This window comes from Ovis aries, chromosome 1, assembly GCF_016772045.2.
Source record: "Ovis aries strain OAR_USU_Benz2616 breed Rambouillet chromosome 1, ARS-UI_Ramb_v3.0, whole genome shotgun sequence".
Classification (NCBI taxonomy): domain Eukaryota; kingdom Metazoa; phylum Chordata; class Mammalia; order Artiodactyla; family Bovidae; genus Ovis; species Ovis aries.
The window spans coordinates 97,910,750-97,971,697 of NC_056054.1; the positions used below are offsets into that span (position 1 = coordinate 97,910,750).

Consider the following 60,948-nt stretch of genomic DNA (forward strand, 5'->3'; position numbering starts at 1 on the left):
ACTGTGGGTGCAAAGGGCCCTCACACTCTGCCTGGGTTTTTACTGGGGTTGGTGATCTCCTCACTTACCATCAGTCTCATGTTGGTCACCCATCTTGTAGCAGACTCAGGTTTCCCGACTCCTGGTCAACATATATCACCAAAGTTTCACCAGCTCACGTTGGGGCGGGGCGGGGGCAAGAGCAGACTGTCTGATTTCACCAGAAACACCTTCAATCTTGCCGCAGAGTCACATAGATTTCTTGACTCAGGAAGGAGAACCTGCACACTCAGAAAACTCAGCTTCTTTCTCACCAGGAGCCTCTGTCTTGATGGCATCACAGAAACCATGGTTTCAATGAGAAGCAGACTCATCCTGAAGCTCCTTTAAATCATATATCCTCCTTCTTACAGTGTCTAACCACACGTTACCCCAGTGTAACTAGCACAGGACTTTGCCAATGGAACTCAGAGAACCTTGAACTGAAGTAGTTCATTAGTCCCAGATTCAGCCAGGAGTCATGCAGGATCAGATATAGAACAGAAAGATTCCAGTCAACACAGCTTAGTTTTTCTCCTGACACAAGCACCTGAACTCCACTGTCTGAATTTTAACTCTAATCTCACCCTGCACGTCCCAGCAACGTGGAAAAGGCTCCACTTGTGCCTCCATTTTACCAGCCCCAGGAAACTGAAGGCAAAAGAGCCACTACTACCTTTCCTGATTGTGGTCAGGATGGAATTAAAATAATTAGGAAATGGAGACCAATCCTCTGAGAGACTTGTATTTTAAGGAAGAGAGTGATCATTCATTGCATTGGTGACCATGACTCCCAAAGACACTGTATTTCTTGTAGCTAATGGCCAGGAGGCAGTAGCTTGGGATATGAGGAATTTCTCTGTGAGGTCTCTGAAGTCCTGCTTGCACTTTGCCAGCTGCAACCAAGCTCCCAGGTTGATTTCCATAAGGGTAGGTTCTGGCCTCAGATCCAATAAAGACGAAGACATACTGCCAGGATGTGGTAGAAGGGGTAGCCAGAGTGGGAGGAGATACCCAATATATGGGGATTAGACAAGCAAAGTCACATTAGTTTAATCAGCACTGAGGGATGACAAAAACTGGAATTCTGACTCTACTGTTGGGAACAACTAGAGGGTTCTCAACCACAAAAGAAGTTGAAGATGCCAGAGCTCACAGAAAGGAGATGCTTGGGGCTCAGACTCAGAGAGAAGTGAAGGAGGGGACCCAGCGTGCTAGGTAACCATCTGGGGTTGCCATAACAGAACTGGTAGGGGAGGGGTACATGGAATCTTGGGGCCCTGCCTTCCAGGTGCCTACGCCATGACCGCTTGTGAACATTACCACTGATAGCACCCAAGCCCTCAGCAGCCACTCTGATGTTGACTACACATGTCCCGATACTCACTGATCTATCTCCTTCCAAACACTATCTAAGCTGAGTTCTCATTGTTCATTCTGCGATAAAACTATTCATGGAGGCCAGCCGAGGAGGCGCGCGGGTGGCACGCTGGCGGGCGGCGCAGCCTCGGCCGGGCGCGGTCGGCGGCGCCCCGCGAGCCGCCCCTGGATGTGGCAGGAGCGATGCGGCGGCGCCGCTACCTGCGGGACCGCGCCGAGGCGGCAGCGGGCGGCAGAGACGGCTGCAGCGGTCCTGGACTGGCTCTATGAATCCACTCACTGCATGAGCCAGCAGCACCCGCTCATCGTCTTCCTGCTGCTTCGTCATGGGCGCTGCCTGCCCGCTTCGCCGTCTTCTTCGTCAGCTCCGCCTGGAAGTTGAAGACCACGTGGCATTTAATCACAGTTCCGACTGCCCTGACGATTTTCTTTGCGATCTTCATCCTGGTGTGCATCGAGTCGGTGTTTAAGAAGCTGCTGCGCTCTCTTCTCTTTGGTGATATGGATCTGTCTCGTGGCCATGGGCTACTTGTTCATGTGTTTTGGGGCACTGCCCTCCCTGGGACCAGTCAGGCTTCAACAGGACATGAACCGTGAACTTCCAGATGTTCAAGCTGGATTTAGAAAGGCAGAGGAACCAGTGATCAAATTGCCAACATTCGCAGGATCATCCAAAAGCAAGAGAGTTCCAGGAAAATATCTACTTCTGTTTTTTTAACTATACAAAGCCTTTGACTGTGGGTCACAACAAACTGTGGAAAATTCTTCAAGAGATGGGAATACCAGACCACCTGACCTGCCACCTGAGAAACCTGTATGCAGGTCAAGATGCAACAGTTAGACCTAGACATGGAACAGACTGGTTCCAAATCAGGAAAGGAGTATGTCAAGGCTGTATATTGTCACCCTACTTATTTAACTTATATGCAGAGTATATCGTGAAATGCCAGATTGATAAAGCAAGCTGAAATCAGACGGGTAGATCATATGTGGCATACAAGGACACGTTCCCATCTTGAAAGTTTGCAACTTAAAGGTTCATATGTAGGGGACTTACTGTGTTCCCAGCCTCCAGCTGCTTCCCTCCAGGACCCCGCCGTCCAGTCTCTCCAGGGCAGGCTGACTTGGTAAGCCAACGCCATCAGGCCCTCCTGCTGGAAGCCATCGACACCTCCCCATCCCCTGATCACGTCCAGACCTCCTGCCGGCTACACACTTGCTGTGGCGTTTCCTCATCTCTTGGCCTCAGTCCCCAGGCTGTCCATCCTCCATCCCCACCTCTGACCTGGCTTGTAGTGTTTCCCGGCACAGTGGAGGCCGGTGCCTCACCCGGCCTGATTGCACCACTGTTACCCCATCCCATGAGCAGAGCTGGTCCCTTGCCCAAGGAACCTCCAGGCTCCCAGATGGTGAGGCTTGCTTTAGTGACTGTTCTAAATCTGAAGAAGATTTTGACATCCTTTCCTAAAATAGCTCCATGGAATACTTATTTCTTCAATTCAGGAATAGATTTGGAGGCTGTTTCAATGAATTATTTAGCCAGTCAGTGGAAAGTCGTCATTCATTTCAGAAGGAGTTATCATGTGAAAGATGACTGAAGTTATTAAAATTATTTTCTCGTGACTACTAAAATATGTGTCCATTTTCTGGAAGTAACCCAAAGTAAATGCTGGATTCCTGTGAAAACAGTACAGGACTGTTTATTCTTGTTGCCCAAAGACAGTCCACAAGGTTGAAACGTGGATGAGATGCTAAAATTTTCAAATGAAAATTAGAAGTACAGGTTTCACTAGACTTATTTTTTATTCGTATGGAAATACAAAACCTCGAATAGCCAAAGCAATCTTGAGAAAGAAGAATGGAACTGGAGGAATCAACTTGCTTGACTTCAGGCTCTACTACAAAGCCACAGTCATCAAGACAGTATGGTACTGGCACAAAGACAGAAATATAGATCAATGGAACAAAATAAGCCCAGAGATAAGTCCACACACCTATGGACACCTTATCTTCGACAAAGTAGGCAAGAATATACAACGGAGTAAAGACAATCTCTTTAACAAGTGTGTTAAAAACTGGTCAACCACTTGTAAAAGAATGAAACTAGATCACTTTCTAACACTAGACTTTTTTTGAGTTTTAATTAAATTTATGATTTCAATGTAAAAATGCAAAGAACATGCTCTCAAAAAAGAAAAAATTTCTATAATAATGATGGTTTAAACTAAAAGGGAAAGATTTTACAAATCATTTGATATATTTTGATGTATTGATTTTTTATTATTATAATATATTTTGTACAAGTATTTTCCTTATACATGTTGCTGATTTGTTTATAATCACAGTATAATCACATTGTTCAATTTACTATGAATCAATATTTATTGAAATTTCTATGTTTATAGTCATCCTGTTCTGCATAATGGCATCTTTATTTCCCTCTTAACTATACTATACTTACATTTCTTGTCTTATCGAATAGAAACTAAATTAAAATATTGAATAAAAGAGGGAAAAAAAAACTATTCATGGGAGAAATACTTTGCCGGCAGGTCTTAATTTCTGTCGGGCTATCATATAAACTCACCTCAGTTCACTTCAGTTCATTTCAGTCGCCCAGTCATGTCCGACTCTTTGCAACTCCATGGACTGCAGCACACCAGGCCTCCTGTCCCTCATCAACTCCTGGAGTTCAATGAAATTCACATCCTAAGTCGGTGATGCCATTCATCTCATCCTCTGATGTCCCCTTCTCCTCCCACCTTCAATCTTTCCCTGCATCAGGGTCCTTTCCAATGCGTCAGTTCTTTGCATCAGGTGGCCAAAGATTGGAGTTTCAGCCTCAGCATCAGTCCTCCCAATCAATATTCAGGATTGATTTCCTTTAGGATGGAATTGGTTCTCCTTGTAGTCCAAAGGACTCTCTATAGAGTCTTCTCCAACACCACAGTGCAAAATATTAACTCTTTGACACTTGCTTTCTTTATAGTCCAACTCACATGCATACATGACTACTGCAAAAACCATATCACCTCATCTTCTCTTTAAACCGATCTTCTGGCTTTTCACAAGTGAAGGATGTCACATTTGTAGACTGTCATGAATTTCTTCTCTAGGTCTTCTCCAGTTTAGTCTGTGTCCTGAAAACGGTAGGATAAAAATCAGAGTACAATACTAAGTGCTTAAATAATTTTTAAAATATTTTCTGTCCCATCTCAGTATTCTTTGCTGCATCCTGTTGTTATCTCAATTTCTTCTCTTTACTGGGCAGCATGTTGGCTTCAGAATGAACTTAAATTTGGCATGCAATTGTTCTATTTGTTTTTTTTTTTTAATGTTACTAAAACTACATTTCATACTTTCATTTATGTATTTCATTATAGCCTCACAAGAGCTCTTTCCAGCCGTCAAAGTGACTAAAAGAGTTCATGTGTACATCCTTGAAAACACGGTGTGCTTGTGCTCAGTCACCTCATTCTTGTCTGCCTCTTTGCGATCCCAGGACTGTAGCCCATCAGGCTGCTCTGTCTATGGGGATTCTCCAGGCAAGAATACTGGAGTGGGTTGCTATGCCCTCTTCCAGTGGATCTTTCTGACCCAGGGATCCAACTTGCACCTCCTGTGTCTCGGCATTGCAGGCTGCTTCTTTACCACTGAGCCACTGAGTCCATGGGGTGCCTGTCTGTTTAGAAAGATGTGACAGCCTCGTGCTATTGTTCTGTGTTCATGCAGGTCACCACCTATTGAACAGACCAGGTTCCAGAGCAGTGTTTGTGGCACACAGTTGGATCCATCTCTTTGAGTTTTCCTCATGTCATTGACCTGTGGTTGTATTCCAAAAACAGAGCACGGTTAAGTTCAAGGTTATAGGTCAGGGATCATGATGATGCAAAGTGAACATAAGCATTGTGTTCAGTGATACAGAAGCTGAGTTTGAGGAAAGAGAGACAGGCAAGCCTCGGACAGTGATGGTCTGAACCAACTCCTCACTTCCTTAGCATCTCTTCATACCCGGGTCTTGTGAGTCTGAGACCTAGAGAAGCCCTATAGCATCTGTCTCTTCAGTTTAGCTGTTGGTCTAACCTGGATGGAGGGTGAAATGGGTGTGACAACAGGCCACTGAGATTTGTTCATGTTAAGGTAAAAGATACAAAATTGGAACAACTACTTATGAAAGCTTTCTTCGCACATCCCCACACAGTCCTCCGAGTACATAGCTTAATGATAGTTGGTGTGAGATTCAAAGGCTTTAAGAAAATCTATTTTCTGGTTGCTGTGGGGCCTGACATTCTGTGGGGAAAGAAAATGTGTCAAGTCTTCATTTTAAATATGATGAAATCAAAATGCTCACAAAGGTATCTGACTTGAGGTCAAACAGGGATGAATTTTGCCATGCTGAGCAAAGAAATTATGCTTTTGAACTGTGGTGTTGAGAAGACTCTTGAGAGTCCCTGGACAGTAAGGAGATCCATCCAGTCCATTCTAAAGGAGATCAGCCCTGGGTGTTCTTTGGAAGGACTGATGCTGAAGCTGAAACTCCAGTACTTTGGCCAAGTCATGCAAAGAGTTGACTCATTGGAAAAGACTCTGATGCTGGGAGGGATTGAGGGCAGGAGGAGAAGGGGACAACAGAGGATGACATGGCAGCATGACATCACCGACTTGATGGACATAAGTTTGAGTAAATTCCTGGGAGATGGTGACGCACAGGAGGCCTAGTGCTGCAATTCATGCGGTCAAAGAGTCGGACAACTGAGCGACTGAACTGAACTGAACTGAACAGAAGTATATAACAGGTACAGTTCATTGACTGATACGTGCCAGGCATTTCACACATATTATGATACTTTCTTTCACTGGAATCATCAAGGTAACATCATTGTAGAAGAGGTACATTAAAAAATTTTATTTGACCAAAGTTAACTTAAAAAAACAAAAAAAAAACCACTTGCCTTGCATTTTGTAGGTAGGAGAAACCTACTGTTTTTATCCTGCCTTTGTCCCATTTCATACTCCTCTTTCTCTGTGACCTGACTTTATTCTTAGAGCCCTACCTTTTCAACTAAACCATTTCTATGCACTGAACAGTAGCAGAAGTGATGGCTGGGCCCTTCTAAGGCTTCCTGAGTGCTTATGTGTTTCAGGACACCAGAGGCCTTCTGGAGGCAAGAGCAGCCCATTAGAATCCGTGCTGTGCTAAGTTGCTTCAGTCGTGTCCCACTCTTTGTGATCCTATGGACTGTAGCCCTCCAGCCGCCTCTGTTCATGGAAATTTCAGGCAAGAAGACTGGAGTGGGTTGCCATTTCTTCCTCCAGGAATCTTCCTGACCCAGGAATCAAAACAATGTCTCTTGCGTGTCCTACATTAGCAGGTGGGTTCTTTACCACTAGCGCCCCTGAGAATCCCATCTGTTAGAATGGGCAGCTGCTTCCTAGCCCCTGAAGTTAGCAGGATGTACCCGGACAGAAAGGATCACCCATCAACTCAAGGATCTTTCTCTCAGTGACTGTGCTCCATTGGGCCGAACTCTCCTGAAATTGAATGCTCTTGCTAACTTTCTGGTTTCTTGTTAGGTGGCTTGAGTGTTTATAAAATTTTCTAACAAACATCTTTGCTGAAGTTTGCATTTCTAGCAATACGATTTATTGTTTAGAAGTGGCAGCTTGGAGAAGATTGGTCCCATCAATGAGCAAACAAGGGTGAATTCAGCTTTCACTCAAACCAGACTGAATTTAAAATTAGGCTCTCACTTTCCTTGAGGTGGATAGTCAGGTGCCACAGCGTGTGTCCCCAAGGACTTGTGTCTCTGCTGTACACTGGACAAGAGCAAATGGGGTCAGATGGGCCTAGTCCTTCAATGCTAGAGTCTTCCAATAGTTCTCTGCTTTAGTCACTGGATTGGAAACACCCTTGACTTTGCTCTGACCTCCTTCTGTGTTTGGGGTAAAAGGTATGCAGCTCAGTTGTTCTGTCCCCAGGCTGATCACTGTAAGATTCACCTGGAGAGTTAGTACCAAACAAGTGCACAGTCCTCACTGAAGCAGCTGTGATTCAGCAAGTTCAGGTGGGACCTGGAATCTATTTGTTAAAGGTACTCAGGTGTGCACTTAGTCTTACCCACTCTTTGACCTCCTCATGATTCCGAGGATGATTATTTCATTTATGGTACTTCTAGTGCTCAAAATTGACTGGTGCCAAAACATAACTCTCTGCTGCTTTGCAGAGGAAGAAACTGAGGCACAGAGAGGGTCTCTAACGGCCAAGACCCCATGCTATAAGGGCAAGAGCCACACCCGGTAGTATCCTCTACTCCCAAAACCCCCATCCCATATTTTCTAGTTCACTCTTGTCAGATTCTTCCAAGTAGCTGTGTCCTTCACCTATACTGCATTTCTACCAAAAACTTCCAAATGTATTAATAATTTCTCACTTGATACTGTTTTTCAACAGATATTTTGCAGAAAAGTCAGTCATTACCCCGTGATGCATATTGACTTTATTAAGAAACTGGATATGGTTATCACTTACTCTCTCTTCTTTCATTCATCAATTTGTGTTCTGTTTACTTAAACCAGTACATTGTCTTAATTACAGTGTTTTAACCTGAGTTTTGAAATCTAGTAGAGTAAATCCTCCAACTTAATTCTCCTTCAGTGTCTTGGCTAATTTAGATACTCTGATTTCCATTTACATGTTATAATTAGCTTGCAAAATATACATCCCCCAAATGCCAGGTGCAATACTATTGAGAATAACAAGGATTTGACATTCTAAAAATACTGTCTACCAATCTACAAATGTTACATATATTTCTATTTATTTAGGTCTCTAATTCTCTCAGAAGTAGTTTTCAGGAGTCATCAGTCTGTATTCTTAAGCACTAAATGATCATGGATGTTTATCTCTTATATATTTTTATTAATTATTTCTAATACAGCTGGTATGGAGAAATGTGGTATATTTTTATATGAATCTCTTGACTGCACCATTTAAAAATATACAACTAAATACATTTGATAGATGTATACCACAGAAAGAGATGACATGGGGGAATCAATCTTTCCAGAAACTGATCTGATTTCTTTATTTTCATGTTTGCTTATACTTTTTGTTATACATAGGGATGAATACAGAGTCATGCGGGGTCAGCAGACCTGACCCTTGTCCAAATCAGGTGCTTCATATAAATGTATACCACATTTGATAGATGGAAACCACAGCTACAATCAAGATGCAGGGTGTTCCATCGGTCACAGCATCCAGGTAATTCAAGGGGAGATGGAATCGACGTCCTAGGAAAAAATTATTTAAATACAGATATAAAGAGAGATTAGAAAAGGAATAGTAGTAGGAAGATTAGTGGAGAAAAGAGTCTGAATAACTTCGCTTACGTGGAATACCAATCACCACCTATGTAGGCCACAGGCATCTTTCTGTTCTGCTGAAGGAGAGGAGTAACTGAGGCCTCCCAGTCTGATCTTAGAAGCCCAGGAAAAATTAGCAGGCTTGGTGAGTACCCACGTTCCAGATGGGAATTCAGCCAGAAGGGAAAAGAAAAGAATGACATGGGGAATCAGTCTTTCCAGAAACTGATCTGATTTCTTTATTTTTCAGGTTTGCTTATATACTTTTGTTATACATAGGGATGAATACAGAGTCACGAAGGGTCAGCAGACCTGACCCTTGTCAAAATCAGGTGCTTCATATAAGTGTATACAAAGGTCTTATGGGTTTTACATCATCTTCTGGCCATGAGGTCTGCTGACATTTTATGGCCCTTTCTGATAACGGTCAGCCAATCAGAAAACTTATTTTTCCAGGGGTGATTTTTCTTAAACCAAGTGCCACCTTCAAATAAAATTGCATTCCTATATGGTGAGGGTGTAGCGGTTACAATCAAGAAAGGAATTTACTTAGCCTAAGGTTTAACATGATTAATCTTAAAGGATAATACTTATTTCTCCTATATGCTAGTTATATTCATTATAGGGGAAGGGAATATGGAAATTTAGCAGCAAATATGGCTCAACAAATGAAAAACCCTTCACCAATAGAATTTCTAACCAACCCACTATACTAATAATTTCTAACTTCCCAAAGAATCTGCCTTTAGTAAGTCTAAAACATCTCATGCCTCTCACAGTTGGGAGGCTGTAAACAATCACATGTGGCCAGACGAACCTGTATAGGCAGGCTAGATAACCTTCAGAGGAGTTCGTAAGTTGAAACACTCTTGTCACGCCCAGGAATTTTTATTGACTTGGAGCTGTAAGTTAACTCCTTCTCCGAGAGAGGTAATGGGGGTCAGCCTCCCGTAAAGTCAGAGGTAGAGGTGAGAGCATGAAACAGTAAAGTAGGTAGACTCTGGTTTTGAAGTAAATGCTTGGGAAAGGGGGTTTCTGAGGCTCAATCCTGCCTTGCATATGCCAAAGCCTCCTTCCTCATGACCTTTGCCATGGGCGGAGTTCCTCCCACTGGCTCCTAGCAGGTCACAACATTCCTTGTTCCCCTTTGGAGTACATCACTCCCTCAACGCTTACCCCAAGCAACCAGTTTAGATGAATTTGCCTTTTAACACATTTTATAAAATGGAACAGTATACATAGTCTTCCTTGTCTGCAAATTAAGCACTCAACACATAGTTAAGAGAGGATGTGTGTGAAGCCTCAAAATTGTAAATGCACACAAACATTACCACCATCTCTGCTTCAGAAATGAGTCCCATTATCCTGTCCCCTGATAAGAATGAAGATCTCTAATTTATCTCCAAACAACATTTATCCACCTTATTGCACCCTTACTTGGAGGACATCCACGTGTAGGCACTTCCAAGTTTCAGGCTGAGGGTCTAGTGCAGAGCCTCAAGGTCCCATCATCTTCCTCTTGGAATTGGTGCTCCCAGCAGTATAAACTCATCCTCCTCCTGGGATTGGTGCTCCCAGCAGTATAAACCAATTGGATCCATCATGTGGACCCCCTCGGCAGGTACAAATTTGCTGTGGGGTTAAGTTACCTCCTGGTCCTTCCTGCTCCGCTCAGGTTGCTCCTGAGAACTTAGATGATGCTGTGCATTCCTCAATTCCTAGTGTACTTTCCAAGCTCAACTTGTGCTTCTCCTCGTCTCCTTGGCAAACAGCACCTCGACCATTACCTTGCTTTTCCTTGGGATTTCTCATCTTCCAAACCTGTTGATATCCTTTCTTCCATCCCCTCTCTGCTTTCTGTGTTTCCAGTGTGTGGGCCCAGTTGAGGCTCTTATAGGAGACACACAGAGAAGGAACCACGGTCAGGTCTTGGCTGCACATCCCAGTGCACATTAAATATGCATCTCAGTCTCTCATGCACTCAGAGAAAACTCAGCAGGAAAGGAATTTGGAGATTTTGAATAACCTTATCCTACAGATGAGGAAACTGAGGCCCAGAGAGATATGGAGATTTTGCCAAAATTCTCACACCCTTATGCAGCAGAGCTGCCACACAAACCTTGACTACAAGTGTTTGTATCCAAAAGCACCAGGAACCCATGGATAAATTTCAGGGACATTTGATCAAACTTACTTTTTATTTCCTTCCTATAATAAAAAATACCTGATAGACATTTCTAAAATTTCACCTCTGTCTATAGTCCTATATTTAGACTCTGCAATCCCTTCTCTGGGGTATCTTCCTGACCCAGGGACTGAACTCAGGTCTACTGCATTGCAGGTGGATTCTTACCATCTGAGCACCAGGAAGCCCAATCTCTTTCCAATAGTCCTATATTTATACTCTGTTTTCCCCTTGGTGGACACAATGGGACCAAGAAATGCATGAATATTAACTACATCACAGTCTTTATTTAAAAATTAGATGTGATTGATTCTCTGTAAAACATCTGGCTCCTGTGCTAGAGGCCATATTCCTGAGCGCCAGGCGCCTCTGTGCCTTAGTCAACTCTTCCCCAGAGCCTCTTCAAAGCCTGCCAAATAGAACATTCAGTAAATACTTGTCAAAAGGAATGACAAAAGCCATCCTCTTTCTCTCAAATGAACTAGAGAGTGAGCTGGCCCCTGAAGAGGGAGCCTAGGGTCTGGCCACCTGGTGTGCAGTGGCTGTGAGCAGAGATCTGACCAGGTGGTGTGGGAAGGTTTCACTCTAACCTGCTGGCACCAGCTGCTCTCTTGACCTCAGCGCCTCCCTTCAGCTCATCCTCTTGAGAGGCTCACCACGATCCTGGCTTCTGTCACCACTCAGCCTCTCCAGCCTCAGTTAGCCACCAGCAGGACTGATAATGGACTCTGTGTCACTTTGGTCTCCAGGTGAAATCCCTAAGGGCCCTGCCACTCCAGTCCTGTGCCCCTTGCCTTCCAGGAGACGGAATGGCAAGAGGAAGCAGAAGCGAAGCCACCATGGGTCCTTAAAACTGCAGGAAGGATGGGCCTGTACACTCTTCACAGCACCCTCTCTGCTGAGGAGGATCTTGGCCCACTTCCACACCTACTGGAGGGTCTGGAAGGAGTCAGAGATATGGCCTCGTGGGTAGGGTGAAAGGCAGAGGGCCTTTCCTGCACTTGAGGAATAACAAGGCAGGGTGACCGTGCCTCAGCTCTAAGGAAAACATGCCTAGTTACTAGGCATGGACCTTGCGACACTGCTTCTCAACATCCTGGGGGCCTGGGAGCCAGCAACAGACATTTCTTGCCTCATCACCTGTCCTCAGAGGTCAGCTCAGGGGAAACAGGACCTGCTTCCTCACAATGCAGCATGTGATCCCAACACTGGAGCTCCTCAGCAGATCTGAAAGCACAAGACTGAGCAGCAGTGCCTTGCAGGTCAGTGTGGGCAGGGGCCCAACTGCTTGAGCCAGGGCCCATGCAACTGGGTCACTGTCAGGCCGTGTCAGTCTACACTGCAGCACCTGAGTACTTTGAATCCATGTGGTGGGAATGGTGACTCCCATATGCCATCTCATGCTTAGCCTAGACTTCCTACTTATACTCTATTGTTGTCTCCAAAAGCCGTACTGAATTTACATATACTGTCCCCTTTTGTCATCCCAACTTCTCTCTGGGAACTAGGGACTAACTGTCACAGCAAGCCCACTGAAAGTCTTGTGTAAAGCAAACCGTGATCATTTTTAAGTGACATGCAAGAGGCCCCCATTTGTGCTTGTGCGAAACCTAGTCTGTATCTTCAAAAGTGCTTTAGAAAGTGTGTATGTGTGTATAAATGTATAATATATATTCATATATGTTGCTACAGTGCTGTGTGGAAGGCTAACTGGTGGATAGGGTGAGTGACAGGAAATGACACAGTCTTTTTGGTGGCTATTAAAGCAAACTACATATTAAAAAATAGTTTTCCTTGCCTGTTAAGTTTCCAATTTCTATACCAGCCTGCCGGTGAGTGTGTAAGAATAGGAATTACAAACTGTCACTAAAAGCTCAGCATCTAAAGCAGAATCAAGATGCTGTAGTAGCTGGCATGGAGATCCCCACCCACACAAAGACATCAAAAATACATTCACATGTGGACACTTCTTAATGGAGACTAACTGGCACTAGCTAACTCCTGAAAAACCAAAGCTGCAAGAAGGATCTACACATAACTAGATAGGATGGGAAAGAAAAGAATCAGTCCAGGCCCTGGGCCCCATGAGGGATCCGCAAAGAGAACGTCCACAAGGGTAGACCCGGCCTTGGAGTAGTCAGGTCAGGTCACAATTTGGGTGTCGCAGCCCTGGGATCCTGCAAGGAGGCCCGACCACCTTGCCCCTGGGAAATCTGAGACAGAAGGTTTGGAGAAGTCTAGACTCTACTCATCAGGAGCACATGCTGGGTTGCTGACAATCAGGGTGGAGAGTCATGCACTGTGAGCAGCTTCCTTGCTGTATTTCCCAATCCAAAGGGGCCAATGCCTTGGTTCCACTCACTCCACACCACACTTTGGCACAAGATCTTGACAGAGACTTGATCTAGCTTTGCAGAGACAGACCAGAACGGCTGGGGTGTAATCCTGGAATATCCTCAGAGGCCATAGTCAGTGAGGGCTCAGAGCAACAGGTGTAGATGCAGCAAACATTAGTGTGTGCAGAGGGCAGCACAACAGGAGCATGCAAGGGCCAAGGGGTGAATCTCTAGCAGACAGGCCCTGAGTGAGGATGTGGCCTAACCAGGCAGAGACAGCCCTGAGACCCTGGGGTGTGGTCCAGCTGGGGCTTCGATGGCCATCACGAACACACCACACTGAGGAGTATGTAGTGGTTTGTCTTCCAGCTTAGCACTAGATCTGGGCAGACAGGTCCTGGGTGAAGTCTGCCACAGAGCCAACCCAGATCTCAGGCAGCAGTGCAGCCACCTCAATTCTTGCAGTTACCTCAACCCTTGCAGCCACAACCCCCACCCCCCACCTCCAGCCCCAGCCCACTCCACACCACAGCCTTATACTAGATCTGAGACAAACAATAGGGATATAACCTTGTCCTGACCCTGAGTGGAGCTGTAGATGTATATCCTGTGTGAATACATGGCCCTTACTTGCTTCACCACTCACTTCATTTGGGGCAGGGCATACACTCAAGGGCAACAGCCTGATTAAACACAACTGTCAAGGCTGCTACTCCAACAACTGGGGAACACAGCCTGCTCCTGAGACAGCTATGATACAGGGCAGAGAGGAAGCCCTACCTCACACCCAGCACAGCCTTTCGATACTACACCATCAATCACACTCCACTATCAAGGGGATCATGACAGCACAAACTGAGGAAAGACTTAACTGGCATCCATCTGAAACCAGCCCTCACACCAAAAATATGAGACTCATGGAGGCTACACAGGGACACTCCCACATTAAATCAGCCATTCAAGACCACAATAGATAACTGTTTCTCCTAAAATCATACAGACAAAGTTCAGTCAAATGAACAGGAAGATCTACTCCCAATTCAAACAACGAAAGAAATTCTCTGAAAGAACAAATAATGAAACAGATCTCAACAGTCTACTAGACCAGGAGTGCACAGAGGAGGTAATAACTCAAGATAATAAAAGTTACTTATGACAGAATCGCACCCAATATACAACTCAATGGTGAAACACTGAAAGCCTTCTCACTAAAATCTGGAACAAGACAAGGATGCCCATTCTCACCATTTCTATTCAACATAGTATTGGAAGTCTTAGCCATAGCAATCACACGTGAAAAAAATTAAAGGTATTCAAATGGAAGATATAACATTGTGAATATATGCAGATACGATGCTGTACAGAGAAAACCCTATGGACTCTACACAGAAACTACTGGTACTGATACACAAATTAAGTTAGCAGGATACAAGATTAACATACAGAAAAAGGTGGCATTTCTTTACTCCAACAATGAAATATCGGAAGGGAATGTGAACTATACCTTTAAAATTGTAATCCCAAATTAAACTGCTTAGGAATAAACCTCACCATGGAAGTCAAAGACTTGTATGCTGACAACTATACAACATTAATAGAGGACACTGAAGAGGATTCAAAGAAATAGAAGGGTATCCCAGCTCGGAATTGGAGGAATTAATATTGTTAAAATGGCCATACTACTCGAAATAATGCATCGATTTAAAGCAATCCCTTTAAAATCATTCACAACATGTTTCACATAACTAGAAATAATAATCCTAAAATTCATAAGAAACCATAAAAGATTTAGAATTGCAAAAGCAATCGTGAAGAAAAATAACAAAGCTGTAAACATAACCCTCCAAGACTTCAGACAACACTACAAAATGATACTAATCAAAATTATGTGGTATTAGGACAAAAACAGACATGTGGATTAATGGAACAAAATAGAGAGCCCAGAAATAAACCCACATATCTATGATCAATTTACCTCTGACAAAGGAGGCAGGAACATACATACAATGGGAAAAAGTCTCTTCAGCAAGTGGTGTTGGGAAAGTTGGAGAGCCACATGTAAAGCAATGAAGTTAGAACACATCCTCTCACCATACACAAAAATAAACTGCAAATGGCTTAACTAATTAAACATAAGACATCACACCATAAAACTAGAAGAGGCAGACCATTCTCTGACATAACCGTGCCAACATTTTCTTAGGTCAGTCTCCCAATAGAAATAAAAACAAAAATCAACAAATGGAACCTAATCAAACGTACAGACTTTTGTATAGCAAGGTAAACCATATAGAAAATGAAAAGGCAACCCCTAGAATGGGACAAAATATTTTCAAATAATGCAGTCAGTAAGGGCTTAATTTTCAAAATACACAAACACCTCATACAACTCAACAAGAAACAAACAAAATCAACCCGACCCAAAAATGGGCAGAAGACTTAAACAGACAATTCTCCAAAGAAATACAGATAGCCAACAGGCACGTGAAAAATGCTCAACATGGCTAATTATTAGAGAAATGCAAATCAAAACTAAAATAAGGTACCACCTCATACCACTCAGAATGGCCATCACTAAAATGTCTACCAGTAAAAACGGTTGGAGAGGGTGTGGAGAAAGGGAACTCTTCTGCACTCTTGGCAGAAATATAAGATGCTGCAGCCACTGTGGAAAATAGTATGGAAGTTCCTCAGAAAACTAAACATAGAATTACCATATGATCCAGCAATCCACTCCTGGGTATATATCTGGACAAAACTATAATTCAAAAAGATAAATGTGCCCCTATGTTCATAGCAGCACTAGTCACAATAGCCAAGACATGGAAAGAACCTAAATGTCCATTGATGGATGAATGGATAAAGAAGATGTCACACACACACACACACACACACACACAGCACACAAAAGAACAGAACTCAGCCATTGGCAGAACAGAATGAAGCCATCTGGCAGCAACATGCGTGACTAGAGATGATCATACTAATATCATAAGTCAGAAAGAGAAAAGATAAATATCATATGATATCACTTATATGTGCAACTAAAATATAACACAAATGAACCTATCCATGGGGACAGATTCATGGACATAGAGAACAGACTAGTGTTGCCAAGGGAAGAGGGCTGAGGAAGGTATGGAATGGAAGGCTGGGGTTAGGAGATGTAAGCTTTTATATGCAGAATGGATAAACAACAAAGTCCTACTATATAGTCCAGAGAACTATACTCAGTATCCTATGATAAACCATAATGGAAAAAAGAATATATATCTGTATGTATAACTAAGTGACTTTGTTATACAGTAGTAATTTACACAACATTGTAAATCAACTATACTTCAATAAAAGAGGAGGTAATAAAATGTTCACTGAATTAAGAAAAAGTATCAACAGAAATGTAGGTCACTGTAACAAGGACCTAGAAACCATAACTATGAACCAATAAACAGTCAATAATTCAACTGCCAGAAATATAATCTAGAAGCAATAAATAGCAGACTAAATGACACAGAATAATGAATAAGTGATCTTGAAGATAGCATAATGGAAATCAAATCCAAAGACAAGTCAGAAAGACAATTTAAAAAAACCACAATTTACAAGACTCATGAGACAACAGAAATCACGCCAGCCTTCATGTAACAGGGATTCCAGAAGGAGAAGAAAGATGGACGTGAGTCTGAGTAACTCCGGGAGTTGGTGCTGGACAGGGAGGCCTGGCATGCTGCGATTTATGGGGTTGCAAAGTCGGACACAACTGAGCCACTGAACTGAACTGAACTGAACCTTTATCAATAGAAAGAAAGACGGCCATAAAATGTTAATCAGTCTTCAGACCAGAAGATACTGTAAACAAACGTAAGACCCTTGTAAGAATAAAGGTATGCAATGAATACTCTTTAGATAAGTGTCAGAACAGCTGACCCTGCGTGACTCTGCTTCTTACATTTATCTCTATGGACAACTTAAAGTATAAAAGCTTCCCTGAAAAATAAAGAGATGGACCAGGACCAGTTCCACGAAAGCCTGGTTCCCCCGTGTCAATTCTTTCTTTCTTTCTCTCTTTCTTTCTTTCTTTCTTTCTTTCTTTCTTTCTTTCTCTCTTACTGTCTTTTTCAGGCTGATCCCTTGGAGCATAGGGGCCCTCTGTGTTCACTTATCTGCCTGTGCTTCTAAGACCTGAATGGGAAGGCACTCTGCGTCTTCACTCCCTCGGGAGACCAGGAGGGTGACTGCGGCCTATGTGAACGGTGCAAGTCCCTTGTCTTGGGGCTTTATTGGCTTTCTGTGTAAACCAAGGAATATCAGCCTCTTTTCTCTCCTCTAGTCTCTTAACTGCAAATTCCTTCCTTATCTCTCTCTATATCTATATATCTCTCGCCTCACTGTCCACGCTTCGGATACCTGAATCCATTTGGGGCTGGACCCCGGTATGCAATCTAAAAATATTACAATGACTTTATTCACAAAATAGAAACAGACTTCCATAGAAACAAATTTATGCTTCCCAAAGAAGAAATAAGGAGACAGGTATAAATTAGGAGCTTGGGATTAACAGGTACACACTGTTATATATAAAATAGATAAACAACAAAGATATACTGTATAGCACAGGAACTATATTCAATATTTTGTAATAATCTATAATGCAAAAGAATCTGAGAATATATATATATATTACTGAATAACTTTACTGTATAGCTGAAACACAATATTGTTTTTAAAAGCTGCTAAAATTAAAATATATATAAAGAGGTCAGGTGACAAGAGGTCCAATCCAAACATGGCAGCACAAAGGCAGCTCCTAAAGGAAGAGTCAGCCTTGGGAATGATTCAGATAACTGCTTTCTTGGTCATCTGGGCCTGGAATCATCTGCGGGTGGGAGGACAAGAAGAGATAACAGCCATGAGGAGGAAATGAAGGACCTGGAAGTGTGAGAAGAAACAAGCAACAGTGAGTGACTCTAAGGAAAACAAAGGTGTTTTGAATTGTGGTGGAGACAAGAAAGCTGTGATTTTATCTTCTGGTTTAAATGCAGTCCTGGACACACCTTGTAAGCCAGGAAGCTTTATCAGACATCCACATCACATTAGAGTGCTAGCCACAGAGAACAGGGCTCAATAAGTCAGAGTAAAGGCTAGTTGGCTCGTCTCTGAAGGTCTGTGATGAAGGAGACCATCTTCCCAACAGCCCTTGCAATTTCAGGCTTCCCTGCTCTGACCCTGCAAACACTGTTTCTCAAATCTGAGAATTTCTCCTTGTTCAGTGTGTGTATACTGGGAAAACATCAAGGTGGCAATATTTCCCAGTAAGTTTCATTTATGCAGGACTCTATTGAGGTTATTCATCAATCTGTTTCTATTTGAACTGTCCTTGGTGCTTTTCTTCAAAGAAAAATGTAAAATTTACATATTCTTCTTTTAGACTTTACCAATCTTTCACATGCTTTGAAGTGTGAAGACAATTTGAGATAATACTGAGCTTAACTCCCTTATCTGGTGGCCCAGATGGTAAAGAATCTGCCTGCAATACAGGAGACCCAGGTTTGATCCCTGGTTGGGAAGATCCCTGGAGAAGGGAAAGGCAACCCACTCCAGTATTCTTGCCTGAAGAATTCCATGGACAGAGGAGCCTGGTGGGTTACAGTCCATGGGGTCTCAAAGAGTTGGATATGACTGAGTGACTAACACTTTCACTTTTCTTTACCTTAAGTTTCTGCTAGTCAATTTAGCAAAGGTCTATTTTTCCCAACTTTATTATTCCTGATATGTCCCAGTATAATAGACGCTTGCTCTTTGGAAGAAAAGTTATGACCAATCTAGATAGTATATTCAAAAGCATAGACATTACTTTGCTGACTAAGATCCGTCTAGTCAAGGCTATGGTTTTTCCTGTGGTCATGTATGGATGTGAGAGTTGAACTGTGAAGAAGCTTGAGCTGAAGAATTGATGCTTTTGAACTGTGGTATTGGAGAAGACTCTTGAGATTCCCTTGGACTGCAAGGAGATCCAAACAGTCCATTCTGAAGGAGATCAACCCTGGGATTTCTCTGGAAGGAATGATGCTAAAGCTGAAACTCCAGAACTTTGGCCACCTCATGAGAAGAGTTGACTCATTGGAAAAGACTTTGATGCCGGGAGGGATTGGGGGCAGGAGGAGAAGGGGACAACCGAGGATGAGATGGTGGGATGGCATTACGGACTCGATGGATGCGAGTCTGAGTGAACTCCGGGAGATGGTGATGGACCGGGAGGCCTGGTGTGCTGCGATTCATGGGGTCACAAAGAGTCGGACACGACTGAGCGACTGAATTGAATGTTGACAAAATTACCCCCATGGCAACATTCTGGATTTTATGTAAACTGAAGTGATTTTGGGCATGCTTATTTCCCTATTTCATCCTCTGTTGATGTAGTTTTTAAGTTTCTATGAGAATTGGACTCCGTATGTGTAACTAATGAATTTTATTACAATTCCACAGAATCTCTTTCCTACTTGTCAGAGTGTCCGACTCTTTTGACTCCATGGATAGTAGCCCACCAGGCTGCCTCCTCCATCCATGGAATTTTCTAGGCAATAGTACTAGAGTGGGTTGCCATTTTCTTCTCCAGGGGATCTTCCTGACTCAGGGATCAAACCAGGGTCTCCTGCATTGCAGGTAGACACTTTACCGTCTGAGCCAACAGGGAATCCACTAATATTTCATATATAGCTCCTTAAACACAAGTAGTAAACCTGACGTTACTTTTCTCTAACTTGGGAAAATCAGTATATTGAATGGAGCGGATTCAAGGGCAGTCTCTATGCAACAGTTGCTGGATCTACCTGGGTTGGCAGATACCAGGAACCTGTGGCTTTGTTTCTCAGATGTACATGGGGAAATATAAGACAGGATCAGAGGTGAAAAGGCTATATACCACGCAGGCACAAGAATATTTAGAAGCACAGCAGCTTGAGTCAGAAAGAGAGATGTGGGCAAAAAAAAAAAAGAGTCATCTTCTAACCTACATTACCCCATGGTTTGTGAGTCCAAAATATGGAAGTTCTCCTGATATATGTGTGTCACTATAACTCTGCTGGGATTGGCTAGGCTGGTGGTTTCACAAGGGTGACAATGGCCACAATATCCAACTGTTCCACTAAGTACTTATGACTAGTGAAGTGAAGGAAGGAGTGAGCAGATTGCTTCTCAATGCTGGGGCCCCACCTCTCATTACAGTTCAGTTCAGTTCAGTTCAGTAGCTCAGTCGTGTCCGACTGTTTGGGGACCCCACGGACTGCAGCATGCCAGGCCCCTCGTCCATCACCAACTCCCAGAATTTACTCAAACTCAAGTCCTCGAGTTGGTGATGCCATCCAACCATCTCATCATCTGTCGTCCACTTCTCCTCCCACCTTCAATCTTTCCCAGCATTAGAGTATTTTAAAGTGAGTCTGGTCTTTGCATAGGGTGGCCAAAGTGTTGGAGTTTCAGATTCAATGTCAGTCATCCAATGAATATTCAGGACTGATTTCCTTTATGATGGACTGGTTGGATCTCTTTGCAGTCCAAGGGACTCTTAAGAGTCTTCTCCAACACCACGGTTCAAAAGTATCAACTCGTCAGTGCTCAGCTTTCTTTATGGTCCAACTCTCACATGACTACTGGAAAAACTATAGCCTTAACTAGACAGACCTTGTTGGCCAAGTAATGTCTCTGTTGTTTAATATACTGTCTAGGTTGGTCATAACTTTCCCTTTAAAGAGTAAGTGTCTTTTAATTTCATGGCTGCAGTGACCATCTGCAGTGATTTGGGAGCCCAGAAACAGAAAGTCACTATTTCCCCATCTATTCTGCCATGAAGTGATGGGACCGATGCCATGATCTTAGTTTTCTTTCTTTCTTTTCTTTTCTTTTTTTTTTTTCACTTTGTTTTACTTTGCAATACTGTATTGGTTTTGCCATACATTGACATGAATCCACCACGGTGTACATGCGTTCCCAAACATGAAAGCCCCTCCCACCTCCTCCCCATAACATCTTCTGGGTCATCCCCATGCACCAGCCCCAAGCATGCTGTATCCTGTCGAACATAGACTGGCGATTTGATTCTTACATGATAGTATACATGTTACAATGCCATTCTCCCAAATAATTCCACCTCTCCCTCTCCTCAGAGTCCAAAAGTCCCTTATACATCTGTGTCTTTTTGCTGTCTTGCATACAGGTTCGTCATTGCCATCTTCTAAATTCCATATATATGTGTTAGTATACTGTATTGGTGTTTTCTTTCTGGCTTACTTCACTCTGTAAAATCAGCTCCAGTTTCATCCATCTCATCAGAACTGATTCAAATGTATTCTTTTAATGGCTGAGTAATACTCCATTGTGTATATGTACCACAGCTTTCTTATCCATTCATCTGCTGATGGGCATCTAAGTTGTTTCCATGTCCTGGCTATTATAAACAGTGCTGCGATGAACATTGGGGTACATGTGTCTCTTTCAATTCTGGTTTCTCGGTGTGTATGCCCAGCAGTGGGATTGCACATAAGGTAATTCTATTTGCAATTTTTAAGGAATCTCCACACTGTTCTCCATAGTGGCTGTACTAGTTTGCATTCCCACCAACAGTGTAGGAGGGTTCCCTTTCTCCACACCCTCTCCAGCATTTATTGCTTGCAGATTTTTGGATCGCAGCCATTCTGACTGGTGTGAAGTGGTACCTCATTGTGGTTTTGATTTGCATTTCTAATAATGAGTGATGTTGAGCATCTTTTCATGTGTTTGTTAGCCATCTGTATGTCTTCTTTGGAGAAATGTCTATTTAGTTCTTTGGCCCATTTTTGATTGGGTCGTTTATTTTTCTGGAATTGAGCTGCATAAGTTGCTTGTATATTTTTGAGATGAGTTGTTTGTCAGTTGCTTCATTTGCTATTATTTTCTCCCATTCAGAAGGCTGTCTTTTCACCTTGCTTATATTTTCCTTTGTTGTGCAGAAGCTTTTAATTTTAATTCGATCCCATTTGTTTATTTTTGCTTTTATTTCCAGAATTCTGGGAGGTGGATCATAGAGGATCCTGCTGTGATTTATGTCGGAGAGTGTTTTGCCTATGTTCTCCTCTAGGAGTTTTATAGTTTCTGGTCTTACATTTAGATCTTTAATCCATTTTGAGTTTATTTTTGTGTGCGGTGTTAGAAAGTGATCTAGTTTCATTCTTTTACAAGTGGTTGACCAGTTTTCCCAGCACCACTTGTTAAAGAGATTGTCTTTACTCCATTGTATATTCTTGCCTCCTTTGTCAAAGATAAAGTGTCCATATGTGTGTGGATTTATCTCCGGGCTTTGTATTTTGTTCCACTAATCTATATTTCTGTCTTTGTGCCAGTACCATACTGTCTTGATGACTGTGGCTTTGTAGTAGAGCCTGAAGTCAGGCAAGTTGATTCCTCCAGTTCCATTCTTCTTTCTCAAGATTGCTTTGGCTATTCGAGGTTTTTGTATTTCCATACAAATCTTGAAATTATTTGTTCTAGTTCTGTGAAAAATGTGGCTGGTAGCTTGATAGGGATTGCATTGAATTTGTAAATTGCTTTGGGTAGTATACTCATTTTCACTATATTGATTCTTCCGATCCATGAACATGGTATATTTCTCCATCTATTAGTGTCCTCTTTGATTTCTTTCATCAGTGTTTTATAGTTTTCTATATATAGGTCTTTAGTTTCTTTAGGTAGATATATTCCTAAGTATTTTATTCTTTTCATTGCAATGGTGAATGGACTTGTTTCCTTAATTTCTTTTTCTACTTTCTCATTATTCGTGTATAGGAATGCAAGGGATTTCTGTGTGTTGATTTTATATCCTGCAACTTTACTATATTCATTGATTAGCTCTAGTAATTTTCTGGTGGAGTCTTTATGGTTTTCCATGTAGAGATCATGTCATCTGCAAACAGTGAGAGTTTTACTTCTTCTTTCCAATTTGGATTCCTTTTATTTCTTTTTCTGCTCTGATTGCTGTGGCCAAAACTTCCAGAACTATGTTGAATAGTAGCGGTGAAAGTGGACACCCTTGTCTTGTTCCTGACTTTAGGGAAATACTTTCAATTTTTCACCATTGAGGATAATGTTTGCTGTGGGTTTGTCATATGTAGCTTTTATTATGTTGAGGTATGTTCCTTCTATTCCTGCTTTCTGGAGAGTTTTTATCATAAATGGATGTTGAATTTTGTCAAAGGCCTTCTCTGCATCTATTGAGATAATCATATGGTTTTTATTTTTCAATTTGTTAATGTGGTGAATTACATTGATTGATTTGGATATTGAAGAATCCTTGCATCCCTGGGATAAAGCCCACTTGGTCATGGTGTATGATCTTTTAATGTGTTGTTGGATTCTGATTGCTAGAATTTTGTTGAGGATTTTTGCATCTATGTTCATCAGTGATATTGGCCTGTAGTTTTCTTTTGTGACATCTTTGTCAGGTTTTGGTATTAGGGTGATGGTGGCCTCATAGAATGAGTTTGGAAGTTTACCTTCCTCTGCAATTTTCTGGAAGAGTTTGAGGAGGATAGGTGTTAGCTCTTCTCGAAATTTTTGGTAGAATTCAGTTGTGAAGCCGTCTGGACCTGGGCTTTTGTTTGCTGGAAGATTTCTGATTATAGTTTCAATTTCCGTGATTGTGATGGCTCTGTTAAGATTTTCTATTTCCTCCTGGGTCAGTTTTGGAAAATTGTACTTTTCTAAGAATTTGTCCATTTCTTCCACGTTGTCCATTTTATTGGCATACAACTGCTGATAGTAGTCTCTTATGATCCTTTGTATTTCTGTGTTGTCTGTTGTGATCTCTCCATTTTCATTTCTAATTTTATTGATTTGATTTTTCTCTCTTTGCTTCTTGATGAGTCTGGCTAATGGTTTGTCAATTTTATTTATCCTTTCAAAGAACCAGCTTTTGGCTTTGTTGATTTTTGCTATGGTCTCTTTTGTTTCTTTTGCATTTATTTCTGCCCTGATTTTTAAGATTTCTTTCCTTCTACTAACTCTGGGGTTCTCCAATTCTTCCTTTTCTAGTTGCTTTAGGTGTAGAGTTAGGTTATCTATTTGACTTTTTCTTGTTTCTTGAGGTATGCCTGTATTGCTATGAACTTTCCTCTTAGCACTGCTTTTATAGTGTCCCACAGGTTTTGGGTTGTTGTGTTTTCATTTTCATTAGTTTCTATGCATATTTTGATTTCTTTTTGATTTCTTCTGTGATTTGTTGGTTATTCAGAAGTGTGTTGTTCAACCTCCATATGTTGGAATTTTTAATAGTTTTTCTCCTGTAATTGAGATCTAATCTTAATGCATTATGGTCAGAAAAGATGCTTGGAATGATTTTGATTGTTTTGAATTCATCAAGTTTAGATTTATGGCCCAGGATGTGATCTATCCTGGAGAAGGTTCCATGAGCACTTGAGAAAAAGGTGAAATTCATTGTTTTGGGGTGAAATGTCCTATAGATATCAATTAGGTCTAATTGGTCTAATGTATCATTTAAAGTTTGCGTTTCTTTGTTGATTTTCTGTTTAGTTGATCTGTCCATAGGTGTGAGTGGGGTATTAAAGTCTCCCACTATTATTGTGTTATTGTTGATTTCCCCTTTCATACTTGTTAGCATTTGTCTTACATATTGCGGTGCTCCTATATTGGGTGCATATATATTTATAATTGTTATATCTTCTTCTTGGATTGATCCTTTGATCGTTATGTAGTGGCCTTCTTTGTCTCTTTTCACAGCCTTTGTTTTAAAGTCTATTTAATTGGCTATGAGTATTGCCACTCCTGCTTTCTTTTGGTCTCTATTTGCATGGTATATCTTTTTCCAGCCCTTCACTTTCAGTCTGTATGTGTCCCTTGTTTTGAGGTGGGTCTCTTGTAAGCAGCATATAGAGGGGTCTTGTTTTTGTATCCATTTGGCCAGTCTTTGTCTTTTGGTTGGGGCATTCAACCCATTTACGTTTAAGGTAATTATTGATAAGTAGGATCCTGTTACCATTTACTTTATTGTTTTGGGTTCGGGTTTATACACCCTTTTTGTGTTTCCTGTCCAGAGAATATCCTTTAGAGTTTGTTGGAGAGCTGGTTTGGTGGTGCTGAATTCTCTCAGCTTTTGCTTGTCTGTAAACTTTTGATTTCTCCTTCGTATCTGAATGAATCCTTGCTGGGTACAGTAATCTGGGCTGTAGGTTATTTTCTTTCATCACTTTAAGTATGTCTTGCCATTCCCTCCTGGCCTGAAGAGTTTCTATTGAAAGATCAGCTATTATCCTTATGGGAATCCCCTTGTGTGTTATTTGTTGTTTTTCCCTTGCTGCTTTTAATATTTGTTCTTTGTGTTTGATCTTTGTTAATTTGATTAATATGTGTCTTGGGGTGTTTTGCCTTGGGTTTATCCTATTTGGAACTCTCTGTGTTTCTTGGACTTGGGTAATTATTTCCTTCCCCATTTTAGGGAAGTTTTCAACGATTATCTCCTCAAGGATTTTCTCATGGTCTTTCTTTTGTCTTCTTCTTCTGGGACTCCTATAATTCAAATGTTGGAGCGTTTCATATTGTCCTGGAGGTCTCTGAGATTGTCCCCATTTCTTTTAATTCATTTTTCTTGTTTCCTCTCTGATTCATTTATTTCTACCATTCTATCTTCTATTTCACTAATCCTATCTTCTGCCTCCGTTATTCTGCTATTTGTTGCCTCCAGAGTGTTTCTGATCTCATTTATTGTGTTATTCATTATATATTGACTCTTTTTTATTTCTTCTAGGTCCTTGTTAAACCTTTCTTGCATCTTCTCAATCCTTGTCTCTAGGCTATTTATCTGTGATTCCATGTTGATTTCAAGATTTTGGATCATTTTCAGTATCAATATTCGGAATTCTTTCTCAGGTAGATTCCCTACCTCTTCCTCTTTTGTTTGGTTTGGTGGGCAACTCTCCTGTTCCTTTACCTGCTGAGTATTCCTCTGTCTCTTCATCTTGATTATACTGCTGCGTTTGGGGTGGCCTTTTTATATTCTGGTAATTTGTGGAGTTCTCTTTATTATGGAGCTTCCTCACTATGGGTGGGGTTGTATCAGTGGCTTGTCTAGGTTTCCTGGTTAGGGAAGCTTGTGTTGGAGTTCTGGTGGGTGGAGCTGGGTTTCTTCTCTCTGGAGTGCAGTGGAGTGACCAGTAATGGGTTATGAGACGTCAAATGTTTTGGAGTAATTTTGAGCTGCCTGTAAATTAAAGCTCAGGGGTGTGTTCCTGTGTTGCTGGAGAATTTGTGTGGTATGTCTTGTTCTGGAACTTGTTGGTCCTTGGGTGGAGCTTGGTTTCAGTGTAGGTATGGATGCATTTGATGAGCTCCTATTGCTTAATGTTCCCTGAATTTAGGAGTTCTCTGATGTTTTCAGGCTTTGGACTTAAGCCTCCTGCTTCTGGTTTTCAGTATTATTTTTACAGTAGCCTCTAGACTTCTCCATCTATACAGCACCGATTATAAAACATCTAGGTTAAAGATGAAAAGTTCCTCCACATTGAGGGACACTCAGAGAAGTCCACTGAGTTACAAGGAGAAGAGAAGATGGAGGGGGTACTTAGAGGTGACTGGAATGAGATGTGGTGAAATCAAAAGAGGAGAGAGCAAGCTAGCCAGTAGTCACTTCCTTATGTGCATTCCATAGTCTGGACCGCACAGAGGTATTTACGGAGTTATACAGGGAAGAGGAGAGGGAGGAAGTAGACAGAGGTGGCCAGGAGAATAAGAGAGAGGAATGAGAAGGAGAGAGACAAATCCTGCCAGTAACCAGTTCCTTAGGTGTTCTCCACCGTCTAGAACACACAGAGATTCACAGCGTTGGATAGAGAAGAGATGGGGGAGAAAAAAGTCAGAGGCCACCTGGTGGAGAAAAACGAGAGTCCAAAGGAGGAGAGAGTGGTCAAGCCAGTAATCTTGCTCTCAGGTAAAATTGGGTAGTGAAGTTTGGGTTTTTAAATGTACAAAATTGACAACAAAAACCAAAGAGCAAAGATTGAAAATCTACAGTAGAGGTTGGGTTTTCAAAAATACAATATTAAAGAAAAGAAGCAGAAGGAAAAAGAAAAGGAAAAAAAAGCCACAAGAATTATTAAAAAAAAAAAAAAACACCAATAACCACCCAAAGACTATATATATGGTGTTTGCCTTAAAAAATAAAAAAAAAAAGTCGTTTTTTTTTTGAATAGTAATAATAGGTTATAGAAATAAAAATTAGAGGAGAAATAGAATACTTAACTATTAAAAAGAAAGTTAGAAAAAAAAAAGAAAAAAGAAAGGAATGATTTTTAAAAAAGGAAAAATATATCTGGCCCTTCTCTGATGTTGTGGGCAGTATGGGGTCACTTCCAAGGTGGTTCCCTCTGTTTAGCTTCTTCTTTATGCTGTTTTTTTAGGCTCACTAGTTCAGTTGCACTGTGGGGAGGGGGGATGCTGCAAACAAATAGCGCCATCGTGTGCACACAGTGTCTCAGCCCCGCTGGACCTGTCCCTTCTTGCGGTGTACAAACCACTCCAGCTCTACCATGCTCAGCAAGGAAGTGTCTGAGGCAGGCCCTAGGCTGCGTGCACTTCCCCGGTATAAGCCGCTCAGGTTCGGTGCTCAGGTAGCCCTCAGAGGCACAGATTCGGTTGGGACTGGGTTTTGTGCCCTACCCAGGTCCAAGTAGCTCAGGAGTTTGGTGAGCAAGATCGCTGCAACTTGTCGCCTTTTCTCCCTCTGCTGCTCAGTTTTCTGGGTGGACCACTGGCACCCCTTGTGAGGCAGATGGTGACTGTCCAGCACCCCCAGAAGTCTTAGCAAAGAAGCCTGCTTGCAGTTTGGTAAGTGAAGTCTCTCCAGGTCTGCAATTGCCCCTTTCCAGCCCTTACGGCTCTGGCTGCCTGTCCCCGGCAGGGGATGGTCTGCAGCTGGCTTTTTCCGTTCTGTCCTTTGTTCTGTGCTCTGTCCTGGCAGTGTTTTATGTTCGAGCTTTTCGCGTGGTAGCTATCCCACAGTCTGGTATGCTAGCCCAAGTTAGATTGTTCTGGTTGCGCTTGGGGCGTTCCTGCCTGATTCTTACAAAGCACTGCAGCCCCCGCCTCCAACCCTTCCCTGTCCTGCCCCCACTTCCTAGTGGCAGATGCAGGCGTCTGTGCTGCTTTTCCGCTGGGGGAGTTACTGTTGGGCTTGTAATCTCTGGGTTTTAATTATTTGTTTATTTTTCCCTTCCTGTTATGTTGCCCTCTGTGTTTCCAAGGCTCGCCACAGACTTGGCAGGGAGAGTGTTTCCTGGTGTTTGGAAACTTCTCTTCTTAAAATTCCCTTCCCGGGATGGGCTTCCTTTCCCGGGACAGAGCTCCCTCCCCACCTCCTTTGTCTCCTTTTTCGTCTTTTATACTTTTTCCTACCTGTTTTTGAAGACAATGGTCTGCTTTTCTGGTTGCCTGATGTCCTCTGCCAGCCTACAGAAGTTGTTTTGTGGAGTTTGGTCACCGTTGAATTGTTCTTTTGAGGAATTTGCGGGGAGAAAGTGGTCTTCCTGTCCTATTCCTCCGCCATCATAGGACCGCCCCCGTGACTTGCATTTTCATTACATTACAGCGCTGCTGTATACTCTACCACCAAGAAGGAAGTATGAAGCACAGAAACACTTATTAAAGTACACCCTAGTATACAGTTTAGACTGTGGCAATGCTACAGAAAAACCAACTCAGTTTCTTCAACAAATGAATGATTTAAAGGGGAAATAAAAGACAGCAATAGACCAAGCAAGATGGAGAGCGGGTGAGAGAGAGAGAGTAAAGAAGGAAGGAAGGAAAGAGGAAATAGAAGGTAAGCATACATGTAAGAGACTTAAATGCATTATCTTAGGGATTCCAGTTTGTGGATTCTATTTGGATTCAAAAAAGAAGACTAACTTAGAAACAATAATGGAGGAGTGGGAGGGGGGCTTCCCTGGTTAAGAATGTGCCTAGCAATGCAGAGGACACAGGTTTGATCCCTGGTCCAGGAAGATCCCACGGGCTGTGGGGCTCCTAAGCCCACAAGCCGCAACAACTGAGCCCATGGGCAGCAACTACTGAAGCCCAAGAAACCAGCAAACGACAAGAGAGTAGCTCCCCCTCTCCACACCTGGAGAAGCCGTGTGCCAAGCTATAAAGACTCAGGGCAGCCATAAATAAATAAATTAATTTTAAAAACCCCTATGTGATCAAATAAGGTGGAAAAAAATGCTGCATTTTAAAAAATGGAAAATGTGAATAGTCTTTTATGATATTAAAGATTTTGAATTAATTTATCATGATGATGCCATGATGATAATACTTTCAAAAAGACTTTTCACTGAGGGGAAACATGCTGACATAATTATAGATGAAACATGATATCTGAGATTTCCTTGAAAAAAATATAGGAAAAGGTAAGTGCATGGATTGTAGTAAGACAAGTTCAGCCATAAGCTGGTCATTGTGGACCATGCCTGACAAAGATGGGCTTGTTCTGTTATGTCTACTTTTGTGTAGTATTGAAATTTCAGATTTGAAAAAGGATGATAGGAGAACACAGGACCACCTAGAACAATAGCAGCTGAATCTCTCAACATACAATTCCAAGGGGTAGGGACTAAGAGAGAGAGTCAAGGCCACCACTCAGAACCCAGCCCCAAACACCCAGGGCCCAGAGAGGCCTGTGGGCGTGGCTTGGTCTGTACTCAGCTTGCTCTGGGAGCCACACAGCAGCAGAGGATCAACAAGGACCCTGCACACAGAGGAGAGCCCAGCAAGGAGGGCGTACTCCAGACAGAGCTCAGGTAGAGTAACTCACAGAAAGAGCACGTGGATCACCTCAGAGGGTGTCTGCGACACAGTTGGCTCTAGCTCTGGTGACTAGGGAATTGATAGGAAGGGGTTCGACAGTGCGCAGGACCGAGGGTGACAGTCTTGAGGAGGCACGATTACTGGGATCAGATGTGAGACCAAGCTGAAGGCAGCATCCTTTGCACACTTGTGGTGATGAAAAAAGAACGGTGCAACTGGCAGAAATGAAACGTCCTACTGGAAGAAACAGAATCTCCAAATCAAGAGACACACCATGCCTTACGCCCAAGCCTTAGCTCTGCTCGAATAATTGCACAAAAGTTAAAGTTAAGTTGCTCAGTCATGTCTGACTTTTTGCAATCACATGGACTGTAGCCCACCAGGCTTCTCCATCCATGGGATTCTCCAAGCAAGAATACTGGCGTGGGTTGCCATTTCCTTCTCCAGGCGATCTTCCCGACCCAGGAATCAAACCCAGGTCTCCTGCATTAGAGGCAGACACTTTAACTTCTTAGCCACACAGGAAGAGCCATAGTTGCACAAGACAGACCTAAAACAAAGAAATCAAGTAAGCCACTCAAAGCACTAATCCCTTCTGACCTGGAACAACGGTTTGTCATTTAGGTAAACCTAGTCATGTGAAAATGAAAACTATATAGCTGACGTTTCTTCCAAGGTGGCAGAAGAAAAAAGTGTCAAATGAGAGCCAAAAATTTCAGCAAGTGAAAAAATTGCCTCAAAATCTATCAAAAAACCTTGGGAAATGTAAAATGGCATCCATATTTTGATTTGTTCTGAACAAAGCACTTGTAGATACATGCACATGGAAAAACCTTCAATATTTTGTGTAACAAAAACAGAACATGGGATAGAAGTGGACAGGAAAAAGAAATGAGAAATTGAAACTGGCAGAGATTTAAAAATTAAAAATAAAATTTCTTGAAAAAAAAAAAAAGGCTGAATGAGAAGGTACATAGAGAACATATTTATCCCAGCTTATAAGGGACACTGCATTAAAAATGGAAGCATCAAACAGAATAGAAATGAACAAAAGATAGTGAGAAAGGATCAGAGAAAAGCCATAGAGACCTAGTGGAAATAGACCTGGAATGGTCAGTTCTAAGACGTATTCTAGTAGAGTGAAAGATTTTTTTAAAAAAAGAAAGAATGTCCTGAAGCTCCAGACCACCCTTTGCCCTCAGTGAAGAAAAATCAGGTTACATTCTACATCTCAGCAGAACATACAAAGTAAGATATTATTTTTTAAAAAAAATCAATAGAACTCATTGTGGACAAGTTCTTTATATTTAGCCAAGGTGACTGTACTGTATCAAAGCAACAGAAAACTAGTATTAAATATATCAAACTTAAGGAGCCTTCAGTCCATCATGAGAAATCTTTAAAACTGAACTCTGCTCATCAAGAATTGACAGGAAACTATGAGTTTCGTATATCTGGTAATCATTGAATATATGTGATTGTAGATTTAAGCCACTGTGTCGTGGGCCCTGCTCTGGGGGTAGCCTAGGTACACCCTCAAACTTCTGCAGGGAGGCTGTTGGTACTCCCAGAGTAGGACAGCCATCCTGTGCCACCAGGAGGTCAAAAGGACCCAGTGGGCCCCTCCTCCAGCTCCTACCTCTACCCTACCAATTAGCACATTAACAAAAAAAGGTAGGAAAAATATAGTATATAAAGAGTATACATTTGATTGGGTTGACATAATACAATAAGGTAATACTACTATAAGGTAGGTAAAGAGAGAAGGAAAAAGCAGAATAATGTCCTCGAGCATCACAGTACTAAAAAGTTGAAGTTGACAGATAACATTTAAAACATATACTTCAAATACTAGAAAGAAAGTGAAAGTGAAGTCGATCAGTGGAGTCTGACTCTTTGCGACCCATGGACCGTAGCCCACCAAGCTCCTCCATCCATGGGATTCTCCAGGCAAGAATACTGGAGTGGGTTGCCATTTCCTTCTCCAGGGGATCTTCCTGACCCAGGGATCGAACCCGGGTCTCCCACATTGCAGGCAGACGCTTTAACCTCTGCACCACCAGGGCTAGAAAGGTGACAAAATACTAAAGGACTAACGTGTCAAAAATTTTAGTGCACTAACTAGCTATCCAGGCCTTCCAAAATACCGAGGAAAAGACACACACCCACAGATATGCATACACAAAGAAAATAAAATAACAGAGAAAGAAACACAGAAGATACAATCTACTACAAATGGTAAACATAGATGAAGAGATGTGAGAGGAGTTTAAGATACAAACCTGTAGAGGAGAAACAAAGGGGCTTCCCTGGTAGCTAAGCTGGTAAAAATTCTGCCTGTGATTCAGGAGAGCCTGGATCGATTCCTGGTTTTTAGGATTCCCTGGAGAAGGGATAGGATATTCACTCCAGTATTCTTGGGCTTCCCTGGTGGAATCCGCCTGCAGTGTTGGACACCCGGGTTTGATCCCTGGGTTGGAAAGATCCCCTGAAGTAGACCATGGCAACCCACTCCAGTATCTTGCCTGGAGAATTAACACGGACACAGGAACCTGGCAGGCTACAGTCCATGGGGTTCGGAGTCGGACACAACTAAGCAACTAAGCACAGCACAGCACATGAGAACAAGAGTATTGATATTAATAAAATCAATCACGTTAATAATGGCTTGTGGATGGGGGAGGGGTGGGAAGGAGATTCAAGAAGGAGGGGACATATTTATTCTTATCTTTGATTCCCATTGTTGTATGGCAGAAACTAACATTACATTGTAAAGCAGTTAGCCTCCAAATAAACATAAATGCAAGAAAATAGTGGATCATAACACTGAATTTTAAAAAAGCACGAGTCCACAGTGAAACAAAAATATTTTTAATAATATGTTAGGGGTAGGGATTGTCTTTTCTACAGTACAAAGCTGGCAATACCACAGATATGATAACTGACACACATCAGGGATCAATAAAGGATGGTAAAATTTTACAGAAAGAGCATCATAGAATATGATATTCAGAGACTATCAGAATACCAGTCATCAAATTACTCATTACAGACACGAAAATCTGTCTTTTCAATGAACAGATCTTATAAGCCTCCACACAACAGTGTTCAATGCGTAAAGTGGACACTCTTAGCCTCCAAACAGGATGCCCTAGGAAGCACACAGCATGTACTAGATGGTGTTCTTGGCAAAAAGGGTTCACCTGAATTTAATCATGAGGAAATGATCAGACAACTGCAAAATGTAGACCTTGGAGTAGACAACTGACCTCTCCTCTGCAAAGAAGTCAATGTCACGACCATCAACGACAACTACAAAAAGGTGAGGAGATGCTTGAGGTTCCAAAGGACTATAGAAATAAAGTAACACAATCTTTTTAGTCCTTTGGAACCTAAAACATCTCTTCTCCTTTTTGTTGTCTTTTTGGTGCAAACATCGACTGTTTGAAGAAAGACAGGCCAGTTGTCTGGTTCAAAGGTTTAAATTCTGCAGTTATCTGATATCTACCTCAATATTAAACAAAGGATAAACTTTTTCATCAAGAGCAATCCATAATAACTGCTGTCTGCTTTGAACACAGTCCATCTGGTGGCAAAGAATGACCAGGTTGATATGTTGTCTTCTTCCAATTGTTCCCATGCTGGTTTGTGGAGGATGAATATTTAGAGGAGCAAGAGTTAAGTTCTTTCCAACCTCTGTGTCCATCGAAGCATTGATTACCTTACTGAGGATTACATTCAGAGGCTGATGACTGGGATTACTCCCATCAGTTCTGTCCCTTGAGGTGTGCAGAGTGGTTGTTGGTTGGGATGTTCATTCTCAGGAAAGGATCCCTCCAGTGTTGCTGAGGTTTAAATTGAGTTTCTATTGTAGATTTTTTTCATCAAATGGAAAAAGTAATTTTATAGTGTGGTTTCTCAAACTGACAATATCTTTTCTTAGTTCCTAACGTAATTGGTATCTGTGAAATACAGAGAGAGAGAGAGAGAAGAAACGTGAGTATTTGTTAGGTCTTGCTGAGCCTGGAGGGATGGCCACATGGTGACTGGGGCCAGGGGCAGACAGAGCTCCTGTTGACAGGATGAGCTGAAGGGAGAGCCACAGGCTGGTTGGAGAGAAAAGTGAGATCCATGAGTTAGAAGGAATACCTCCCTAAATTTTCATCCAGCCTGTGGTGCAGCATCTAAGGACCCCTGTCCTCAGCCCACCTTGCTTGGTGATATCTCAGCTCAAAGCTGCTTCTGAGCCTTAACTGGATCCCCACCACTCAATCCTCAACAGTCATTTCACTCCTGAATCCCCTTCATCTATATGCTTTCCCACATGTTCAGGGATGGACGTGCTGAGCATCCCTCATACACAATTAGAAACAGACTGCTATGGGAGCAGAGGATCCTCAACTGAGAAAGCACCTTCTTCTACCTCTTCATCCCTGCCTTCTGAGGAGGAGAAGCAGGCTACCGGAGAGTCCTGGATTGTGAGCACCGATAGGGACCTCAAAAGGAATCCAAGTACAGTTCCATAATTTACAGAGAAGGAGCTATGTTTTCAAGGATCTAAGGACTATCCAAAACCACATGACTTGTTACTGACAACCCAGGCCACGGGCCCTTCCTATACATTTGCGGGAAGGGAGAGAAGAGGAAATGTCCAATCTGGAGGAGTCAACAGTTAATAGAGGCTGTTTGGTCATCCTGCTGGACAGGAATAAGGCTTTCCAGGGAAATCCTGCTCCAAAGAGACTGAGGAATGAATGGAAAGGGGGGAAACTCAAAATAAAATTAGCAAAAAGAGAGCAGGGTGGGTAACTGTGTCTCAAGCCATTCGCATCCCATGGACACCAAAATGCTATGAAGGTGATTTCATTTCATGCTGAATCTACCTTAAGGCATTTCTAGGAATATCCTTGACATCTACACAAATAAAACTCTGAAGTGATAGAGCATTCAGTTTAGTTATACTAAATTCTCATCACCTTTTCCTCAAACTTTTCTCAAAGAGAGTGTCTCTCCTAGTATTTTATGCGAGTGTATAGACAAACATCTACTCTGCTTTCTTGCCTAGGCCAAAGCCTTTGACTGTGTGGATCACAACCAACTATGGAAAATACTTAAAGAGATGGGAATACCAGACCACCTTCCCTGCCTCCTGAGAAACCTGTATGCAGGTCAAGAAACATCATTAGAACTGGACATGGAACACAGATGGGTTCCACCTTGAGAAAGGAGTATGTCAAGGCTTTATATTTTCACCTTGATTATTTAACTTTTATCCAGAGTACATCATGCGAAGTGCTGGGCTGGATGAAGCACAGCTGGAATTAAGATTGCCAAGAGATATAGCAATAACCTGAGATATGCAGATGATACCACCCTTATAGCAGAAAGCATAGAGAAACGAAAGAGCGTCTTGATGAAAGTGAGAGAAGAGTGAAAAGGGTGGCCTAAAACTATGCATTCAAAAAAAGGAAGGGGGGGATATCATGAAGATCAAAATCACTGCAGATGATGACTGTGGCCATGAAATGAAAAGACGCTTACTCCTTGGAAGAAAAGTTATGATAAATTGAGCCAGCAAATTAAAAGGCAGAGACGTTCCTTTGCCAACAAAGGTCCATCTTGTCAAAGTTATGGTTTTTCCAGTTGTCATGTACGGATGTGAGGCTTAGACCAGAAAGAAAACTTAGTGCCAAAGAATTGGTGCTTTTGGACTGTGGTGTTGGAGAGGACTCTTGAGTCCCTTGGGCTGCAAGGAGATCCAACCAGTCCATGCTAAAGGAAATCAGTCCTGAATATTCATTGGAAGGACTGATGCTGAAGTTGAAACTCCAATACTTTGGCCACCTGATGTGAAGAACTGACTACTTAGAAAAGACCTGATGTTGGGAAAAATTGAAGGCAGGAGGAGAAGAGGACATCAGAAGATGAGATGGTTGGATGGCATCACCAACTCAATGGACATGAGAGTGAGCAAGCTCTGGGAGTTGGTGATGAACAGAGAAGCCTGGTGTGCTGCAGTCCATGGTGTTGCAAAGATTTGGACACAACTGAGCAACTTAACTAAACTGATAGAAAGGTATGTAAAAGGATAAATATAGCAGGATAAGGCCTACTGTTCATTATGGGGTTTTTGCATAAAGAATATATTCAATGAAAACTAATTTGTTGAACCTGCTGTTCTGAGCCAGTTAGTATTCTGTGAAACATATTTAGTGAATAGCCAACTGCAAGTTGCATTTTAACAGTAGAAAAGGTCATACTAAATTTTATTCTTATGGCAAGGGGAGGGTCAATTTTATACTTTGGGGTCTATGTAAATTTTTTTTCAGTCTTCTACTATAAAAATTGTGGGAAATTGTAATCCAAACAGAGAGATTATATATCTAATTTGATATATCCTCATCTCCTCTTTTCTCTATTATCTTCTCCAGGCTGTGCGAATAATTCTGTTGAGAGAAGAATGCAAATTCCCTCAATTGTTGATATTCAGCTTTTTTTGGAAACAGCCACTCATAGGCCACGGCCATATTGGTTACATACATCCTATCAGATCCACCGTGCTTCTAATCCTTGATGCATAGTAGCAGAGCTTTGAAAGATACTGATATCCAAACCTCATCCCCAGAACTTTGAAATCAGAATTTCAGTGGATTGGGTTAAGGCATTCATGTTAGCTCAAAACTCAATCCGTTTTCATTTTACAATAGCATGATTTAGAGCTACTCACTAGACCTACACTATTTCACACCACTCTTTTTATTTTCTCCTTCTAGTCCAACGTGGACGTCTCTCCACTGGCTCTAAAGATTTTTTGGTCTTTCTCTGTTACTCGCATATAAATAATTGGCCTTCTCAATTGGACTGTCTGAAGCAATGATTATCTTGTATTCTTGTGTAGCTCGCTGGGTCTTCATAAATGTGGCTCAAAGTTAATTCAGTATAATATTGTTCTATATTCGTGGCCAGATTTCAACTCTATTCATTTTTCTGGGTTTTGAATAATATGGAGAAGGAATAATGTGAATAAAACTGGAGAGGTCTGAATGCCTGTCCATGTCATGCTCTATGTATTTTGAAAACCTGGCTTCTGTCTCTCCTTTTCCCCAATGTCCTTGTAGGGAGCCATTTACTGCCCTCCACCTAATGCCAGCTCCAGTGAGTTCCTGGAAGCCCCTGCACATTAGCAAAGTTCTGCCTATCAGAGGCTGAGGGGAATCATGACTCAGGCCAGTCCAGCACTCCCACCCGTGACCCAGGTTCTTATTTTATTTTAGGAATCAAGGCTTTTTCCTTCAGTTCTGGTATTTCTTATTCAGTGGAAAAGCTGAGGGTTAAGGGCTGTCCTAGGTTCATTTCTCCAGAAGCCAACTCACATGCGAGTGATTCCTTAAGACATGATCCTGGAAGAAAGAGGCAGTGGACTTGGAGGCAGGGGCAGGGAAAGTAAGGTGAAGAAACCAAGAATGTGTGTCATTTAAGGCCAGTGCTTTCAGAGGCTTAAATGCTGCTATTCTGATGAGGAGGACCATGGATCTGGGCTTCCTTGTGGCTAATAGCAAAGGTCAGAGGGAATATGAGGATGGTAGCAGTGGGGAACAGTAGAGGTCAGAGGGGAAACAGGAGACTGAGATGGAAGGGCCCTGCAGGGTGGCAGCCCCCATGGAAAAGAGAGGAAAGACCACGCAGAAGTAGTGTCAGCTGTTGAGTGAACAAATGAGGAAGAGAAAAGTCAGTGGGAGATTGAGCCATGACAGATCAAGAGCATAAGGAAGAAGTGCATGGGGTTACCTCCGTACCCTACGCTTGAAGGCCAGGGAATCTGCAGGCTAGGCTCCACTTGCCAAACAGCGGTTTTCTTCGGATGCCCTTCTGTCTCAGGACACTTAAGCCCTTAATCTTGTTGCAGACTGGATGCTCATGTATGCTTGCTGTGGAGCCCTCACCTTCCAGCTTGGGAGGGTTCTTCATGCTGATGGAAGCACCCAGCTCTGAAGATAAAACCACAGCCAACAGGATCCATTGTTATTCATGATTTACAAAGACTCACTCCTCCACCCAAGAAGGACATCAGGTACAGAAAATGCCCAGGAACAAGAAAGGCCATCTGAAAGCCCATGGGAAGGTGAAGACATGGAGATAGTTTTATATTTTCTTTTTTGCTGATTTTCCTTATACTACCCAGTATTGTTAAGTGTGCCACAGGGCAAACATGTTTCCAAATGCCATAAGTGAGCAAGAAAAATAAAATGGATGACAACTAAGAATTCCTAGGTAGAAAAGACAAAGGCAAGACACTCCCACAGGATGCAGTTTGTACTGTTGGGAGGGAAGAGAAGAAGCAAGGTCAAAGCTGAAGGAGAACCTCATGAGAGAAAAGAAGTGGGGAAGTCTAACTTGGAAAACTTGTAAATGTGCATCAATATACACTTCATATAGACGTAAACACACTACCTATGATATTACACATGAGTTAAATAAGGCATAGACAATATGATAAAAATGGAAGAAACATCACAAGTGAGTGTGTTTGTGATGGAATAAATGAATGAAGGATTTCAGCTATTGAATGGATCATTCTATTGGCTTCCTGATGAGTTGACTTTGGAAAAGAAAATAGAAAAATAAGAAGAATGAGAAAGAAACTCTGGTGACAGGAACTAGGAGACATGGGAGGGGGCGTGGGTGGGAGTCACACTGTGAAGTGGTGTAAAAGGAAAGGGCATTAAAACTACCATTTGCTGCAAAATCTGCTGTGAAGCCTGGATTCATGCTCAGGTCTCCATGGAAGGCGAGCAGGAAACACTGACTGAGCCAGTGGGGTTCAGTCCTGGCTGGGAATGTGGGAGGCCAAGCACAAGTAAAGGAGAGACAAGAGGGAAGAGAAGACAACAAACACCAGGAGACCCAGGGGCTCTTGTCAGGCTCTGCACCCCTGCCCGCCCTGAGCACTTTCCTTGAGACTCTCCATGCTGCCACAAGGGGGCTCCTTCTCATCTCAGCTCCGTCTGAGGACCTGGGTCTCTCCTCATTCCTCAGATGAGGCCACAGCCTGAGGCATGAGCGCCAGGTAGCGCCAGGCTCCATGGAGGGTAAGGATGAATATGTCCCAGATGAAATGGATGTGAGGGTCTGGAAGCTCTTTTAAGGAAATGTGAACTGAGGTGGACCAAGAGCAGAGGAAAACTAAGAGATGGACATGGAGATGAGTGGAGAGAATGAATTAAATGGAGTGTCGTAAAAGAGACTAATGGGTGCACTTCGAGAATGAGGGTAGCCCTTTATTTTAAAATGAGGGGAGAATGATGAAAAGAAACTGGATATATAAACAAACATGGAACTGAGTTGCAGGGCCAGTTTTTATACTGCTGTTGAATGTTGGTAATGCACTGTTGCTGAATTATTCTTGCTGAATCTGCCTGCAAGGCAGGACACCCGGGTTTGATTCCTGGGTCGGGAAGATCCCCTGGAGAAGGAAATGTCAACCCTCTCCAGTATTCTTGCCTGGAGAATACCATGGACAGAGGAGCCCTGCAGGCTACAGTCCTTGGAGTCACAAGAGTCAGACACGACTTAGTGACTAAACCACCACCAATACACTGTTCCTGAGAGCACCCAACAGGAGTAAACTGCCTTGATGACAGATGTTGAAAGGAGAGGAAACTATTGGCCAAGATACCTTTCTGAGAAAGCAAGGGAAGATGGGGTCTAGAGAAAGTGGAGACTATAAAGCTTATGCTACCGCAGAGGAAAGAACCATTGTGCAGTCGTTTTGTAAGTGTTAAAGCACCAGAAAGACACAATGCTGAGATATTATATATTCATAGTGGTTATCAAACAAAGTTTAGGGAATCAGATGCCCTGGACATTATATTGTTTAAGATTCCCAACCATATGCAAAGGAGATAGAATTTTTCAAGAGTTCAGATGAGGGACGACAGAGGCAAATACCTAGGAAGATAAATAACTTGGCTCAGTTAAACAAGCAGGAGTTTGCAGAACCAGGGCCTGAGGCTGAGCTGGTCCTAAGTCCCAGGCTCTTGATCACCTCACTCTGTTAGAGTGTCAGAAGTTTCAACTGGGCCGACAGCGGGCGTGGGAGAGGCCCTCTGCCTCCTCCACCCACAGCTTTGTGATGACCAGCACACGGACCAGAGGTTCCTAATCCTCTTTTCTATCTTACCTAGAAAGATTGGTCCTTGGTTTCCAGAATCAGAGGTGGAGGTTAAGTCCCAGATGGTGGAAGAAAGACCAAGCATGGCTTTGCTGTCACCACAGTCGAAACGCTGGTCCATGTGCCACTGCAGACAATCAGTCTCGGGGGTGCTTTTCTGAAGCTGTGCCTGTGAAGTTGGCACCTCAGACTCTGGGAAACTCACAGGTCCCCGGTGACAGTCTTCCCAGGTGTCACCTGAAAGGAAAAGAGGGTTCAGTAGGACCAATGGAAGCTTTTTCTTGATAAGCCCTCCCAGAACACCCATGTCTGCTGTCCTAGCCCATAAGTGAAACCACACAAGAACCCAGACAGCAAAGGCAGACATCAGTGTGAAGAAGATGTCATATTTATGGCTGTGGCTGGGGTGCTGAGGAGGCAGGGGCTAGGCTGCAATTTCTTGAAATGAGAAATCACCCACTTGAGTCTAGAGGGTTTAGGTGACACAAGGGGTCAAGCCTCTTTTTCTGTTATTAGCCTTAGTCTTGTAGCCTAGAGAGAAGGTTCTAGCCAAGCCTCTAGGCATGGGGGAGAAAGAGTTCTTGATATCCACCCACAGGAATAAAAGAGCAGGGAGAGACATTTGACCTGAAGGCTTCAGGTACCACTAGAAGTCGAGCTGAGAAGATACAGTACATTCCAGACCCTTTGAACTTGCTTGCTTGAAATTTTGTCTACCCTTCCACTCACCCGTCCATGGAAATATAGAATCAACTCTATTCCCACATGGGGCAGAGTGGGGATGGATGGTACTAGGAACTAGAAATAGTGGAGGAGAGGGCCGAGACCCTGCTGGAAACACCTTTGTGTCCCTTTAGAGAAATAATATACGTACACTCCTTCAACCCACTGGTGCCTGGACAGTGCTGCGAATGAAATCTGCTTCTATTTCTACTGTGAAATGAGTACATGTCCTCAGAACGTGGGCTAACCGAAGACGTGAAGTACCCTCACCGGTCCAGGTCAGGCTCATGTGAGGTCACAGCTGCCAGGGCCTGCTCTACACTGCCGTCTGGGCGGCTCTCCTCTCACCTCCTGCTTAGGCATCCGCACCCTCAACAAGGTCTGTTTCTGTAACTGTCTCTCATGTTCCTCTTATCTCTCAGTCTTCCAGAGAGCATCTGTGTCTGACTCTCATCAGACATTCATCCAACCTCCTTCTAACTGGTTTCTGTGATTCAGGCCTCTCCACACTCTCAAAGGTCACCTGTCTCATCACCCCCCCAATCCTGGTTCATCACATGCTCCTCAGTTGATGGAAATTCATCCTCCCCTCCCTGCTACACAAATCTAACTTCCTCACCCGCCTTTCCAGTGCTCCTGTCTTCTAGTCCCTCTTTCTTCTGCAGCATCACTTCCCACAACTCCCACTGCAAATCCTCCTAGGACTCAGGCTGGCCCCTTTCTGCCCCCAGGCCTGTACCAGGAGCCTCTGTGAGCTTTCAGGGCTTTTTCCAGAAGCTCTTCTCTCAGTCTGGTGTGCCCTTTGTATTTCTACTAGGCAAAGTTCATTAATCACTAATCATCATATTTTAGGACACTTAATCAGATTTAATGATAATTCATTTGGGCTGAAGGGTAAATTCTTGTACATTTGGTGTTTCAAAGGACTGTCAAAACTGCTCTTATTCTCTAATGTTATTTTGAACCAATGTCTAGGATTGTTTTTAATTATCATTGTATAATTTCATCATCTAATTTTATTGTCTTTTCTTGAGAATGAGTTTTAATAAAACTATGCTTTGAATATTCTTTGTATTGACAGAATATAAAATAACCAAAGGAAAAGGAAAGTGAAGTCGCTCAGTCATGTCTGACTCTTTGAGACCCCATTGACTGTAGCCTATCAGGCTCCTCTGTCCATGGGATTCTCCAGGCAAGAATACTGGAGTGGGTTGCCATTTCCTTCTCCAGGAGATCTTCCCAACTCAGGAATTGAACCCGGGTCTCCCGCATTGTAGGCAGATGCCTTACCATCTCAGCCACCAAACAAATCATTTTATCAAACATCAACAATACTGCCCAATATTGTTAATGTGGGGAAAAGCTTCCAATAGAAGACCAAGTTGTAATTTAAAAATCAAGTGTTTGTGTTGTTTCTGCAGCGTTTCTTCCTGTACAGAGAGGGTGGGGTAGAGCTGACTCCTTGTACCCACATGGCTGCATAAAAGCTATCCACAGTGTCCTCGGGTTATCATGAGAGTCAAGACACAGGATGGATCCCTGCATAGATTAGATATTCTGTTCTTTCACCTCAACCCATCTGTGGGGATTGGGCCTTTCCTGGCCCACTGTGAACAATGGACTCCCAGGCTGGGACCATATCACACAAATCTCAGACACATATGTGAGCCTCACTCATGCTCTTCATAGGAACCCACACCTGGCTGTCAGTGTTTCTGAGATAGAGCTGCACAGTTTTCTAATGGCTTCAGCACAGCCAAATTCACGGCCTACCTGGATCCGTCGTGACAGCAGGTGACCAGGGGGCAGGAGGTGGGGAGAGGCGTGGACTCTCACCCTGTCTGATTCTCCAGACAGAGCCCTGTGGAGCCGTGGCTCCACGTGGAGGGGCTGCAGGAGCCACTGGCTCTGCTGTCGGGACAGAGTGCACAGAGGGTTTGGGAGCTGGCAGATCTGAGTGAGGGACCACAGGGTTCTCTGCAGCCCTCTGGCAACTTCTGTTGAAGATTAAGAGAGTTGCAAATCATTTGGTTCAGGGCAAAGAGGAAATGGTGAGCAACATCCTCTCTTAGTCACTGATGGTCCAACTGCTGAGAGGAGAGGACGCAGCCTGAGCCAAGAAATCAGGCCCAGGAGAGGTCAGTGTCCCACGTGCCAGTGGCCAGGAATCTGGGGCAAGTAAAGAGACCTCGCTGAGCCTCAGTGCCCTCGGCTCCACCATGAGGCACCACAGCTACCTGCGAGGGTGCCTGGGAGGGCTGAAGGGGCTACAGTGCACTTGGAGCTCGCTTAGTAAGGAGCATGGCAGACAACAGGTGCACAGTAACTGTGTGCTCCCTTTCTGGTTTGTGAACTACTGTGATCCTGAGAAAGGCTGTGCTTCTCTGCTCCTCAGGGAAGAATGGGAAATAAGAAAGAAACTGCTTCCAATGTGAAAAGGCACCAACTGACTGATGGACAACATTTGTATGCCCAATATCATTTTAAAAGAAGTCAGATATAGTCTGATACATAATGGAGTTTCTCCTTGTTTATCAAGATGATCTTATGAGTCAAAGTCCTAAGAATAAAAATGCATCTCCTAAAGAAAAAGTAACAACAACAACAAAAAATAGCCCCAAAGGATTTCATATTAGGTTTTCATTTCCACACCCTATGAACTGCTACCCAAGGACACCTGGCTTATAAATTAGGTCAATACCCGTATCAGATACAGAGCTTATGGAGAGTTTCCATGAGATTATACCACTGAGATTGTGTAAAACATTGAAACTATAACCCACACATGGAAGACTCCTTATTGCTGCACAAAGGATGAAACACAAGGGTGTTTCTGGAGGATGGAACAACAGAGACAGATACTTGGCTTCATGGAAATTACAGGGCATAGGCAGATTTGATGTTCCAGATCTAGTATCTAAATGCTTCAGAGGGAAGTATGCAGCCCAGGGGTAAGATCCGGAGCTGGGGAACAATATAACGAGCATTACAAATATGGAACAGATCACAATCATGAATGCAAAGTCAGAGAGCTTGCTAGAAACTGTGCAAGAAATAAAATTAGCAGCAAAATTTCATGACTATAAGGATTCTAATCCTGATAAAAAGAGCTCTGTTCCACAAATTCCTGCAGGTGAGACAGTGGTAGCTGAGATTCTGCCCTTACCCCTTCACTTGCCCTCTCTGGTCTGACTTGATACGACAAGCCTGTGCTGATGAGATGAGTTCAGGTGACAGAGGGCAGCCTGGGGCAAGAAGAATGCAAAGGCTCGTGATGCCTTCAAAAAATTAAAACTGAGAACATAGTTCTAATCAACCTGAGCCTAAGAAACTGTCTGAGAGTACTCACCGTTTACATCTAGAGCCAAGCAAACTTCTCTTCTCTCTGTTGGGAAGGAGGCACTTCTGTAAGGATGACAGGAGCCTGCCAGATGATGGCCAACAGAAGCAGCCAGATAACATTCATCCAGTGAGTCTGGCTGGACTTCATTCTCTTCTACCACCAGCTGCTCCACACTGAGATTTGTTGGGTTGGAAGAGCATGTGGTTAAACAGGAGGGATTAGTCAACCTGGAGCCATAGCTGGTTTTATAGGAGGGTTAAGGGACAGGTTGCAAAACACAAATGGGGAGTCCCTTAGAGGGAGGTATAACAGTCTCCCACTACCCACAACTCCCATCAGGGGCCTGAAGGCGCTGGCAAAGGGAAAGGGAGAGAGAGTGAGGGAGAGTGAGCATGAGATGTTCTGAGCACAGAGAAGAAATGAGTTCAGGAGGAAGGAGATGAGCCACCCCTGGACACAGAGTCATGTCACACACGTCCTCAGAACATCAAGGGGACTTCAAATACAACATAAGTTTTGTTGAAATTTACATGCTGCATACAAATGAACACCAGCACTGGCAGCATCATAGACTCCCAGAAATCTTGCAATTGCAAGACCTATTTTCAAATATGCAATGTGGCATGACATTTTTCCTAGTTACTTTCCTTGCCGTGAAATATCTGCCAAGGTTGTAACCCAGAGAGACAGAGGCAGTTAAGCAATGCATGCTTGTTTTAATGAAAAGGAGAAAACAGAGGAGTACAAGAAATCCTGTGGCTAATCAGTAGCCCTGCTTCAACTGACTGCAAGTTACTATCATTGAGAGGGATTCATAAAGGGTGGAAACAGACAACCTTGTTACAGGGACAATATGTGGTTGTCTGAATGGAAGAAATAGGCATGTTCCGATAGCACTTTCTGACTCCCCTGCATGTGAGATGACCAGATGTCACCAGTGAAGTTAGACCCAGGTTTCTCCATAGTTACCTCGAAGAGATGATGTCTTGATCTTCCTCGTCCTCAAGATCAGCGAGATTTTCTATAGATAAATTCAGAGAAGTCAAGAAACACTTAGCAGATAACTGTGTAAATTAATAATCCAGTGTCCAATACTGCCACGGGGTCAACAATATCAACAGTGAGATGATAGACTATTTATGAGGATATTCCAGATGCCTCAAGTGGGATCTCTCAGACTGTTCTTGGTTTGCTTTCCTGAGCCATCAGGCAAGACCTCCCTGCCCTGGTACATCCTCACCACGGTCTTCTCTTCCAAGTCTGAGGAAAAAGTTAAAGATTCATCTTCCCCACAGAGTCTGGGGAATAGCCCAACTGCATTCTAGCAGAATGCTGTAATACTCAGGCTTTTCTCTTAATATGCTGACTGCTTTAGCAGAATGATGAATGGAATGAAGAAAACCGCTAGTTGTTACACGGAACCTGCAGTCATCTCGGGGTGGGAAAATGCCAGGGCTCTGCCTTGCTTCATGGAACATACAAGCAAGGTGATGGGAGGGCTCTTTGCATCCTGGGGTCCAGATGATTGGCTGGCTAAGACAAGCAATTCAGAGGAGACACACCCTGGGGATGACAGCAGTGACACCAGGGAAGCAACAAATAATTATGGCTGTGAGCACCTCTGCAAAGGCACAGAAATTCAAGGGACACTTTGGGTATGAAAATGGGAGCATAGTGGCCAGGAGGAGACACTGCATAGGAATCAGAGAAAAATACAGTCCTCTCCAGACACCTGCACGCATACAAGTGAGTCAGTGTGTCACACCAGCCGTGGGTCCATGATCTAACTTGGGGCCTGACCCATAGGCTTCACCTGAATGAAGAAGAGAACACAGCTCCTAGACCCACCTGATGTCTGTACTTAAAAGCCTACCACAGAGTCTGATTCAAATCATGTCTACAGAGCTTCCAACAGGGATGACAAATCTCTGCACCCCAGAGGCGAGGAGTACAGAGCATACAGAGTCTACGTGGGCATCCAGGTGGAGGTCTATCACAAGAAAATACTCACTGGTTACATCCCGGGCATAAGAGACATCCACGTCCTCAAGGGAGAAGATGGCATTGCTCCTGTAAGGCCAGAAGGAGTCTGACAGGCCAGGAAGAACCGAGTAAGTCAGATCCTGTTTATCCGGAGAGTCCCGTGGGACACCATTCTCTCTCATCTGTGGCAGCTGTCTGCTGAACCTGGTGGGGGAGGGAGGGCAAAAGACTAAGCCAAGGCTGATGAGAAACTGTACAGTCCTATCTGGTTTTGATGGAATGTTTGAGTGGTGAAGCGCAACAAGGGTCTGGTCCATTAGAGAGAGAAAACTCTGTTTAGTGCGGGAGACACAGCGAGGTTTTACAGGGCAGAAGAGAGAAAGAGCAGCAGGTGCTCAGTGCTCTGGCCAAATAACAGGCTGATGAACACACTGAATTCCCTCTGATGTTACAGCCACGCCTCACACACAGGGACACAGAACCCTGGCTTTCACACTTCCATTTGCATTGCACTGACATCTCTATGACACGCATGCCAGCACGCTAACACCAAACAGAAGCAGATAGGCATCTCACTCTGTAAACCCCACCTGATATAAGAATTGAGTGCAAAAAAATCACTCTTAGCTCACCTGGGTCAGCTGACTTGGGATTTAAACTCGACAAGTAAATAAGAAATGGGAAACAATAGAAGTACCACAGGGAAAGCAGAGAACAGTATGAAATAGGATAGTAGTGGTGGGCAAAACAGACGACACAATATATTCAGCCCGTTCAGTTTTTCCCTGGATCAGAGGTCTGCAGATGTCATCACTGCATAGGAGCCCACAGATATTCAAAATTACCTCGGGGCAACCACCTCTGGTCGTTTCATGTCATCGTGATCATTCTGGTTTTCTGCAAATAAATTAACAGAAGAGTTATATCAGGCAAATGCCTTTCGAAAACGCCCAATCCTGTGCCTGTCTTCACAATGTGGTAACAGACCATTAAGACAGAAATAATACAGGAGGCCCTAGAAAGAGCCTCATAAGAAGGCACTGGGCTTCCTTCTTGAGCCATTGCACAAATTACCTTCATATGATATGTCATTGGCAGAGTATCGTGGTCCAAAGTCTGTACAAACGGCTAAATACATCCTTTTCCCCTCAGTTCCTGGGGAACAACTTAGCTACAACCTCAGCCTGCTATAATACTCAGGCTTTTTTCATCTGAAATGTTATTTATTAATGGGATAAGTGATTACACGCTGAGATATAATGGGAGTGGAATCCACACACCATCATGTCAAATGAATCTCAAAGCTGCAAACAGTGGCCATTTATCAGGTTGGGAAGTTCCAGGGCCCTGCCTTACCTCAGAGAAATATCCCAAAGAATGAGAGTGTGGCTTACCTTCTGGCTTCAGAAGACTTCGAACAAGATGAGTCAAAGGAAAAGAGAGAGACTATGGGTTGGTAGAAGTGAACCAAAGTAGTGACATCTCCAAAGGTATAAACAAGACTGCCAACAGCCTTGGACAGGTGTAGGAACTCAGGGACATTACCCAGAAATGAAAATTAAAGCATTTCACCTGAGATAAGAGGTTCATTCAAAACTGTGAAGCCTGAGAGGTACCTCTTCTGCCACAACTGCTGAGGTACACGTACTTCCGCATGACCACCTTGGGTAGCGTGGTTTACCACAGGGACCACTATGACAGGAAACTTAGAAAAGTTCATTCATAGAATGTCTTATTTTAAACGCAGTTATACAGTCTGGTTCAAATCAGGCTTCAGTATGTAAGCCCAGGGTCTATCAAAGGGAATAATTCTCCCGGAGTAGACTAGCAGATACATTGAAGACTACCTGGGAGACCAGTTGGAATTTCATCCTCTTCAGCGTGAGAGCAGCCACAGGCTTCATCCACGGCAGATGCCACATTCTCTTCATCAAATGCAAATTTTCCATCACTGTAAGGTTGGTTGCAGGCAGAACCTTCCTGGAGAGTTGAAGGTACTGAAACACATTCATCCTGGGATTGCTGGAACACCACCTTCTTTTCATCATCCTGCAAGTTCACGCTGTGCCAGATGGAGAAGTAATGACAGAAGGTTAAGAGGATTTGACCCCACGCTATCTGGCTGGTTTTGATGACAGGCATTGGGAGTGGTCACAAAAGGCAAAAGGGCAGCCCCCTTAAGGAGGGAAGGAACTCCTCCTGATGTGGAGTGGAGGGTGGCTGCCATGGGGTGGGAGAGAAACAGCAGGATCTCTGGGCAATGGGCATACAACCGGTAGTTGAAAGAGGAGATGGAATTCTCCCTGCATGCTAACGTCCTGACCCTCAGCACACACAGAGGACTGGGACAGTGGCTCAAACTTTCCTGCACACATTGTGTTGATCTGGATATCTGTGTCCAAGTGAACACAGCTTTTAACAAGTTAGAGATTTGTTTTAATTTGGACTCTAATCCATTCAATTAAAATATTTATTAACACAAATACACCTTCAAAATCCGTTTTTCAGAGTTGGAGAAAAAGGAGTTATAGACTAGATATTCTGCCTTCAAGAACTATTTTTTCAATATTTTGGTTTAATATGAATAACATTCTAATTTCTTCCTTCATAATCCAATATTTACGAACATGCTGATGCCAAACCAGTGTAACAGCCAAAGCATCTCACCCTACTTTAACCACTCAGGAGAAAACACGTGAGTACGGGAACTCCCACCTTTAGTGATTTCACCTGGGTCAACTCACTGTACATTCCTAAACTGAAGCATTAAGAAATTGAAATACACAAACTAGAGAAACCTAAGTAGACCACCCTGTGAAAGAGATGATTGCAGTTGATGAACAGATGAGAGAGTCACACAGAGGACTTTCTATTTGTCTCTGGATCTGGGGTCTCCTGCTGTCACCACTGGCATTCACAGCCCACAGATCTTCTAATTACCTGGGAAATGGGAGCTCTTGTCCACTCATTGGCTTGTGATAATTTTCATTGTCTGGTAGGAAATTCAGAGAGAGCAGGTCATAGTAAGCAAGTCACACCTCAGACATATCTACTCAGTAAACCCTTTTACAACAAGGACGTTAATATTCTCATTGTAAGAACATAATTCTTTAGCCCAGATATTCTAGGATACTTAAGTCTTATGAGAATTAGACTGGACTGAGTCCAGACCCATCGAGGAAATTTGCTGCTTGATCTGGTATCTCTCTCAACATCCTTTGTTCTGAGTCTGTATAAGCACTTAAAAATGTATTTTCAGCAGAGATGCTAGAAAATGAACTGAGTTATTTTCTAGATTATTTCTATAGTACTGCTTAGTCCCATCAGATTATGTGGTTGTTGATGGTTTAGAGGAATTTATACTTGAGACTAGAGTGACGGGGAAATTGTGAAAGCGTTAGCTGCTCAGTAGTGTCCTTCTCTTTGTGACCGCGTGGACTCAGCCCACCCGGCTCCTCTGTCCATGGAATTCTCCACACAAGAATACTAGAGTGGGTGCCATTCTCTTCTCCAGAGGATCTTCATGAGGCAGGGATTGAACCTGGGTCTCCTGCATTGCAGGCAGATGCTTTCCCATCTGAGCCAGCAGGTAAGCCCAGTGAATTGTATTAACCCTCAAATCAAAAAGAATCTTTGGTGCTACACAGAAACCATGGCATGTGAAGCTGGAGGAACTGCCAGAGCCCAGCCTTGCTTCATGGAAACATCCAAGCAAGGCAATGGTACAGTTGTCTCTCTCTTGGTGTCAGATAACATCTTAGCTAAGACCTGCCAACATCGAGAAAAGGGAGACTGGGGCTGAGAGCAGTAAAACAAAACCTGGAAACCACCTCTCCTTAGAAAGAAGCAAGTCTGTCATCATTTCTGGAGAGGCCAGGAGCATTTACAAAAATTAGATCATTGCAGGGAACAACACACTGGCTCCAAGCTAGTTCTGACAGACACCTCCTGGGGATTTCCAGCTGAGGTAGCTGAGAGTTGTCGCAAGTGATGTGGGTCAAATGCCTGACACTGGGGTCAGGATGACAGAGACTAGCCCAGAGCAAAAAAAAGAATGCAAGCTCCCTGACCCACCTGATGTCTGAGTTCCATAATAGAACTTTTTCCTGCTTTCAACTGAGATGTGTCTATGCAACCTGTCCTCAGAAATGACCTTCTTTGGTCTACAGAGCTTGTGAGGAGAAATGATATGGGGGCTACCTGAGACATTGGTTGGAATTTCCTCTTCTTTAGCATGAGAGCAACCACAGGCTCCATCCTGACCAAGGTCTACTTCCAGATCATTAAATTTAAATTTGTCATTACTGTAAGGCTGGTGGCTGTCAGAACTTGCTTGGAGAATTGAAGGCATCAGACCACATTCATCCTTGGAGTCTTCAGGCACTTCCCTCTTTTCAACCTCCTGCAGCTCCATGCTGTGTCAGATGGGAAAGGAATGACAGAAAATTAAATGAAGAAGATCTGACCCCAGCCATTCTGGCTGGTTTTGACAGGAGGCATGGGGAGTGGTCACAGAGAGCAAAAGAACAGGCCCCTTAAAGAGAGAAGGAACTGTCCTCTCTTCTATGATGTGGGTGTGTCTGTCTGGAGATGGGAGAGGGGGACAAGTAGGTACCCTACATACCAGCCACAAACCTCTGATGAGGAAGGACACTCCACCATCCCAGGATGGTCCTTTCAGGAGCAGGAAGCACAAATGAACTTCCACACCAGGTGCTTCCCCCGAGTCCTAAGCCATGTTGAATTTAAGATGAAGTAGCCAAGTGAATCAGGGCTTCCCTGGTGGCTCAGTGGTAAAGAATCTGCCTGCCAATGCAGAGATGTGACATCGAACCCTGGGCCAGGAAGATCCCTTGAGAAAGAAATGGCAACCCCCATCCAGTATTCTCGATGGGAAAATGCAATGGACAGAGGAGCCTGGCATGCTCCAGTCCATGGGGTCACAAAGATTCAGAAGCAACTGAGCACTGAGCATGCACAGTGAAGTGAATACAGATATTAAAGCTTTATAGACTCTCTGAGATGTTACCTTCTCTTTAGGAATTGAAAGGCCTCCAAGGCCTCTTTCACTTACTATTGTCACAGACTATAAATTTTTTATTTGACAGTTGCCCTGGGTTTAATTTTTCTAGTTGCTTCTTTACTAATTCCATTGCTAGTTACCTTCCTTCCAAAGATCTAAAACAACTGTGTACAAATAGATATTTATCTCACTTGGACTTCCTTTAGAAGAGAACAGATGCTCTCTGTGTGTATATGAAATCCTAAGGGTGCTGCATTCGCCTTGGGTCATACATACAAGTAACACAGAGACAACAGACAACCAAATACAGGGACATTTCCATGTGGGTTGAGTGTATAAATTATGCCATCGGCAGTTGTGCTTATATTTACTTCTGGCATGTGACTCTTGAGTTACTTATTGTTCTTTTGTGACCCTGTCCATATTTTCCCTACACATTACCAGCTCCTGATAGACAGACTGAAAACCACAATCACAGAAAACTACCCAATCTAATCACATGGTCCACAGCCTTGTCTCACTCAATGAAACTATGAGCCATGCGATGTAGGGTCATGGTGGAGAGTTCTGACAAAATGTGGGCCACTGGGGAAGGGAATGGTAAACCACTTCAGTATTCTTGCCTTGAGAAACCCATGAACAGTAGGAAAGGCAAAAAGATAAGACACTGAAAGATGAACTATCTGAAAAATATCTACTTATGCTTTATTGACTATGCCAAACTCTTTGACTGTGTGCATCACCACAAACATTTGAAAGAGATGGGAATAGCAGACCACCTGACCTGCTTCTTGTGAAATCTGTGTGCAGGTCAGGAAGTAATAGTTAGAACTGGACATGGAACGGACTGTTTCTAAATAAGAAAAGGAGTATGTCAAGGCTGTATATTGTCACCCTGCTTCTTTAACTTACATGCATAGTACATCATGAGAAACGCTAGGCTGGATGAAGCACAAGCTGGAATCAAGATTGCCAGGAGACATATCAATAACCTCACATTTGCATATGACACCACCCTAATGGCAGAAAATGAAGAAGAACTGAAGTGCTTCTTGATGAAAGTGAAAGAGAAGAGTGAAAAAGGTGGCTAAAGGTCAACATTCAGAAAACCAACACCATGGCATCTGGTCCCATCACTTCATGGCAAATAGATCAGGAGACAGTGGAACCAGTGGCAGACTTATTTTGGGGGGCTCTAAAATCACTGTAGATGGTGACTGCAGCCATGAAATTAAAAGATACTTACTCCTTGGAAGAAAAGTTATGACCAAACTAGACAGCATATTGAAAAGCGGAGACATTGCTTTGCCAACAAAGTTCCTTGTAGTCAAGGCTATGGTTTTTCCAGTCTGGATGTGAGAGTTGGACTATAAAGAGAGCTGAGCACTGAAGAATTGATGCTTTTGAACTGTGGTGTTGGAGAAGACTCTTGAGAGTCCCTTGGTCTGCAAGGAGATCCAATCAATCCATCCCAAAGGAAATCTGTCCTGAATAGTCATTGGAAGGACTGATGTTGAAGCTGAAACTCCAATACTTTGGCCACCTGACGCGAAGAGCTGACTCATTTGAAAAGACCCTGACGGTGTGAAAGACTGAAGGAGGGAGGAGAAAGAGACGACGGAGGATGAGATGGTTGGATGGCATCACGGACTCAATGGACATGTGTTTGAGTAAACTCTGGGAGTTGGTGATGGACAGGGAGGCCTGGCGTGCTGCAGTCCATGGGGTCACAAAGAGTCGGACATGACTGAGTGATTGAACTGAACTGATAGTTAATTGTTACCTGGGGGTTAGTTTTTCTTGTGCTTGTTCATCGTCTTCATCTTCATGAATTTCTGCAAACAAAATCAGAAATGTCCAGTCAGCTTCTAGTCACTTCACCCACTACAAACACAGGGACTCATATGGTCACAGAGTCATAAATATCTATGTATGAGTTAGTACTGTATGGAAGTTTTAATGCATTGTCTTTAAACAACTGCCCAAGCATGGATTTCTGATCCAGCAGGCAGTCTGTTTCTGAACTGGTAGACCATCCTCAGGCCACCTTCTGCTTGACATTGGGCAAACATTTAAATGTTGTCTTTTCTTCTTTATATCACCTCACATTGTCCACCTTCCATCTCCACTTCCACAAATGTATCATCCATCCTGCCACAAATTCTGCCACAGACACAGCCTCTATAAGCCTTCTCAGGTGTCACAAGATGCCCTCCTTTCTTTAAGGAGAACAACCACGGCCCACATGCCTCCATCTGGGAACATTCTGGCTCTTCAAGGTGGCTTTTGCATGTTATCTGGGGAAGTCTCTCTTTGGAAAGTGAGTGCTCCAGTTTAAACCATTTTCCCAATGCCAAGTTCAACTCTGTCAAGTACCTTGTCCAACACCATAAAGTGAAGGGCTTTCTTTTTTCTGTAGTGTATTTGTAAATTTTCCAAAATTTCATCACTCTAGCTACCATCAACAGATTATTTCATCCATTTTACAGATGAGAACAGTTATTAACATAAGGAGAAGCAACCATTCTCACATAGTGTCATCACAGCACTCAGCCTGGAACCTGGGAACTTCCAAGCCTCGTGTAGGGCTCTATTCACTCTAACAAGCTGCCTCCTGTCCCCTCCTCCTCTCTGTGCCTTAATGCTGGCTGGATGTTGCCTCCTGCCCCGATGGCCATGGTCCATCAGGGAGGAAGCCAACCGTTGGGATCCGATGACCTCCACCCTGTGCATTTCTCCTCTGTCCTCTTAGACAATCCTGCTCCTACATAGCCCCAAATAGGACACGAAACAGGAAAGCTGATAAATATTCTTAGTAGAGGTGTTCATCTTATCAAGTGGGGACCTAGGAGACGATCAGTGCTATGAGGGTCTGTGGCCCCCTCACCTGGGCTGAGCTTGCAGGCAATGCGCTCTGCCAGTCGGTATCCCTCAGACAGTCTCTCTCGGAAGCCCTGCCCCTGGTGGCTGCCCTGGTCATTGTGGGTGAGGAGGTCCTTGAGGTGCTGCTTGAGCAGGACAGAGTCATCTTTCCCATCCTGCAGTGTCTGCCGTAACTGGGTCAGCTCTCTTGCCTGACTTCGAATTAGGGTGTCACACGTCCTAGGTGGAACAGAAGATGCAGTTGTAATAGGCAAAGAGTTAAATGAAAGACGGTTAGGGATTTCCGTGAGAACATCCCCAAGGAGACCTCGAAACAGAATTCTGGCACATATCTGATGACTGGCTCAGTCACTCAGTTGTGTCTGACTCTTGCGACCCCATGGACTATAGTGCACCAGTCTCCTCTGCCCACTGGGTTATCCTGGCAAGAATACTGGAGTGGGGTGCTATTTCCTACTCTGTATCTGATGACTGGCCTATGTCAAAGAGAAAGAAGGCAAACAAAGGTTTCCTCTGTATCAGAAAGTACTCCTGTAAGATTTCGTGACACTTCATTCATCTTATGCTTCTGTAAAGATAACCTAATGTCGACCCTGGTGGCTCAGTTGGTAAAGAATCTGACTGACAGTTCAGGAAACACAAGAGATGCAGGTTTGATCCATGAGTCCGGAACATTCCCTGGAGCAGGAAATGGCAACCCATTCCAGTATTCTTGGCTGAAAACTTCATGGACAGAGGAGCCTGGAGGGCTAAGTCCATGGGGTCATAAGGAGTCAGACACGACTGAGGACACATGCTTGTGTCAATGTCTCCCTGAATCTGCACTATGAGGACGTCTCTTCGGTTCCTCACTTGGCCATGCCCATTTTCATTAAAAAACACACAAAGCATTTTCTGTATTTTTAATGCGGCAACACAAATTACTGTTCAGTGAATGACACACAGCCAGATATAGAGTGTGGACAAGTACCGCTGGTGTGAATTGGAAAGAACGTAAGAATGACAGGGTCAAGAAAGGATTCCAGGATGTCGTCAGTCAGGAGGAAGTTGTGGTTTAAAGGCAAATAAGGTATTGATGGCACATTGTGAATGAGCCAAGTGCCACTGGTTCACTTGAATGCAGTGAATTTCATGATGAGATTCAAGCCAGTAGTTTATTTAAAAGCAAAGTAAATTACTTCCTGAATAACACCTGGAATCCATAATTCACCAACTGGTGTTCTCCACCTATTTGATAATATTGTGCCCTGTGCTCGCTGTGATCATCCCTGCCCTCCTTACCTCAGCCTTTCATCAAGCGTTTGCTTCTCTGCCGGCTTCTCTGCTGGCCTCCGCACCTCAAACAGCAGCTTCTCCCCCAGCACGGATTCAACGATGTCCTTACATGCTTCACACTCTGAGGAAAGAGAGACAGGGCCTCAGGGATAGCTGGCCTTGCTGCTGTGCTCACTGCCTTCAAGAAGGAGGACGGGCCACCTCAGTGGTGGATGTAACTCCTTCTTCAGTCTCAATGGAGTGGTTTCCACATCAGATTTTCAGCATCTGGACCGAGGTTACTCCCCATTGTAGAGGTGAGGAAAGAGAAGCTCCTAGGCACAGACAGGATGAACTGCCATGGGACAAAGTCAGAATTCACATCCCCTGAGACTGACCCTGAATCCTGGGCCACTGAACCAGGACCTGCAGCCTCTTAGGTGAGACACTGAGCAGGGCCTGGGGTGGCGATTCCTGTGTGGTCGGGAAGGCCCCCAGGACTGCAGGACTGCTGGTTCCCTCCTGCCGGGATTTCAGTAACGAACAAGTGTCTCAAGGTATAAAACTTGCCAGGACACACTTTTGTGAAATAGAATACATGAAACCATACGGACCTGAAGGAGATATGCCAAACACTGAGAAAGTCTGTGTTATTAGGCACAGTAGAACTAGGAACTAAGTGTATTTACACCAAGCCGGGCACTATGGTCAGGGCTTTGTCAGATTTACTCAGCATTCACTACAACTCAAACAATAGTTACTATTACAGCACCACACAGACACAGGAGGAAACAGAGACACAGGAAGGTTCCCAACAGGGATGTGAGCCCAGGAAGCCTGGCCCGGAGTCCACGTCCTTGTACTGTGCTGAGGTGACCTCCACACCAGGGTCCTGGTGAGACATTTCTTCTTCACCAGCCTCACAATTTCATTCCTAGAATTTTGTTACTATCATAAGGAGCAGTGTAACTAATACTTAGCTTGCCCTTCCCCCAAAGCTCATCATTTCACTTTCTTAAATAGGAGGCTTGACCTCTTCCTTGTCCGTCATTTTTCATTGACTCCCTCATTGCTTCGCTGAAAATGACTGTAGGAAAGTGAAACAGACACAAGTTGTCAAGATTCCTCTTGTCCCCTTGTTGTGCGTGTACCCTGGTCTTGACTTCTTTCCTTACTCCAGGCCCCTCTTACTGAACAGGCAAAAATGATTCCAATCACCAGGCTGACTGTGGGTGCAAAGGGCTCCTCACACTCTGCCTGAGTTTTTACTGGGGTTGGTGATCTCCCCCCACTTACCATCAATCTCATGTTGGTCACCCATCTTGTAGCACAGACTCAGGTTTCCCCAGACTCCTGGTCAACCTGTATCACCAAAGTTTCACCAGGTAGAGTGGGGAGAGGGGGGAAAGTGCAGATTGTCTGATTTCACCAGAAACACCTTCAATCTTGCCACAGAGTCACATAGATTTCCTAGACTCAGGAAGGAGAACCTGCACACTCAGAAAACTCAGCTTCCTTCTCACCAGGGAGCCTCTGTCTTGATGGCATCACAGAAACCATGGTTTCAATGAGAAGCAGACTCATCCTTAACCTCCTTTAAATCATATCCCCTCCTTCTCACAGTGTCTAACCACATGTTACCCCAGTGTAACTAGCACAGGGCTTTGCCAATGGAACCTCAGAGAACCTTGAACTGAAGTAGTTCATTAGTCCCAGACATTCAGCCAGGAGTCATGCAGGATCAGATATAGAACAGAAAAGATTCCAGTCAACACAGCTTAGTTTGCTCCTGAGAGACACAGGCACTCCTGTGCCTGCACCAGGAATCACTGTCTGGAATTTTAACTCTAATCTCACCCTGCACATCACTGCAAACTTGGAAAAGGCCACACTCCTTGTGCCTCAGTTTTTCCAGCCCCAGGACACTGAAGGCAAAAGAGCCACTACTACCTTTCCTGGACTGTGGTCAGGATGGAATTCAAAATGTCCAAGGGAAAAGGAGACCAATCCTGGAGACTTGCAGTTTCTTAGAGGGAAGACAGTGATCGTTCATTGCTTTGGTGACCATGACCTCGAAGACTTACTGTATTTCTGTAGCTGGTTGGCCAGGGAGTAAGCAGTAAGCTTGGGATATGAGGAATTTCTCTGTGAGGTCTCTGAAGTCCTGCTTGTACTTTGCCAGCTGCAACCGAAGCTCCTGGTTGATTTCCGTGAGGGTACGTTCTGCCCTCAGATCCGATAAAGACGGAAGACATACTGCCATGGTGACATGTGGTAGAAGGGGTAGAAGCCAGAGGTGGGGAGGAGATACCCAATATATGGGGGATTAAAGACAACCAAAATCACATTGGTTTAATGGGCACTGAGGGATGACAAAAACTGGAATTCCTGACTTACTGTTGGGAGCAACTAGAGGGTTCTCAACCACAAAAAGAAGTTGAAGTTGCCAGAGCTCAGAACCAAAGGTGCTGTGTGAGGCTCAGACTCAGAGAGAAGTGAAGGAGGGGGACCCAGCGTGCTAGGTAACCATCTGCAGTTGCCACAACAGAACAGGTAGGGGGAGGGGTTCATGGAATCTTGGGGGCCCCTACCTTTCAGGTGCCTACGCCATGACCGTTTGTGAACATTACCACTGATAGCACCCAAGCCCTCAGCAGCCACTCTGATGTTGACTACATATATCCCGATACCACTGATCTATCTCCTTCCAAACACTATCTAAGCTGTGTTCTCATTGTTCATTCTTCTGTGTATAACAATATTCATGGGAGAAATACTTTGCCAGCAGGTCTTAATTCATGTCAGGCTATCATAATGTCACCTCAGTTCACTACAGTTCATTTCAGTCGCTCAGTCATGTCTGACTCTTTGCAACTCCATGGACTGCAGCACACCAGGCCTCCCTGTCCATCACCAACACCTGGAGTTCACGGAAATTCACATCCAGTAAGTTGATGATGCCATTCACCATCTCATCCTCTGAGGTCCCCTTCTCCTCCCACCTTCAATCTTCCCCAGCATCAGGGTTTTTTCAATGAGTCAGTTCTTTGCATCAGGTGGCCAAAGTATTGGAGTTTCAGCCTCAGCATCAGTCCTCCCAATGAATATTCAGGATTGATTTCCTTCAGGGTGGACTGGTTGGATCTCCTTGTAGTCCAAGGGACTCTCAAGAGTCTTCTCAACACCTCAGTTCAAAAGTATTAATTCTTTAACACCCACTTTCTTTATAGTCCAACTCTCACATGCATACATGACTACTGGAAAAACCATATCACCTCATATTTTCTTTAATAGATCTTCAGGCTTTTCTACAAGTGAAGGATGTCACACTCGTAGACTGTCATGAACTTCTTCTCTGGGTCTTCTCCAGTTTAGTCTGTGTCCTAAAAACTGTAGGATAAAAATCAGAGTACAATACTAAGTCAAGAAATAATTTAAAAAATATTTTCTGTCCCATCTCAGTATTCTTTTGCTGCATCCTGTTGTTATCTCAATTTCTTCTCTTTACTGGGCAGCATGTTGGCTTCAGAAGAAAGTTAAATTTGACATCCTTACTTTCTAAATTCTTCCTCTGGGTCTAGGTTGTTCTATTTGATCTTTTTTAAATGTTACTAAACACCACATTTCATATTTCATTTATGTATTTCATTATAGCCTCACAAGAGCTCTTTCCAAGCCGTCAAAGTGACTAAAAGAGTTCATGTGTACATCCTTGAAAATACGGTGTGCTTGTGCTCAGTCACCTCATTCTTGTCTGCCTCTTTGCGATCCCAGGACTGTAGCCCATCAGGCTGCTCTGTCTATGGGGATTCTCCAGGCAAGAATACTGGAGTGGGTTGCTATGTCCTCTTCCAGGGGATCTTCCTGACCCAGGGATGCAACTTGCACCTCCTGTGTCTCCGGCATTGCAGGCTGCTTCTTTACCACTGAGCCACTGAGCCCATGGGGTGCCTATCTGTTTAGGAAAGAAGTGACAGCCTCGTGCTATTGTTCTGTGTTCATGCAGGTCACCCACCTATTGAACAGACCAGGGTTCCAGAGCAGTGTTTGTGGCTCACAGTTGGATCCATCTCTTTGAGTTTTCCTCATGCCATTGACCTGTGGTTGTATTGCAAAAACAGAGCACGGTTAAGTTCAAGGTCATAGGTCAGGGATCATGATGATCCAAAGTGAACATAAGCATTGTGTTCAGTGATATAGAAGCTGAGTTTGAGGGAAGAGAGACAGGCAGGCCCTCAGATAGTGATGGTCTGAACCAACTCCTCACTTCCTCATCATCTCTTCCTACCCGGGTCTTGTGAGTCTGAGACTTAGGGAAGCCCTATAGCATCCGTCTCTTCAGTTGAGCTGTGGGTCTAACCTGGATGGAGGGTGAAATGGGTGTGACAACAGGCCACTGAGATTTGTTCATGTGAAGGTAAAAGATACAAATCTGGAACAACTACTTAGAAAGCTTGTCTTCCCCACATCCCCACACAGTTCTCCAACTACAATGCTTAATGATAGTTGGTGTGTGAGATTCAGCAAAGAATTTAAGGAAATCTATTTTCTGGTTGCTGTGAGGCCTGACATTCTGTGGGGGAAAGAAAAATGTGTCAAATGTCTTCATTTTAAATATGATGAAACCAGAAAAGCTCACAAAAGTTATCTGACTTGAAGTCCAACAGGGATGAATTTTGCCATGCTAACAGAAGTGTATAACAGGTATAGTTCACTGACTGATACTGTGCCAGGCATTTCACACATATTATGATACATTCTTTCTTCATAATCATTCAAGGTAACATCATTGTAGAAGAGGTACATTAAAAAATTTATTTGACCGAAGTTAAAATAAAACAAAAAAAAAACACTTAAGACAAATAAGCTATTGCTTTGCATTTTGTAGGTAGGAGAAACCTATTGTTTTTATCCTGCCTTTGTCCCATTTCATACTTCTCTGTGACCTGACTTTATTCCTTGAGCCTGACCTTTTCTCAGCTAAACCATTTCTATGCACTGAGCAATTGCAGAAGTGATGGCTGGGCCCTTCTGAAGGGTTCCTGAGTGCTTATGTGTTTCAGGACACCAGACGCCAACTGGAGGCAAGAGCAGCCCGTCTGTGAGAATGCGTGCTGTGCTAAGGTGCTTCAGTCGTGTCCCACTCTTTGTGATCCTATGGACTGTAGCCCTCCAGCCTCCTCTGTTCATGGAATTTCCCAGGCAAGAAGACTGGAGTGGATTGCCATTTCTTCCTCCAGGGAATCTTCCTGGCCCAGGGATCAAAACCGGGTCTATTGTGTGTCGTACATTAGCAGGTGGGTTCTTTACCACTAGCGCCCCCTGAGAATCCCGTCTGTTAGAATGGGCAGCTGCTTTCCTAGTCCACTGAAGTCAGCAGGACGTCCCAGGACAGACAGGATCACTTCCCTTCAACTCAAGGAATCTTTTCTCTCAGTGACTGTG

At 43.5% G+C, this 60,948-nt stretch overlaps 1 protein-coding gene across 1 annotated transcript; it reads right to left on the bottom strand.

The window, feature by feature from the left end:
• Positions 1-33,244: 33,244 nt before the first annotated feature.
• On the bottom strand, positions 33,245-57,766 carry LOC114112680 (neuroblastoma breakpoint family member 4-like). Its single transcript, XM_060396919.1, is given in 15 exon segments — positions 33,245-34,085; positions 37,912-38,111; positions 40,304-40,531; positions 44,367-44,533; positions 45,330-45,381; positions 46,372-46,547; positions 47,189-47,240; positions 48,191-48,405; positions 49,284-49,335; positions 50,544-50,758; positions 53,150-53,201; positions 54,254-54,468; positions 55,531-55,645; positions 57,588-57,624; positions 57,626-57,766. Coding segments are annotated over 14 exon segments (1,908 nt in total). The 3' UTR covers positions 33,245-34,085; positions 37,912-37,920.
• Between the last annotated feature and the right edge of the window lie 3,182 nt (positions 57,767-60,948).